Raw genomic sequence first — 72,089 nt, forward strand, 5'->3', positions numbered from 1 at the left:
CCGTTGCTTGCTTGAATTAGTACACCGCCATACAATGTCATTTTTATGTATTTATGAAATTGATGTGATAAGACATATGTCTTAAGCAATAAAGAATATAACAAATGAAATCTGTATTCATCGGTGAATAGAATATTGGCCCAGTCCTGTATTCTGAATCGCAGATGTCGTCTGCATGCACCACGCTAGTCTGGCGATACGATGACGTTGAAGCAGTCTTGGGCGCACCGCTGGACGTCTTGGTCTGATGTTGCGCTCGCGCAGACGATTACGCACAGTTCTTGGACTGAGTGGTCCAAATCCAGGAATGCTACGAGCAGTCAAACTTGCTGTCTGGAAACGATTTCTCAGGTGCACAAGTCTAATGTGGTTGTCCTGTCGACGCGACGTCACACGAGGACGCCCAGAACGTGGTCGATCCTGAGTGTCACCAGATTGTTGGATACGTCTCCATAATGACTGGATGGTGTTCCGATGAACTCCAAAGTGTCTTGCTACGATACTAGAATTTTGTGCCATTCCAGCTTAAAGCATCCCAACAGCACAATTACGTTGGTTTTCGCTGCGTCGTGGCATGACAGAAGGGTAAATTTTGTCAAAACTAAAGTGTTTCCCTTAACGAATAGTGTCCAAATAAACCTTTTACACTTCTTACTCCAAACAGTATTGGCCAGTAAAACTCGTGTGTACGAACACTTCAATAAACAACATGTGTTCACAAACCATGGAAAAGTCCGTGCATCTGAGTCGGGTACTATCCGATATTGTTCAAAAACATCACCTTTATTGATTGTTTAGATAATAGATATAGAAAAATTATACTAAATTATATGATGCACAATTTCTTTTCTACCCAGGACTAGTCTACATGAAAACCATGTCCAGGAATGGCCTATGTGAGAAAAACAACATCCAGGAATAATATATATGTGATATTGAAGACATACCCCGGATTTGTCTATATGTCTATTTGTCTATATGAAAATCATACCCAGGAATCAAAAACATACCCAGAGATCAAAAACATACCCTGGAGTTGTCTATATCAAAAACATACCCAGGAGTTATCTTAATCCCATGTGATACTGTGTTATCCAACAACGAATAGTGATCAAATTCCTATAAAGAATACAAAAAAGTAGGCAAACACGGACCCCTGGAAATACCAGAGGTGGGATCAGATGCCTAGGTGGAGTAAGCCTCCCCTGTCGACCGGTCACACTCGGCCGCCGTGAGATCGGGGAAACGGAGTAATCCATAGTCAAAATCAGTGTGTACATAACGATCTCAATTGGTATGAAATATGTAAGACACCATTTTACCCAATGACAATCAAATTATTGGTAAATTAGATCGTTATAACGACCATAAAATTTGCGAAATGCTGACTTAAAAAGAGACTGTTCAAACCTCTGTAACATCAACTTGTTTGTCAGTAGCCTGCCTCGATTTAAAAATTGACCATACACAGAACAAGCTCTTGCGTATCGAATCCCGTCTGGCATAAAGCTGAGTTGTTAGTTTGCCATTAAAACGTCGTCGATATATCCAGATGTCAAGTTGAAGGCCACAGCAAAATATTTTTTCTTCTCATGTAGAAGCTTTTGAACAAATTCCGTCTCGTAAGAATATAAAATCAAGTCAGCTAAACAAGGAGCACAATTCGTACCCATGCAAATTACAACTGGCTGTTGAAGACCATTGTCAATGAAGAACTCCAGCATGTTTTTGATATCAACCTCGGAGTACTTGTGCGTAGAATCAGAGTGGTGTTTAACAAAGTAATTTTTTTTTAATGACTGATCACAAGATGATAATATTTTCCCTTTCCATTTTTATTGAAGAAGCAACTTTCTATGATGTCAAAAAGTCTAATATTTAAGTTATTGTGAGGAATGGGCTCGGTAGAACATCTAATGGATCGAGCAATGTATCTTTGTAAGGATTTTTGTAAAGTTTAGGAACCCAATACAGATACGGTAACTCATATTCATTCGTCCCATTGACTGGGATATTACATGTGTTTAAAACTGAAGCATGGTTTTGAAGAATTTCATCTTTTAATTTAGGGAGTTTGGGAGTATAAGTAGGATTACCAAATGTGGTATAAATGCCAACTTTGTTTAAAATAACCCTTACAAACAAAGACAATGCTGTTGGAAGCTTGTCAGCTGGAACCAAATCACATATCTCATGTAACCAATCTAATTCTTTTATCACTTCTGGTTTACTAAACACAGATATCATTAATCATATTTGAAGATATCATTAATTAAATTATTGCGCGCAGTACTTTAATCGATGCGCACACCAAAATCAATGTGGTAGAATTACTGCTTTTGGGGTTCGGTGTAACCGACTTGACGATATCTTTAATTTAATTGATGATATTTTTAATTATTTACAACGACTTTGAACAAGGAAATAACGCGCACATCAATTCTTTGAAAGAGAGCAACGATTCATTTAAAGAGATTTTTAATCTAATTATGGATGTGTTGAATTGAAAATATCCCTTATCAAATGATTGTTCTCTCCATAAGAATTACTGCGCGCATCATTTGAATTAATGATATCAATTGAAGTGGGCATTATTGCGCACATTAATTGAATTATTGAGTGGGTTAATTGAATTGATGCGTGTGATGAATTCAATTAATATGCATAGTAATTCAATTATTGCGTGTATTTATTGAATTGATGCGCGCATCAATTGAATTTTTTCTCTCTTCAATTGAATCATAAGCGTACATCAATTCAATTGTTCATATCATCAATTAATTTGAAATGAATATCAATTCAATTATAGCGCACATCAATTCAGCAGAATGATTAATGCTATCAACAATTCAATTAATGCCCGTAATAATTCAGATTTGAAGATATCATTGATCATTTGAAGAGATCTTTAATTGGATTTTTGTGCGCATCAAATGAATTGGTGATATCTTGAAATAATCAAAGATATCTCCAGTTATTTGGTCCCGTGGGGATCCGGGTTAAAATAGATCCTTAGTATCCCTTGCTTGTCGTAAGAGGCGTCTAAATGGGGGGGGGGGGGGGGGGGTCCTTCGGATGAGACCGCAAAAGCCGAGGCTCCGTGTCACAGCAGGTGTGGCACGATAAAGATACCTCCTTGCTCAAAGACCATAAGCGCCAAGCATAAGCTGTCTAAATTTTGCAGCTCTTCGCCGGCAATGGTGACGTCTCCGTATGAGTGAAAAATTCTCGAGAAGGACGTTAAACAAAAAACCAAGTTAAAAAAAAAAAACACATCAGTCTATGCTGTCGTTATTGTTTGAATTTTTTCAAGCCTAATATTACAAGCCGGGAACAAGCTTCTATAACTCGAATATTTGGGGGGGGGGGGGGGGGTCCAGCTACAAAAATGCAGAGACATATATACCATATGGTATATATGTCTCTGGAAAATGAGCTCAATGAGCTTTCGAACTTCTGTGGTCGTAAGCGCCACACCTAGTCAAAACTCGAGGCACTTTACCCCAAGCTGGTGACACGTCTATTTGAAAGAAAGAAAAACCCCGGGGAACACCCCCCCCCCCCCAATCAAAACAAAATTAAAAAAGAACACACACTCAAAGTCAATAAAAGTGTGCAATCGATGTCGCCGGCACTTTATTAGAAAATAAGCTATATCAAATCATAGGCGGACCGAAAAACACATGGCGTAGAGGGATCAATGCAGAGCTACAGGCCATCAAGAAAACATGGGGAGAAACCAAAATAGCCCAAGACAGAAAAAAGTGGAAAGCTACTGTGGTTGCCCTATGGCCCCCATGGGACGAAGTGGATTAAGTAAGTAAGTAAATCATATATTTTGTGTGCTATACATTTATGGACCCATAGCCTCCCTAGGCATGGTATACTTTTTATTTCCCCTTTACTTATAAACTTGGTAGGAAGCGTAGATACCCTAATTTTGTAACATACGTGACTATCGCCGACTCAATTGTTAAAATTGAACAAGCAAATATAAAAATCTGAGAGCGTGTTTTTTTAATTTTCTTTGCGTTTTTTTTTTTTTTTTTTTTTTTTTTTTCCCCTTTCAATATCTTTTATTTCTAGCTAACATACATTTGATATTTGGGGGTAATGTCTCCGCAGAGACCCCCGAATAATCCTCACCTAGGGTGCCAGGGGCCCCATGGATTGGATATATATATATATATATATATATACTGTACATATATGTGTTAACTATACATGTATGCATATTTAAGAAATATATCTTAAAGATTTACATGCTAGATAGCAATTTTTATTCAATTAAAAAAAAAGCAAAGTATATTTAGTCGTCAAAAGTATATCAGTATGCAAAATCTAATCTACACTTAATACATATAAAGCAATGATTGATCCATATTGTTGCAGGGGAGACACAATCACAAACAGTTCACCACTCCCCTAACAAGTACTGAGGAACAGGTCACCCTCAAGTACTGGTGGAGTGCTATTGTTGGAAACTGAATATCAAATACATAGTACATACAGATTATTGCAATACATGTGCTATAATATAAAGCATTAAAGTAACAAAGAAAGTCTCTCAAATAATTTGTGATCTAGGAAATCATACTTTGATTTTCTTAATGTTAAGTATGTTCTATAACAGTCTAATTTAACCTGTATCAACAGATTATTCACACTTTCAGTTTTGTTTTCAAGTCTTAACATCATTTTACTTTTGTAAATTCTGAAAGCAATATATGAAATCACAAAGTTAAATGTATGCACTTTAGGATTATCTTCATGAAAAAAGCCGAGAACAATATGTTTCCATCGAATGTCAATTTCAAGCACCATTTCAACAGTATTCCATATCTGTCTTACATTTTGACATTAAAAAATTAAATGTGCATTGTTTTCAATGACATCAGCACAAAATGTACAGTTTCTATGAACATCTTTTTTGCATTTGCTAAGTAGATAATTGTTGCATAAAAGATTGTGCAAAAGTTTGTAGTTAAATTCAGCAACATTTTTATCAACAACTTTACATACATTATTTCTATAAATATTAGTCCAGTCCGACTTTTCCAACATAAAAGTCTTTTCCCACATACTTTCCATATATGATCTTTGAAACTTATCATCAACAAAAATGTCGTAAAAGAATTTACAAGATTTGCCATTTATAGATTCAATTTTTCCATTTTTAAATAAAAACACGTTTTCTTTTTCTATATGGTATTTTGTCTTATGACTTATTTTATTAAAAACATTTCTTAGTATTTTATATTCACACAACCAGTTATGTTTGTTTGTAAGATTTGAAAAATCAGTAATATCCTTGAATCCAATTTCATTAAACAGATCATCTACTTTTAACACACCACTTTTCATCCAATTTGTGAAACAAAGTGTCTCATTTTTATAAGTAAATCTGTTATTTTTCCAAATATTTTGGGAAAATTGTAATGTTGTTGATTTGCCCTTAGCTTCATTGAAATATGTAATAATTTCTCTATAAAAATAGGGTATGTATTTATGTAACATTCCACTTTCACTCAAAAATGAGTCGTTTGTCTTTAATAGATAGTAAATATCATATTGATTCCTTTGACAGAAACTCTGGAAAAAGTCTTTTAATTTATGGCTGCACGATATTATTTTTGGGGTCCATGATGCTTTAAGCGCTTTGAATTTGGAGTTTAAGTCAACTATGTGTATTCCTCCTTTTAGTTTATCTCCTATCAGGGTGTTTCTTTTAATCCTGTCTTTCTTATTCCAAATAAAATTAAATATTATTTTATTTATTTCTTTGATAAATTCATCACCAGGAGTTGGTAATAAAGTTGCTGCATATACTAATTTTGATATTGCCAAAGAGTTTATTATGCAGCATTTTCCAAATATTGTAAGTTTTCTGGTTCTCCATGAATCTAATAATTTTTCTATATCTCTTCGATACCGTATCCAGTTTTTTTCAAAACACTCTTCTTTACTATGACCAATGTGGATACCTAATGCTTTAATTGAATTTTCATTTACTTTCAGATTAAGAATTTCTTTTTTTTGTTCCTTTAAGCTTTCCTAATAATAAACATTCTGTTTATCTTTATTTAGTTTTAATCCTGAATGTTTACAAAAAATATCAATTTGTAATGATTTTTCATTCTTAATAGGAATCGTACAGTCGTCAGCATGCTGAACTATTTTTATTTCTTGTTTCATTTCTTTGATCTTAAACCCATTTATATCTTTATTTGATCTAATATTACAGGCAAGGACTTCTGCTACAAAAATAAAAAAGCAGGGCAGACAATGGACAACCTTGTCTGATTCCTCTATTCATTTTACACGTTTTAGAAATCCATCCATTATTTTTCACTCTAAAAATAGGGTCTTTGTACATTATTTTTATCCATTGCATGAAACTTGCACCAAAATTAAACTTCTCCAGTGTTTTAAACAAAAATTTCCACTCCACCGAGTCAAAAGCTTTCTCAAAATCACAGAATAACAAAATTTGTGGGTCATTTGAGTTTTCACAATATTTATATATATCAAGGATAGTCCTTGCACTAAATCCAATAAATCTGCCTTTAATATAAGCAGTTTGGTCTTCATTGATTAGATTATCAACTACTTTTTGTAGCCTTCTAGCTAACACGAATGCTAAAATTTTGTAATCTGAATTTGTTAAGCTAATCGGTCGATAATTTTTTATCTTATCTCTTTCTCCCTTTTTATGCAGTAATGATAAAAGTGAGAGCCTTTGTGTAAAGGGCATATTACCAGTTTCAAAAGTGTATTCAAGAGTTGCATAAAAAATGTCTTTAATTTCATTCCAAAAGGTTTTATAGAATTCATTAGGAATTCCATCCATCCCGGGTGATTTATTATCTTTAAGATTCATTTTCTTTGCGTTAATATCATTTGTATTTCCTAAATTTTCATTCAATAAAAAGTTAACACCTTTTGCGTATGATTTTAAGCAGTGGTGTATGTATTACTCCATGTCGCCAGGTTATATTCTGTGATCATAGGGTCAATTAAACACCCAATGTATGGACAAAGATTTCGTATTATCTTTATGTTTTTGATCTATTTTGGCGCTAAAATGTTCAAAAACTTTGGGAAAATATTCATCAAGCGATATTTGGATGTGGCATTGAGACAAAGTTATCATTATTCTCAAAATTTTGCATTTCGATTTTAGAAATGTAACATACGATACAATAGGCCAATCCGAAAACATGAGTTATCTTTCCTTGATCCGGAACGTAGTACGCTTGCGTAACAGTAGGTTAAGACTTCCGGGTAGTATATTCGAGAAGCGTCATTATCAACAGTGCAGAAGGCCGCAAAGATAATGCTGTATAATTTTACAGTAACCACGCCAACAAATATGTTAACGTTAATAAAAGATCTCAATGCATAGGTTTACTTCATACACGTGAAAATAACCAACTTTGCCTGTAAAAATAATAGAAAATTAATGTTGTAAGTAGAGGAGGACACCCCCCCCCCTCTCCGATAGGATGTTCTATCGTTAAACTGATGTAATTTCCTACGACGGGCCTCTCCCAAGACGCAGTAAGATTATTCTAACTAACCCCCCCCCCCATTTTCCAGGGTTTCTCGTGTTTTATAACTGAAATTAGTATATATCATATATTGCATACATTTCCTCAGGATCTTTAGCCCGTGTTTTAATACAGTCAGATTTATAATAAAATATCAGAAGTTACTTGTTCAATATCAATGTAGTACATTCAGTGATGAAAGTTCTGCCACGATGTACGTCTAGGTATGTCGGACTGACACATCTGGATTCTGAAAATGTTCATCTCCTTCGATTGGTGAGTAAAATTTAACCCAGCCTGTAGGCCTACTTGTAATTGAAGCAGAGGCCACTGACAGATTTCCAGCTGTCTGCCCACAAATTTTATACAGTTTCAAATACAAGTATAACCATAAAGAATTTCGTCGTCACAAACCATCTTTAAACTGACATGCAATGCTTTGAAAATAAAATAACGTATAATTGAACACCCTGAATTTATAGTCGGCAAGAGTATGTACCTGTAAATACAGCCATTTTGAGTAAAATATTCGGAGTTTTACTCAAATTATTTTGTAAATTTGTGGCGAAAGGGGGTGTCTAAGTCTGTCATTGCAATTTCTTTTATGACACGATACGTGCCTATACATAATCAAGTAGATTTCAAGGGGGCTAAAACGAATAAAAGAGGGAAGATACAGAGACGTCAAAAGCATTGTATTAGGGGGGGGGGGTGTAAACTTACCTATCCCCCAGAGAGTACATTTGAGAATATGCCCCCCCCCCCCCCCTTCCGGGATCACACAGGTCTATGAAAAATAACTTATATCAGTCTAGCAATATTCAACAAAATTAATAAAAAATATTATTTAGTTACCTATTTTACTGCATTTTAAACATATCAGTTGATATTAACAATCCTAGCTTCATGCTGCAGTGTACAAAATGATTTGCACGTCCAGGTATTTTGGAGAGAGTTACCCAATGATTGCAATCTGGTTTATTTTTGAAAGAGTCGATTGGTGGTGGTGGAATAAATTTAGCCCTGATAAAACAATGAAAGCGTTGATTTCCTATTTTAATTGATTTTTTTTATTTTGAAAAGAGGGGGGGGGGATTTTATATGTATGCAAGATCTTCTCACCACAGACACTCGACGTTTTAAATATCTATAATAAAAAAAATTGCCTACAAAATAATTATGTCAGTCGTTATTGGATACATATGTAAACAAATGAATGTCTGGGTGATTTCCAATTTAATTTTTAAAATCCCCCCTCCCCCCGAAAATCACTCCCGACTCGATCAAGAAATTCTTCTTCTTTTTTTTCCATTAACATTTTCTAACTCACTCGTACAAATGATTTCAACTGTTCTCGATTTTGAACAGCGCCCATACTAATATAACTATATATATTATATATGCGCAGTCTGACTGTGTTACTACCCGGAAGTTGTCATATTCACACTAAATGTAAGAATACAAAGAGAGATAACTCACGTTTTCGGAAAGGCCTATAAACTTGTTATGAAAACGTATTTGCAGAGCAAATGTTATCCCTTTTATGAAAATCTCGTAGTGTACAGAGAATGAAAATATAAACATTTCTTTTGCGGGAGTCCTTTTGACCTCAAAATCAATAGGGGACATTTATGTCTTAAGTTTCACGTTAAATATCCATTCATAACACCGCGTGGTGGATTATAGGCCAATCCGAAAACATGAGTTATCTTTCCTTGATCCGGAACGTAGTGCCCTTACGTAAAAGTAGTTTAAGACTTCCGGGTAGTATATTCGAGAAGCGTCATTATCAACAGTGCAGAAGACCGCAAAGATATTGCTGTATAATTTTACAGTAATCATGCCAACAAATATGTTAACATTAATAAAAAAATTCCAATGCATAAGTTTACTTCATACACGTGAAAATAACCAACTTTGCATGTAAAAATAATAGAAAATTAATGTTGTAAGTAGAGGAGGACCCCCCCTCCCCGATAGAATGTTCTATCGTTAAAGTGATGTAATTTCCTACGGCGGGCCTGTCATGAGACGCAGTTAGATTATTCTAACTACCCTTCCCCCTCCCACTTTCCAGGATTTCACGTGTTTTATGACTGAAATTAGTATATATTATATATTGCATACATTTCATCAGGATCTTTAGCCCGTGTTTCAATAGTCAGATTTATAATAAAATATCAGAAGTTACTTGTTCAATATCAATGTAGTACATTCAGCAATAACAGTTCTGCCACGATGAACGTCTAGGTATGTCGGACTGACACCTCTGGATTTTGAAAATGTCCATCTCTTTGATTGGCGAGTAAAATTTATCCCAGCCTGTCAGGGCCGTAAGTAGGGTTCTAAATCAGGGGAGGCAGGGGATTGGGGGCCGCCGATTGACTTTACGACTGAAAATGACACTTTTTAAATCCCAATTTATCATGTTTGTGTTTCATTTGTACTATGTAAAGAATCGTAATATGGTGTCAAAGACAAAGGTGCTTGTCTTCATTTTAAACATATATCCTATAATATAACATTTATATAATTTTATTTTCTTTTTTGCCAAAAAATCAGACGAGGCAGTTGCCTCGTCTGCCTCATCGGCAGTTACGGCCCTGCCTGTACTTATTAGTGAGAGTCCACTGACAGATTTCCAGCTGACTACTCACAAATTTTATACAGTTTCAAATACAAGTATAACCATAAAGAAATTCATCGTCACAAACCATCTTTAAACTAACATTTACACATACAATTGTTTTGAAAATAAAATAACTTATAATTGAACGCCCTAAATTTATAGTCGGCAAGAGTGTGTACCTGTAAATACAGCCATTTGGGGTAAAATATTTGGAGTTTTACTCAAATTATTTTGTAAATTTGTGGCGAAAAGGGGGATCTAAATCTGTCATTGCAATTTCTGTTATGACACGATACGTGCCTATATATAATCACTTACATTTCAAGGGGGCTAAAACGAATAAAAGAGGAAGGATACAGAGACGTCAAAAGCATTCTATTGGGGGTTAAACTTACCTTCCCCCAGAAAGTACATTTGAGAATATACCCCCCCCCCCCTCCGGATCACACAGGTCTATGAAAAATAATTTATATCAATCGAGCAATATTGAATAAAATTAATTTTTTTTTTTATTTCATTACCTATTTTTCTGCATTTTAAACATATCAGCTGATATTTTAAAACAATTTCAGCCTCATGCTGCAGTGTACAAATGATTTGCACACAGAATGAACACGTTCAGGTACTTTGGAGAAAGTTACCCAAACATTGCGATCTGGTTTATTTTTGAAAGAATCGATTGGTAGTGGTGGAATAATTTTTGCGCTGATAAAACAATGAGAGCGTTGATTTCCTAATTTAATTGATTTTTTTTTTTTTGGAGAGGGGGGGGGGGCATGTTATGCAAGATCTTTGCACGTGTCGATCCTCATAAAAACCCGAGCTTTGAGTTGATGAGATACCATCATCTCTTGAGAATCAGAAGTTCTGTTCTGATTTCATACAAAATAATTATGGTAGTCGTTATTGGAGACATATGTAAACAAATGAATGTCTGCGTGATTTCCAATTCAGTTTTTAACCCCCCATTCCACCCCCAACCCCCGAAAAATCACAGCCGACTCGATCAAGAAATTCGTTTTTGTTTCCATTAACATTTTCTTACTCTCTCGTACAAATGATTTCAACTGTTTACGATTTTGAACAACACCCATACTAATATAACTCTTATAATATATGCGCAGCCTGAGTGTGTTACTACCCGGAAGTTGTCATATTCACACTAAATGTAAGAATACAAAGAGAGATAACTCACGTTTTCGGAAAGGCCTATACTGACAGTTTTTATGGAAAGGTATTCCAAAATAAGCAACAAAAACATATAAGATTCGGTATACATTTAATCAAAATGTTGGGAAATTAAACATTTTCTTTATATTATTATTGTAAACAGATTGTTAGAAATGTGCAGTGTAAATATGTTTCTTTCCATTTTTTGAATAGAAATGATGTGTTTATAGTAATGAAAGGAAAAATAAGAAACATACGTTACTTTCATTGTTTATTATAACAAAGAGCAATTCAGGTTTCAAAATATGTGTGTTATTTCTATAAGAATCATGAGCATTTATATAGCGAAACATCAATCTTTTACTTTTGTTTTAATCGCATATTTATTGCAAATTAATAAATTCAGAAGAAAAGACACATTTGGTTATATTTTTGCTTGTCTATGTTATATTTCTATGAAAATTGGTATTTCCAGTGATGACATACTTAACTTGAAACAATTTAATAAACGCATATGTTACCATATCTATTTTGAATGGTCGATAAACTATGATTTTGAAACGCTTTTATTGACATTGGGTGACAAATCTACAAAGCAATAAGACTGTGCATGGGTGGATTTTCATGGAGGGTAGTCGTGTTAAAAAAAATTCAAGCATGTAGGTTTTTTAAGGTACTGACTAAAACCCGGTCTCGGTCCCGGTCTTCGGTCTCGGTCCCGGTCCCAGATACTTTTATTTGATAAAAACAGAATATATCAGGATATTTGAGCCCCATTTCTCAATAACTTAGGTATGACATTCCATACCTGCATTCTGATAGTAAATTGATCATATTATTTTCTTCTTTCGTAAAATAATATGTTAAAACCCCGAGACCGGTGGGACCGAGAAATAAAAACAATGTTAAAAGCCGGTCCCGGTCTCGACATTTTCCCTCAATAGCTGCTTTAATCTACCTTTTCATAAAAAAAATAAGGACTTGATACTCAATGGCACCCCTTTGTATACATATATTTTTGATTTATTGTGTTTGTGTAGGTTTTTTATTCCAATATTCTTTATATTTATGTCAGAATCGAACTCAACTATACATGTACGTGACATTTTGTCCCAAATGATCGCGTTACACTACCTTTTCATAAGAAGATAAGGATGTAGAAGGGAAATAATATATATGTACTTATCCTAGTGTATTTGTTTGTAATTTACAGTTAGTTTATTTGTTCATTTATTTTATTCCTGTCAAAATCAGTTTTCAAAGATTCATGTTTTGTATTCCGAACCCGATCTCTTTATATGGGTATATATTTTACACACACACACACACACATATATATATATATATATATATATATATATATATATATATATATATATATATATATATATTTGTATATAACCAATAAATAATAACTATAAAATATTTCTTCCTTTCTTATTTGATACTTAGTTTTATTCAATCTAATTAAAATCAGACTTCTTAGATCCGCGCCGTATACTCTATGTAAGTATTATAGCGATTGTGAGTGTATCCTAGGATCTGATTTTAATTAGATTAAGTTTTATTTTATTTTTTTCATTTGTGGTTGTTTTAGAAACAATGCTTTAAAAAATCCACCCAATATATTTATAGTATCTATAAAAGTGTGTCATACATAGAGCACATGCTCACCAAAAATGTCAGATTCTGTATACTTATACAAAAAATACTCTCTGAGTTTAGATGTTCTTCAAATAATCTATGGTATGTTTTTACTGTAATATTATGTGGTAACTATATTTATTGTGAATAGCTATATACATATATGTACAAACATATACATGTATGTATTAATTATGCTGCACAAAAACTGTTTGCTTCCTATTTTCAAAATATCTTATATTTCAAATTGCATAAATTTGACATAAACTCACTTTACAAACAATGAAATCTACATTTATAAATATGCAAGACATACGTAAATTCATTTAAGAAATAAATTTCAGTTTTGAAAATACAAATAGGCCTACTGTTAGCGCTTCATGAAAAGTATGCCTGCGTGAAGCATTTTATACCCTCGTGTATTTTCACTAACCATTCAAAAGTTATCATTGACTAAGGTTAAAGATTTTCAAAAGTAGGTCAAATTTGAAAGGCGAAGAATTGCATGTAAAGAAAAGTCTTGTCACAAGGAGTACACATGTGAAATATGAAAACCCTCTCAACATGCATTCAAAAGTTATGCCAAAGGTGCAAGTTTTTACTGACAAACAGACGGATGGACCAAAAACTATATAAATGCGCCCGAATATCCGATTACAGGGGTATAACATTTGCTTTTCAAAAGCATTATTCTTGTATTCAGAATCTTTCTGGAAAGGGGCGGGAGAGGGGTTGTTGACAAGAGTGCACATTAATTTTGTTTCGCTATCATGTTTCAATAATTATGATAAAATTTAAGGACAATATTTGGTTGGGGTTTTTTTTCCATTCCACTAATGAACATAATTTTTAAAGTACTTCATACACCGTACATTCTGGACTCATATTTTGCACGTGCACTCTACTTTGTATTATTCTAATATTTACATAGAGGCTTTTCTTCCCTGATTATAACAACTAATATATCATCATAATTTAACAAGTTAATGCGATTCTCACGATACACTCGTAGAGAGAGAGAGAGAGAGAGAGAGAGAGAGAGAACAGTAACCCGCGTATACATGTACATATACAGAGACCCGGTTCGGAATACACCAACATTGAATTTGAAAATTTTATCAATCGTGTGGTCAGGTGTTACATATATATTATTTCTCTTCTACATCCTTATCTTTTTATGAAAATGTAATATAACGCGTTCCTTTGGGAGAAAAAAAAATCACTTAGTTGAGTTCGATTTTGACATAAAAAGGAAAATTGGAATAAAACACAAACATACAATAAATCAGAAACACACATGTGCATACAAAGGCCTCGGAATGTCATTGAATATAACACTCTTATATTTTTTAATAAAAAGGTAGATTAAAGCGGCTATTTAGAAAAATAAAAAATATCGAGACCGGGACCGGCTTTTAGCACTGTTTTTACTTCTCGGTCCCACCGGTCCCGGAGTTTTCACAGTTTATCTTACGAAAGACGACAATAATATTATCAATCAACTATCAGAATGCAGACATGATATGTCATATCTAAATTAACGAGAAATTGGGGCTAAAATATTCTGATGTATTCTGTTTTCATCGAATAAAAAAATCTGGGACCGGGACCGAAGACCGGGTTTTAGTCACGGGACCGAGACCGAAGACCGGGACCGAGACCGGGTTTTAGTCAGTACCGTTTTTTAATCCTACAGTTTAGGCCACCGGCCAGTCACCTTTCGTAAAATCCTGGATCCGCCACTGCCGTGAATGTAACATGTCCAGATTTTTGTTCAAAGGAGTACCCTCCTGAAAATTGCCCCCAGGGAGTGTCCAATCTGTACAAGGTGCTTATTTCCTTTACTCGTTTCATTTTATTTTAATTTTCATTTTGTTCAAACGTGATAAATCCGGAATCACCGAACTCAAGCTGTATATTATGTATCTCCACACATGAGTTCAGTCAAAACAATGCTACAAATGTAGGCAAGCATAGTAAAATGTCGAAAAAGAAAATAAGCTTGACAAAATTAAAGGTTGTCGCGGAAAACAACGGGTCCAAGAAACAAATCACTATCTCCAAGTTTTTCTCTGCGCCTCTGCAACATTCTAAAGGCATTGAAAAGAATGCGCAAGATGAAGATGACCGAGATTTTCCCGTCGTTGTCATTGATGACGATTCTCCAAAGAAAACAGACACACAGGTGATGTTATAATTACAGAAAATAAAACATTAGATTCCAGGAAATAACACGAAAAGGGTCTACCGTGTGAGTATAGTTCTTATAACCCTGCACTCTCTGGCATGGCGTACTAGTACAGTACATCTGATTTGTCATATATGTACTGATATATATCACAGGCGCTTGTTTCATAAACTTGGCAAGCTATATACTATATTATAACAGTTATTATATAATATAGCTTGCCAAGTTTATGAAACAAGCGCTTGTGATATATATATATATATATATATGATCCCAGGAACCGGTAATTTTGTCTGTAAATAAAACGGGGTGGTATGGTATAGACCCCTACTATTTCTATATTACAGACAAAGTCACTGGTTCTGTGATATGTTATGCTGTGCACAGTGATCAGTATTGCAATGTATTTTTTACAGAGTGCGAAAACTGGGAAGAAAAGAGTAAGCGAAAAGAAAACAGAAAGTCGTGAAAATAAAAGGAAATGCTTACATCTATCTGAGAGCAGTTCCTCGGTATTTGCAGAGCTCCCCATGTCTCCATGTTCTCAGACTCAACCAAGTGCTTCCAGCACAGGAATCGACGGAACAGAAAAACCAAGTCACAGATTGTCACCGTCCACAAAATCCAAACTGGGAAAATTTAACGTGAATGAGATTCCCAGTTCTTCTGAAGTCAAAGATATAAAAACCACAGTTCCAAAGAAGCCAGTGATTGATGTAAGTTTTGAAGAAGATCGAGTTGAAGTTTGCAAAGATGCTAGCGGTTACGATAGTGAGGATGAGGAACGACCCTCTACCTCAAGAGACTTGACAGGGTTACAGAAGTTTGCTTCAGGAACAAGTGAAAAAGCCGCAGTCAACAGAAAAATGAAGATGAAGTACACGCCTCTAGAGCAACAGTACATGGAGCTGAAGGAGAGGTACCCTGACACCCTGCTGTTTGTGGAGTGCGGCTACAAATACCGGTTTTTTGGAGAAGATGCAGAGGTATGGAAGATATCTGAATAGAAATTGATGATTCGCTGACAGTTTAACCTGTCTAATCCGATAGCTGTGGAATCCATTTTCCCCAGAGAAATTTAAATTTCTGATCATCACAAATTTTGATTTTCCTAAGAACTTTACACTGTGCACATTCACTTATTAAACAGTAATTTGAGTTATCCCCCATTGTGGGATCAGCCAAAGGTCGATAGGTGAATAGAAAAATTTTCATTCTTTACTCTACCAAATGTAAGATATTACAACTGAATTATAGCTAATTATTAAGTTTTCATACAAGTTAATGGATTAACATTATTATTGTAATGGGCTGCCATTGATGGAAAATAGCAAATGTCAAAACTGCAGATCAGAAAATTATAAATGCCAATGTTGGGAAACAAGATTTTTTCATTGCAAGATAGCGGACAAGGAACATAACTTGATGCATAGTGTTGATATATGTATATGACACTTGGTCAATCTGACACTCACTAATAGAATCCTTTATTAGTACGAGTGTGGGATTGAGAAATTCCACCAAAGAGACAAGATTTGCAGTCTAGGATGAGTCTTTCTGTTGCTAAGTCCTATCAGCGAATCTTGTCCCTTAAGTGGAATTTCCCTATTCCACACAAGTAAATAAATATATATTATTACTACAATAACTTGATCCGAGGAGTCGGATCACATCGAGTTTGATCTGATGATCCGCGCCTGTCAACGAGACGTAATCCTACTCTTCGGATCAAGTTATTGTAGTAATGATAAATTTATTATATACCCCAATGCATTTTAAATCCACATTTATATGATACTAAATGTAATTCAAATGATCAAAAATACAGACATACAGTGAAATTATGTTTTGTGTATGCAGTTTTGTTTTTGACGCGGCCAATATTTTAAGCAAAAAACGTTGCGTTGATGCATTGTGATGTCATTGTGACGTTATCAGTTTCAGAGGGTACTGATACAGAATCAGAAAACAACAGGGTGGTGATCCGGAAAACCGGATCACACGCTTTGAAATTCACAGTATCAAAGAACGATACATTGATGGGTATATAATAATAAAGGATTATTTTTCTCATGTTTTATCTACTGTGCATTAATTCAAGAGGTTTGAGAAAATTTCAAATCATTACAATCCTCATTTGATCTTATTATTAAAAATAATTAAACAGTCAGTAAGTGCAAACTAAAAAAAAACTCAAGGTTGTTCACCAGAAAGCGATATCGAATTGAAATAACAAGGTACGATTAAGTACATAAAAAGGCCCAAAAAAGTTATTGCTTATTTGATTGCATTATTATGTCATGAATAAGACTTTTTCCTTCCTTTTTGGGGAGCGGAGTGGACCGAAAACCCTTGGCTAGCAAAGATGAATTTCATCCAGATTATTGCTTAAGAATAGGTGTGCCCATCTGTTGAGCAAATATTGTGTGTAAACAGAAGATGAAAAATGAATTTAGTATAAATTTGCTTGATACATGGGCTGTATATTTTCTAAAAGGAAAACCCCCTGAATTTATGAAATTTTTCATTGATTTTGGCATTTTTACAATGTTATGCCAACTTCACGCTCCTGTCATACAACACAAAGCAATTTTGGATCAAATTAAATGTAGTTTGGGCTTGCTTATATTTTTTAATTCAATGCCAGATTTTGGGACTTTACTGAAATCATCCATTTTCTGGGCCAGATGTCGACTGTAGAAACTGTACCTGCTTCTTTGAAGAAATCAGTACAAAATATTTTCTAAATGTAATGTAAATCATAGAAAATATATGACATCATAGTTGATGAGTTTGCAGCAGTGTAAGGCAGAAAAATCTCACATGGGAAATGTCTGTCACACACTGGTGATAATGTGAGAAAAAATCCTCTCCCACTGCCGATCACCGACATCAGATTTCACAGTTTCTCCATTTTGTGTATCCAACATCAGAAATTTTCAATGATTCTCTCAGAAAGAATGGAAATTAATTTGTTTTTCGATGTTTTATGCTCTGCAGAATGCAGCTCGGGTACTAAAGATTTACTGTCATCAGGACCACAACTTCATGACGGCGAGCATTCCTGTACACCGTCTGTTTGTACATATAAGGAGACTCGTAGTGGCAGGCTACAAGGTAGAACATTATGTAGATAAGTTAAGGCAGGTCACAAAAGGTTTGCCATAAAAAATCTGATGTAATCACGCATGATATAATGTCACAATGATGAAAATTTCATAGATGATTAATAATATGATGTGAATTATCTATGGCTTTTATTCATACAAATGAGATATACTTTTATAAGTGTTTGATATTAAGAAGAATTTCTTGTCCTGTCCTATCTCTTGTATAAAAATATGTATAATGCTAGACCCAGGATTTCATAATAAGTAGAGTATTGAGTGACGATAAAATTCCTGTGTACATCTCATTATCTAAAATGGTATCAGTTTGTACATTTTGTACTGATGGTTGAACTTTTTGTACTGATGGTGTACATTTTGTACTGATGGTTGTACATTCTTTACTGATGGTTGTACTTTTTGTAGTGATGGTTGAACTTTTTGTACTGATGGTTGTACTTTTTGTACTGATGATTGAACTTTTTGTACTGATGGTTGTACTTTTTGTACTGATGATTGAACTTTTTGTACTGATGATTGAACTTTTTGTACTGTAGGTGGGAGTAGTGAAACAAACAGAGACTGCAGCACTGAAGGCCTGCGGAGACAACAGAAGTGGACCCTTCACCAGAGAACTGACAGCCATGTACACTAAGTCCACTCTCTTTGGTCAAGATATCCTTCACTCAAGGATCAGTTTTGTAAATCATTTTCATGGAAAACCATCCTTTTTAGAATCATTAGGAAAAAGCCGGGGAATCATTGGGCTGCAGTTCCCGTAATAATGAATTCAGGTAGCACTCTGCTGGGAGGCCCAGGCAGGTGAAGTCCTCAGGTAACACTCTGCTGGGAGGCCCAGGCAGGTGAAGTCCTCAGGTAGCACTATACTGGGAGGCCCGGGAAGATGAGGCCCTTGGATGAAATCGATTTTAAACAATTTCAAAGCATAATGGAAGGCTTTTATTTGGTTTCCCTTTGTATTTTATAGTAGAGCCAGGTGTAGGGAATTTGATATTTGAATAGAAATGTTTTGAATCAAAGAGGCAGTATGCTCTTACTAAGAGAAAAGTAATTGTACCTAGACTAATTAATTTCTTGTTTCCTTCATATGACATTGTAAATCTCACTGCAAGTAGATCTGTTTATATTTCAGTGAATGAAAACAATGGACACCATGAATTTATGTATTCTATATAATTTTTCTTAACCTTCTGCACATGTTGATCCTGTGAATACCACAGAGGAGCTGCAAGGGGAGATAAATTCTGAGAGCAGTAGTAGTGAATTTCTGATGTGCGTATATGATGTTCCTCAAGATAAAGCATCAAAGCACCAAACCATAGGTATCCTAGTAAGTCAATACGCCATGATTTCTGGTTAGAAACCATATATCTAGAAGTAGGGGGAAACACCTATCCCAAGTTAAAATAAAGGGTTAAACTGTTTTCATTTAAATTAAATGTACAAAATTATTTTGAAATTACAATACAGTTAAACTTCGATATCTCGAACATTGATATCTCAAATATCATTGGTATGTCAAAGTGAGTTGGATTTTATATATGCATTTTTAGGTCTTTTTTTTTTATTGAGTTGGTTTACGGATCCGCTGCACTGATTTTTTGGGATGTTGGGAAAAAATAAAATGATTTTTCACTCCTTTTTATATTTCCAATGCTGTAATTTTTTCCTTTTCACAAAAAAAAAAAAAAAAATAAATAAATAAAAGAAAGAAAAGAAAATAGATTCCACTGGACTGAATATTTGGACAGACACCTCCGTCGAAATCTCGTGACAGTCCATAATATTCATGTGTCCTGTGTGGAATATCATCCAACTTCAGCCAGTGCTAACAATTATTCTGCACCATAGTAACAATGCTTTTTGCTTCCAATAAGTTATCTGTTTATGAAACTAACTTCTGATTAGCATTAGTTATGCATTGCATACCGTTTAGATATGTAAATCCCAAAATAAAAACAAACACTTGTTTTCAGATGGCATCCATGACGTACATTGGGTTGCACTAATCACCTAAACAAGTATAACCCTACCTGACCTTACCATGCATACATTTTGTCAAGGATACACTTTTAAATTCTTAATAATGAATTTTAAAGAAATATTCTTCATAATCAATATGTGTAATTCTCCATATATTGAAGGAGGTTGAAAACATATTTAACATTGCTGAATTCATTCATTGTATAAAATTTGTTGACTACCAACAATAAATTGATATGACCTGTATAAAATTCAGAAATTTTGAATAAATTTTTATAGGGTTCATGAATTTTATTTATAACTTTACTTGACTTCATAAATAAGACTTTAAAACTTAAAAGTAAATTTTTAGACAAAATATATGCTTGGTAACGTCAGTCAGGATTTTAGTACTTCAGGTGATTAGCACGTCCCTATATACGTCATGGATGCCATCTTTTGAATGGAAAAACGATGTGGTTCTTTTATTTTGGGATTTACATAGCTAAATGGTAAACAATGGACATTTGATAATGATAGAAAGTTAATTTAATAAACAAATAACATTTTTGAAGGAAACAGCATTGTTGCCAAGGTGCACAATAGTCGCTATATACCACCGTATTAAGTTGACAGTGAAGAGAATATTAAAGTTGATAATAAAACATGGACCTCAAATCAAGTCCATTTTTATTACTTAACATTTTGTCATTTGAACTTTTTTTTTTACCTCCTCTGAACGGATTTGAAAATTTTGAAATCCGTAAAGCAATTAAAAAAAAAAAAATTGGCCTTACCTCGATATCTCGAACCCTCAGATATTTCGAAGTTTTTTTTTCTCAGCACAATCGAGTTTGAGATAACGAAATTTGACTGTATTGATATATGTATGGATTATAGTGAAGTTTACGATTATTCAGGTACTCACCAGTACCTAACAATGTAAATACAAGTACAATTTTCTTTTTATCAGTCTCCATCTTGTTTCACATGAAGTTAATTTTTTTAAAAACAGAAATAAATTCTAGACAATTATTTTGACGAGTCTTAAACTTTAAACTTGTTTGCATGTAGTAGGTTAATATTCTTGATCTTAGTTAATAGTATTTCAAGCCATGCAGCCATCGACATGGAGTGTGATAATAAATGAGATCTTAGTCTCATATTTTAAGCCATGCAGCTGTCGACGAGAGTGTGATATATGAGATCTTAGTTGCGTATTTTAGGCTGTGCAGCCGTCAACAGGAAGTGTAATATATGACAGCTTTGAGGATTCCGATCTCAGGAGTCAGCTGGAGATGAGAATTCTTCACATCCAACCAGTGGAGTTTTTAACCAGTAAAACGCTGTCTGGTGCGACCCAGAAACTGTTGTCAGACATTGCAGCTTTAAGGTACAGTGTGTATCCAATGGAAGGAGAGTTTGGTTGTCATGAGTAACTTTAAATTGTATATTTTTGATAATGCATGTACACAAGCTTATCAAGAAGTTGCACTTATGGTGGACTTTCAATTTCAATTATGATATTGTATAGCATTTTTGCAATACTGTACCAGATTGTTTTTGGAATTTTTATGCCCCCGGAATCGAAGATTCAGCGGCATATAGTTTTTGGCCTCTCCGTCTGTCTGTCTGTGGCAAAAAACTTTAACCTTGGTCATATCTTTTATACCATAAGAGGTAGAGCTTTCCTAATTTGGTATGTTTATTTCTTGACACCAAAATCTTTGACCTTGTGACCTTAATATTGAGCTTTGACCTTGTTCCACTTTGTTTTAATCCGGGGGCATCAGTGTTTTACACACACATCTTGTTTTGATAGTATCAAGTGAGATAGTATAGCATGATACAGTATTTTACAGCTACTGTATTTTATATTATTTTATTGACAATGTGTGAGGCAGGAAATCGGTGTAGTTGAAATTGCACTTTGTGATTTCAGGTCAACAGATGATGACAGGTTGAGGCAGGAGCGTAGTGATGATGAGGTGTTTGAATTCAGATCAGCCTTTAAAGCCGTGTCTGATTTTTACAAGGAACATGGGAAAGGTACTAGTGTTAATGACTTGTTAATAGGAAAATTTAATATATGATGATACACTTGTGTGTAAACAAATGTGAATACATGTGGAATCACTCGTGTTTGTAGAATGAACATTTCATTGGATTGATGTTGTAGTAGAAGTGTTTTTATTACTTTTATATGTAGCTCAGTTTTACCATGAACACTACAAAATTACCCCCACCCTTCATGTGAAGTTTGATGTGTTGACCCCTCGGTTGTACAATCTGTGTCATCGTTGAACATTTCTGTGTTGTAGACCCCTCAGTTGTACAATTCGTGATCAATCTTTCTCCTCCGGTCATAAGTTGTCTAGCTGCGGTGTTGAAATACTTAAAAGACTTTGGCCTCCAAAAAGCCTTTGACGATGCCAGGTAAGGAAAAAAGATGAAAAGAGCGGCATTGCTGAATGAAAATGAATGAGAAAGGATTACCGTATATATTTACCTATAAGTCGATTGGATATTTTTTAGGCTATTTTGAAGGGATTTGTCATTGACCTGCTTATAAGTTGGTAGAACTTTTTTCAAGAATTGATTGACAATTTCAAATCAATGCTCTAACATTTTTACCTCTGTTTCAAATGATATTTTGAGAAATTCGCCAAATATTTATTCATTTTCTCAACAAATCAATTTCAATAATAAACACTTAAGACAATAAAATCATTGAAATATGTAAGTACTTGTACTTTATGCATAATTTTAGAATACATAAGTAATATGATAAGTCCAGTCAACGATAATCATTCTAATCAACACCGTCCAGAAAAATACTAATCTTCTTAGGACTCACCTATAAGTTGGATATAGAGTTTGGGACCAAATTTTAACTCCCAAAAATCTTACTTATAGGTGAGTATATACGGTAGATTCTTGTGTGAAACTTCAATCATTTAATTAGCATACAGTTGAACATCGATGTCTCGAACATTGATATCTCGAATACCATGGATTTATTGAAGTGAGTTGAAAGTCCCAAGTACATTTTCTTTATGTATTTTAACCTCAATATCTTGAACCTTCAAATATCTCAAAGTTTTTTATCAGTTCCATCAAGTTCAAGATAACCAGGTTTGACTGTAGTATGGGGTCTATCATTAACTTATGTACAATTCCTTAGTGTAACATTCTGCATCAAATAGATTTAATCAAAATAAAAGACTACTGTATGACATCAAACATTTTAGTGACTTCACCCAGTTTTCTGAGAAGTTGAAGCATCTTCACATGCCTGGAAACACAGTGCGAAATTTGGAACTCTTTTGTAATCAGAGTGATGGCAAGGAGAAATACTCTGTATATTGGATGATTAATCAGACGGTCACCAAGTTTGGCAGCAGAAAACTCAGGGCCTGGCTAGCTCATCCTCTGATGGACATCAAGTAGGAACAAAATTCTAATTACAAATCTAATACAGTATAATCTGTCTAAACCAGCTATGTGTGGTTCCAAAGAAATTGGCCGGTTTGCACAGAGTCCGGAGTGCAGAATGTTGACAAGAAGGGGAGTTGCTTCCCTTGTATTCACTATCTATGCATACGTGTGTAATGATTGCTAACGTTTTAATATAACACAAAAGAATTCAAAATGTAAAAATATAAATGTCAGTGTTTTATTGTCGTGCTCGTTTGAAAAAGTTTCAATTTCTATTAAACAGTTTAAAATCTGGGAATTATTCGCGCAATTTTCTCTTGGTAAATTGTCGATTTCGTCTACATCATCGCCGTTATCAAGTGCTACATTATGTACGTTCGTCAAGTTTGTGTTGTGTTCGTTTAAAATTTGTCTTTCCCAGCTTTCATTGTAAATGTATCGCTTTCAACTGTCTCAATTTGTGAAATGGAAACTAATGTAATTCCGAGTGATCGACCGGACATGGCGAGTTGTGCTAACTAACTGCATACCATCACTGTCTGACTCGCCGTAGAGCTCCGAGAAGTCCACGAGGGGAAACTCTGCTTTTGGAAAACTTAACGGGATTGTTGCCGATTTTGTTTAATTCCAAGAATGTGTCGAATTCATCGATTAATTGAACTTTGTCTTTTAATGTCAATTCTCGTCTCTGTCGTTAGGGGGAGGGCACCATTACCTCGTCCGTGGTGCTGTCATAATTGTGCACCCCCTAAAAATCAGGTTTTATTTTACACTGACTCATCGCCAGTTGCACTCTTTTACTTACCTGTGGCTTCCCTTGAGACACCCTTTGTGTACACCGCGTGTGATCGACCGAATACCGACAGGTTGGTCATCGTGGGGTGGTTGGTTTAAATGCGATAATTAGAGCTAATTACGAGCAGTTGGAACCTTGTGTACACCGAATACAATTGACCGCAACAATTAGGGTAGTGTATCATCGAGGGGCCGGTTTACACAGGATAATTAAAGTTAATTGATAGCAGTTGGGACTGTGTAAGCCGGCCGATATACAGAATACGCAGTATCCGGAGTACAGGGAATTATTAATAAAGGATTTGTTAAAGAAATGTTAGGGACTATATTTTTTGGCCGGAATTGACAGAGCGCCGGAGTACTCAGAGGCCGGTTTGGACAAATTATACTGTATACGGCAGAAAAGTTGTGTCACACACCGTAACAATTTAGTGCACACATTAAAAATAATAGTTTTGCTTATTTCTTAGTTGCATCAGATTAATATTATTTTATGTCTGTTTTTTATGAATTTATTGTTCCTTGTTTTAGTTTGTTTTACATGTAAAGCGCTTTAGTTTAATTGGGTTGATGAGATAAAGTGATATATAAATTTACAATAATGATAATATTAATAATAACAACATTAAACTTGGAAAATAATTTTTTTTTTCAGAGAAATTTTATCAAGACAGGAAGCAGTGAATGGAATTTTAGACCATATCAACTGTAGCAGTCTGAGTAGACTGAGAAGCATACTGCAAAAGTCACCTGACCTGGAAAGAGGGCTGTGCTCAATATATCATGAAAAAGTATACATTACCTAAGAATTTCATTGCATATGCATTTACAGCAAAAACTGCCTAATCCAAGACCTGTGCAATCTGTTTCACTGGGCATTCCTACCCTTATTTTCAATCTTTCATTGTTTTTTTTACACTGTTTATTTGGACACACTGTGTATTCAGACAAAATCCTTATCTCCCAGTGCATGTCAGATTAGACAGGTTTCACTGTACCTATGTCAGATTAGACAGGTTTCACTGTATATGTCAGATTAGACAGGTTTCACTGTATATGTCAGATTAGACAGGTTTCACTGTAAATGTCAGATTAGACAGGTTTCACTGTATATGCAGATATGATATCAGTTTTCACCATTTTGAAATTGCACAGTTTTACTATTGCAATTATACGACTTTGCGGTTTGATACTTTAGATTTGATAACACCTGTACCTGTACAAGTTTAATCTTTATAGTGGCAATGTGATATGAAATTGTCATTTCATGATTCAAGTGGTGATGTTACAAAATGTGAGATCTATGAGTGTAGAAAGTACATACATACATTTAAGATAATTTGTAGTGTGTGTGCAAACTAATGTACACTTGTGTATTATTATGCCCCAGGAATCGATTCAGGGGCATATAGTTTTTGAGCTGTCTGTCTGTGGCAAAAATTTTAACCTTGGTCATATCTTTTACATCATAAGGAGTAGACCTTTCATATTTGGTATGTGTACTTCTTGTGGCAAGACCTTTCCATTGATACCAAAATCTCTGATCATGTGACCTTAACTTTGACCTGGTTCCACTTTGTTGTAATCTGGGGGCATCAGTGTAGTGTACAAGAATTTGATGCAGTGTTGTATGCTTGTTTATTTGTTTGTTTATTGCAGTGTAGTGTACAAGAATTTTATGCGGTGTGCAGGTCCCTGTCCACATTGGTGGCTGAGGTAGAGGATGTTAAGACATGGTGGATGGAGAAATTGTCCTGTTCCTTACTGCAGACAATTTGTACCGATGTTCCTGATCTGCTCTGTAACATCAAGCAGTTCAAGGAGGCATTGGATGAAACAGGTGTTAAGTAAGCTGGCATTTCTGAAATGAATTAATAGCTCACCTGAGTCTTTTGATTTTGGTGACTTTTCTTATTAAGATTTTCAGTCGTCAGATCCAGTAAGAAAGCCTCATTTTCTGATCAGTCGAGACAAAAATATACTTTTTTTTTAACCCCAAAAGGTCACATGCTATGTCACCACATCCATCACCTTAGTGGTAATTAGAGAAGTGAGCAGGGCCCTCAGGTGAGCAATGTAGACCGTGGGTCTCTGTTTAGAGTTGCCTAGGATCTGTTATAGGGGGTCAGATATCTGTATTGTCAAGGGTTTTGTCTTTAGACAATAAGTATTAAGGAAGTAGATACTGTTTTTGAGTGAATGTTTTGGCTTGATAGTGCTTCACGCTTTCATGTAGAGGGGTGTAAATGCACTAGTCATGCCTCTCTGGTTACAGACTTTCAAAATTTCAATATCACTGATATACAAGTATACATACAACATAGTTACTGTATCACAAGCACATAAAATGTAACAAGTCGTATTAAGAAAAATATAATATTGGAATGAATTTCACGAACAGTGGAATTTCTATAGAACCTTAGGTATACATGTACAGAACAGATTTAGGCATTATCTAATTCCATGTACCAAGCATGTGTTAAAGCAGAATGTAAATGTGAAATGGAAGCATGATTTTTTTTCAGGGCTAATGACAACACTAGAATTTTCATTAATGAAGAAGACTTCCCTGACATCAGAAAGAAGAAGAATCAGATACAGACAGTGAGGACAGAAATCATGGAGCATCGACGAGAAGTCCGACTTCGCTTGCACCAGCCATCTCTGGACTATGTCTCAATCATGGGGACAGAGGTAAGCATGCACTGTTCTGTTTGAGATCATTTATTTGTGGAATAGCCACAGTATTTTGGATAACACTTAATATGAAGTTTTGAATAAAGATAGTTTTCCATCAATGTTTCAGTACTTGATAGAAATCAAGAATGCTCATATTCATCTTGTGCCTCAAGACTGGATCAAAATTAACAGGTAACATGACATCCAAAGTAGACAATAGGATATTTCATTATAGATATCATTTTGTTATGAACTGTATCTTGTTTTAGACTAGATTGTTTTTATTCCCCTGAGATAAAAGATGGGAGGCAAGTGTTGTTGCTTGTATGTTTGTTTATCTGTCCACATCTTCAAATTTAGTCATATATTTTGAGCTCTATAAGATGGAAACCCCATTCTTGTTAATGGAAAGGTGAAGGTCACATCTTCATTCTAGGTCATATCATGGTCAAAGGTCAACTTAGCCACTCCAAGTCTTGGCCATATTTACAGGCATAGTTTTCACAAGTGCATCTTGTTTGTCAATGCTGAGGAGTGAAATGTGTATTTTGAAAACAATGCTAACTTCATTAAGCTTGTGAATTAATAAAAATAGTTTGTATTTTGCTTTTCTTGAAAGTACCATGTTTCTAATGTGGAGTTGAGACTGTGATAAGAATGGAATGAGCTTACTCACCCTAATACATGTAATTTGGGAAAGGACTAAAATAGGCTATGTCTGCTGCCTAATCCCTTTCACTTTTTGTGAATAAAATTATTATAAATTACTCACTCTAATATGCACCAGTAATGCTTTTCCAGAAATATTTGATATTACTGCACATTTGTTTCTTTCAACAGCACAAAAACTGCGAGTAGATTTCACTCTCCATTTATTCAAGAGAAAGTCAAAGAGCTGAATCAGTTACAGGAACAATTGGTTATAGTGTCACAGGCAGCTTGGTTGACATTTCTGCAGTAAGTAATGATGGATCAGGTTTATTAACTGATCCATATGTTTTAATTTTTTGGAAAAATGCAGTATTATTGTGTAGAGTTCATCATATAATGCTTTATGGCATGAAAGCTATACAACATGAATGTGGAACTTGTTAACTTATTTTTATTGTAGGACGCTTAGTGTTTATTGTAGGAAGTTTAGTGTTTATTTTAGGAAGTTTAGTGTTTATTTTAGGACATTTAATGTTTATTGTAGGTAGTTTAATGTTTATTGTAGGAAGTTTAAGGAGGTACTCTACATCGTCATAATGGCTGACTTCCTTTTAAAACATGGATGAAAAAATCAATATTAGCAATATTTGACTTTTCCTTTTCAATTTAAATACCTAGCCAAGTAGCTCAGTAAGTTAACATACCGCAGATGACAGATTTGAGTCTAGCAGGGGTTTCAAATTTTTAACTAGTTTTTAAGAAAATAAAGTAAATTTGAAAATTTTCAACTTCAAAATATTGTACAAATCCTCCATTTTTCATCTACATCGTTTCTCTGGTGTAGCATTCCTCCTTAATGTTTATTGTAGTTAGTTTAATAATGATTATTGTAGGATGTTTAATGTTTATAGTAGGACGTTTGATGTTTATTGTAGGATGTTTAATGTTTATAGTAGGATGTTTGATGATTATTGTAGGATGTTTAATGTTTATAGTAGGACGTTTGATGTTTATTGTAGGATGTTTAATGTTTGTAGTAGGACGTTTGATGTTTATTGTAGGATGTTTAATGTTTATAGTAGGACGTTTGATGTTTATTGTAGGATGTTTAATGTTTATAGTAGGATGTTTGACAGGGTTCGAAATTAACTCATGTCCGTAAGTCCGAGACTAGTAAAAAACGTGTCGGACTAGTGAACTCTCTATAGTACTAGTCCGTACGGACTAGTGAAAATCCAGAAATCAATCTTGAATTGGTAAAGATTTTTAGCAAGATCTGTCTGAGTCTCTTAGATGTTTGAACTTATGGTTGATTACCTGCATGGTCAAGTGTTTGCATGACTATGACAGCCTGATCTTCCTAACACATGGAGTGTGTTCGAGACCGCCGTTCTTCGAACATGCACAAATTGTCAAATTCCTGCCGATTCCGAACGCCGAGTACACATCACGAGAACGTGTTCTAGGTGCAAGAATTGCAAGTAGTGTGGTCTGAAAACATGCACGTTTGTGCGCACATTTTCTCGTCATTCATGACTCTAACACAGTAGTTCATAACACTATAGATCATGACTTGGTCAATCGAGTGAATTTTTTTTACTTTATTGATAAAATTTCGAACTCTTGTGACTTTGAGATCTGAGCACCAAAACAACAGGAACGTCGATCTCGAACGCACTTATGGACATTTATAAAAGGATTAACTCAGAGGATGATATTGTATGCTTCTGAAGATCTTGAATGCGAAATAAAATATGGTGGTCTCTTTTTCTTTTATAGGTGTCAGAAATTGAATTGTTTGCAACTGTGATGTGTTTGATTTGATTAAATACTATTGAATAAAATGAAGATCATTTTATTATATACTGGACGGACTAGTGAAATGCTTTGCTGACTAGTGAACATCAACAGGTACTAGTCCGTACGGACTAGTGCTTGAAAAAGTTAATTTCGAACCCTGGTTTGATGTTTATAGTAGGATGTTTAATGTTTATAGTAGGATGTTTAATGTTTATTGTAGTATGTTTGATGTTTATTGTAGGATGTTTAATGTTTATTGTAGTATGTTTGATGTTTATTGTAGGATGTTTAATGTTTATAGTAGGATGTTTGATGTTTATTGTAGGATGTTTAATGTTTATAGTAGGATGTTTGATGTTTATTGTAGGATGTTTGATGTTTATTGTAGGATGTTTAATGTTTATAGTAGAATGTTTGATGTTATTGTAGGATGTTTAATGTTTATAGTAGGATGTTTGATGTTTATTGTAGGATGTTTGATGTTATTGTAGGATGTTTAATGTTTACAGTAGGATGTTTGATGTTTATTGTAGGATGTTTGATGTTTATTGTAGGATGTTTAATGTTTATAGTAGGACATTTGATGTTTATTGTAGGATGTTTATTGTAGGATGTTTAATGTTTATTGTAGGATGTTTAATGTTTATTGTAGTATGTTTGATGTTTATTGTAGGATGTTTAATGTTTATAGTAGGATGTTTGATGTTTATTGTAGGATGTTTAATGTTTATAGTAGGATGTTTGATGTTTATTGTAGGACGTTCAACGAGGGATTCAGAAGATACAAAAGAGCAGTGGATCACCTAGCAACATTTGACTGCTTGTTCTCCTTAGCAATGGTTGCTAAGCATCAGGACTTCTGCAGGTACAGTGAATAGTGTATTTATATTCAATTCCTTGTTTTCCTTAGGAATAATGGCTTCTTCAGGTAGAGCAAATAGTGTATTTATTATCCCTTTGTAATTCATTCCAAGAGGGGATATAGTAGCAGAATAGTTTGTATGTGAGTATGTGTAAGTGAATGTGAGCATGTATCACTGAATTTGTACACACCCTACAGGCCACATTTTCTCTCAATTGTTTAATGATTTAGTTAGGGATTTAAAAGATGCATTTCACCAATAGCTGATGTCTGATTGCAGTAACCTATCAGGAGAGGAAAATTCCAAACTATTATGCATTCAATCTTTTGATGTTTTACACTATTTACAGGCCAGTTATATGTGCTGATGAGATATGTATAGAAATAAGACAAGGCAGGCATCCTGTGATTCAGCACCTGCTTGGTGCTGGTGGACAGTATGTTGCCAACGATACAATTCTACAGGTATGTTATGTTTGAGGGGGGTATGTAAAATGATACAATTCTACAGGTATGTTATGTTTGAGGGGGGTATGTTAAATGATACAATTCTACAGGTATGTTATGTTGGAGGGGGGTATGTTAAATGATACAATTCTACAGGTATGTTATGTTGGAGGGGGGTATGTTAAATGATACAATTCTACAGGTATGTTATGTTTGAGGGGGGTATGTTAAATGATACAATTCTACAGGTATGTTATGTTTGAGGGGGGTATGTTAAATGATACAATTCTACAGGTATGTTATGTTTGAGGGGGGGTATGTTAAATGATACAATTCTACAGGTATGTTATGTTTGAGGGGGGTATGTTAAATGATACAATTCTACAGGTATGTTATGTTTGAGGGGGGTATGTTAAATGATACAATTCTACAGGTATGTTATGTTTGAGGGGGGTATGTTAAATGATACAATTCTACAGGTATGTTGGAGGGGTATGTTAAACAGTTTTGAGATAATTTACTGTTTACCAGGAAATGAGGGTAACAAGTAAATTTAGATAAACCCAGTTTTGGATTTGCTTATTTAGGATGAGGATGAAATGGGCAACATTAAAACGGGATAAATTTTTTCGAGTATACAGTAAAACACTTATAATGAATTCACACTTACAGTAAAACACAGTTACAGCAAACACACTTATAATGAATTCACACTTACAGTAAAAACAGTTACAGAGAACATGCTTATAAAGAATTCACACTTACAGTAAAACACAGTTACAGCAAACACACTTATAATGAATTCACACTTACAGTAAAACACAGTTACAGCAAACACACTTATAATGAATTCACAGTTACAGTAAAACACAGTTACAGTGAATACACTTATAATGAATTCACACTTACAGTAAAAAAAATTTTACAGCAAACACGCTTATAATGAATTCGCACTTACAGTAAAACACAGTTACAGCAAACACACTTATAATGAATTCACACTTATAGTAAAACACAGTTACAGCAAACACACTTATAATGAATTCACACTTACAGTAAAAACAGTTACAGAGAACATGCTTATAAAGAATTCACACTTACAGTAAAACACAGTTACAGCAAACACACTTATAATGAATTCACACTTACAGTAAAACACAGTTACAGCAAACACACTTATAATGAATTCACAGTTACAGTAAAACACAGTTACAGTGAATACACTTATAATGAATTCACACTTACAGTAAAAAAATTTTTACAGCAAACACGCTTATAATGAATTCGCACTTACAGTAAAACACAGTTACAGCAAACACACTTATAATGAATTCACACTTACAGTAAAACAGTTACAGCAAACACACTTATAATGAATTCACACTTACAGTAAAACACAGTTACAGTGAATACACTTATAATGAATTCACACTTATAGTAAAACACAGTAAAATACAATTACAGAGAACACACTTATAATGAATTCACACTTACAGTAAAACACAATTACAGAGAACACACTTATAATGAATTCACACTTACAGTAAAACACAATTACAGAGAACACACTTATAATGAATTCACACTTACAGTAAAACACAATAACAAAGAACACACTTATAATGAATTCACACTTACAGTAAAACACAGTTACAGCAAACACACTTATAATGAATTCACACTTACAGTAAAACACAATTACAGAGAACACACTTATAATGAATTCACACTTACAGTAAAACACAATTACAGAGAACACACTTATAATGAATTCACACTTACAGTAAAACACAGTTACAGCAAACACGCTTAGGGCTATTCCAGCAAAAAACGTATGGGGGGGAGGGACGGCAGCCGATATTTTTTTGGATGGGTGGGGGTGATTTTGGAAAATATATTTGTATGGGTGGTTGTCTTCCAGGTTAAATAAAAAACATGGGTGCCTGTGAATTATGATAAAAATGAAAACGTATCACGTTACGTTTCTTTTATTACAAAAGAAGAAGAAAAGCGGAGCCATTCTACATTAACTTAAGTACGGAAAAAAGATTGATAAATGGGCAGATAACTCAATGTTACCGTAAACCTTTCCCCTCCAAGGCGTTACCCAACCTATTGTACCTGTCCTAAACGACCACCTGTCTAACGCAACCAACGATCATGAGTTTTACAACCTTTTCGTGTAATTTCACCTTTAAGAAACGACTGTCCATTTTTTCGATTACAACGCGATTCCTACTTTCGATTTCAGTCGAACATGACTATTCTGGGAATTATCGCTCCTAACACTTTCGTTTTAAAATACACAGGTAATAGATCAGAGGTGATCTTCTTTAATCGGCACTCTGAATCAATTATTATACCCAAGCTATCAATTGGTTAACGTGTAATTAACATGCAGTGTCGTGTGAGGTTAATTACCAAAACCCGAGTTGTTGTTTATTTAACAAAATCAAGGATCAGGGAATCACGACCGTTGTTTCCGAAGGTGTGAATTTCAACAGACTTTGAGATGTGCGGGGTAATTCGGATATGAAATCTCCCACCTGTTATATCATTACGTTTAACAGAGTGGAAAATTTGCCTGATTGCGATATAAATCGGGTAAATATTATGCTTGGGACTGAAATTTTAAATGGAATATTCGCGAGTTTCCTGTAGGCCTACGAGAGATTGTAGGGGGAAAAGTCAAAGGAAAAACGTCACAATCTATATGCATACACTTTGTAATTTAGGGAAATATCTATGTCTTGCACTTAAGTTGCGAGAAAACCTAACTCGTTGAAAAGTTCTCCGTTGCTTGCTTGAATTTGTACACCACTATACAATGCCATTTTAAGTATACATATTGTAACTGATGTAATAAGACACTTGTCTTTTAAAAGCAATAAAGAGAGTAACAATATATGTGAATTTAAATTTAAAGTGATATAATATATTCATATTTTATTTAGTTTTATATCATTAAAAAAACAACTTCTTGTTATTTCAACAATTAACAAGCACCCAGATCATGACATGAGTAAAAAGGACATGCACATCTAGTCCAGAAATGATATGACAATATCCCACATCATTAGTGAAACTGTTCGTTTATAGTAAGCAAACAGAGCTTAGGTTTCTACAACTCGCATGTTTCCAGAGTATACAAAATCAATTGCATTTATTCTTTCATTTTATATGCTGAGATCATCCTTTTTTTCTCCCTACCAAAATTGCATTGGAAACCAAAATATGTAATTTTTTCTGCAATGATTGCTACTTTCGTCTCCCGATGAAACAACAAAGAAAGACATTTTATTGTTTATATTTTTTGCATTTTTAAAAATATAAACTAGAATTAAGTTCTAAAATATCATATGGTTGATCCATTTGTTACGTTAAATGAAAGTATTGAATTGTATGGGTGGTGGTGGCAGGGGAGAATCTAATTGTATGGGTGGTGGTAGCAGAGGAAAATTTAATTGTATGGGTGGCTGTCTTAAAAATAAAGTGCCTTCCCTCCCCCCTATATTTTTTTTGCTGGAATAGCCCTTATAATGAATTCACACTTACAGTAAAACACAATTACAGTGAACACACTTATAATGAATTGACACTTACAATAAAACACGGTTACAGTGAACACACTTTTAGTGAATTCACCCTTTCAGTAAAACACGTTTACAGCGAACATGCTTATAATGAGTTTAAGCTTATAGTGGAGTGATTTTCATTCCTTGTAGTTGTAAAACATCATGATCTTATTGGATATAACATATTAGTAAGTATATTAAGCATATTCACTGAGTACAGAAGTGTACATTTAAGAAATAAAATACATGAGATGAGGGTATGAACAATGACGTTTCATGTAAGCATACTTTATGAAGTGCATTAGCGCTCATGATGTATGCTGGCATGAAGTGTTGCAGTTCATAATGTCATGTCTTTTCAAAAGTGAAGTTTATTTTCTTATATCACATTCTATTTTTATTTCTGTCGGAATTCCCAGCAGTGAAAGTAGACATAATATGTTTATCAAGATTCATAATCGCATTCTTCACATCTGCAGCACATTCATGAAGAATTGGCTATAATTACGATTAGTGAAGATGTCAAAAGCAAAAACATTGGAAATGTAGATATCTAAGTATCTATAGGTTTTACTTTGTGGTTTTTGTAGGGTACAGGACACAGAGTGATGACCATTACTGGACCTAACATGGGGGGTAAGAGCTCCTACATCAAACAGGTGGCCATTATCTGCATCCTCGCCCAGATAGGCTCCTATGTACCCGCAGAGTCAGCTAAAATTGGCATCCTAGATGCCATATTTACAAGGTAAGTTGAGAAAATCCATTGCACAGAGGAAAATTCTTATTACTCCAGTACTGCTGTGTTTAAACTTTTCCTCTATTTAGATCATTGTGAAATTGGCTCAAAATGCTAGACTTTGTTTTTAATATATATAGTTTTGCAAATAATTTCTTTGTTAATAAACACCTTTAATTATAAGTAAGTCTAAGAATGTATTTTTTGGAATCCAACATCATCATCATCATCATCATCATCATATCTAGTTTATGCGTTGATCAGGCCATCAATTAATCCTCTGTTATGGATGGGGCCTGACTGTCCAGTCTCGATCTAAGTCTTCCTCTCCATTCCTGTCTGTGATGGGGGTTGACGGAATCCATACCCAGGGTTTTCCTATCCCGCTTCACGACATCCTCCCAAGACAGCTTGGGTCTGCCAGTGGTCCTCTCCACTGGTACGTTCAGTTGTCGGACTTGAGCAATCCAGCCAGTGCTGCGCTCAACGTGCCCCAGCCAACGCAGTCTGCTCTTCTGCATGATGTCTGCGAGGCTTTTTAAGTTGACCTGAGTGAGGAGGGATTCAAACGGAATGGTCTGCTCAGACTTCACCATCTTATCATTGCTTTGTCGTTACGCTGCAATTTCTTTTTAGTGTTAGCAGAAACAGCCCAAGTTTCGGAGCCATACATAAGCACACTTCTGACACATGAGGAGTAGACACGCCCTCTAGTAGCTGTTGGTAGGTGTTTGTTGGTTAGGATTGGTAGCAGCTCTCTAAACTGTTTCCAGGCAGCCTTGCAACGTGTAGCTGCTGCGAGTTCACAGCCTCCACCTGATGACAGCTTGTCGCCCAGGTAGCAAAAGTCTGTCACTACTTCAAGCATGCTGTCACCAATACCAACTTCCGTCATTGGTCTGCCATCTATGGGTCTTGCCGCACCAGCGCAGCGCAAACACTTATAGTGAGGATCTGCTTTGAGAGGGCCCTCTATGCCACTGCACTTTTTGTGCACCCATTCTGAACAGTGTGGGCAGAGGATTGAGTTTCTGCCTGTTCCACTCAGACATACAGAACAGGGGTGTTTGCCTGTTTTCCTCAATAAGTCGAGGTTGGGACCAGCGATCATGACCTTGGTCTTACCCATGGAAATTTTTTTTTTTAAATTGTTTACAGCAAAATGAACCAGAGATTAACAGTAATCATAGGGACTGTAAATTCAAGGTCATACTGTAACCATGAAATCTGCAAAAACTGAACCACCATGACTTGAATTAACAAGAAATAAAACAGTAGTCCAGGTTAAGAATGCTCAGTTAGGAGCTGTAAGTCACTTGTTATCTGTTTGAATTAGTAAGATTACCTTGATGAAAATGGTTCTTTTGATAATTTTTATCCATAATGAAGGAATGGATGTAATTTCTACTTATTATTAAGATGTAATGCAAGTTGGGCCAATTTATATTTATAAATCATATACTGTAATGGTTTACCAAAAAGTGTGAACTGTTACAACCTTCTTTATACATTATATGGAATGAGTGGAAAGTACTTTCATTCCTAAATTAATTTTCTAAAATGTAAATGATGTAATAATGAATAAGTATATGGTAAATTTTTATATTGATATCATGAAGACACAGAGCAATGTTGATGTAGCAACAAAACAAATAGAGGAGCTAAATATCAGGGCGTTATATGGCATGACTTAATGTTAACTCACTGTGAGCTAAATATCAGGGCGTTATATGGCATGACTTAATGTTAACTCACTGTGAGCTAAATATCAGGGCGTTATATGGCATGACTTAATGTTAACTCACTGTGAGCTAAATATCAGGGCGTTATATGGCATGACTTAATGTTAACTCACTTTGAGCTAAATATCAGGGCGTTATATAGCATGACTTAAATGTTAACTCACTGTGAGCTAAATATCAGGGCGTTATATGGCATGACTTAATGTTAACTCACTGTGAGCTAAATATCAGGGCGTTATATGGCATGACTTAAATGTTAACTCACTTTAGAAGTTAAATGTTTTGGTAAAGTCAAACCAACAAATCAAATTACGTTTCACGAGTGAAATTCAGTTGTACAGTAATGACTAAATACAAAATTTCACGAAATCAAGTCTCGCTAATAAATCCAACAAGAGAAGATAGCGAAAATTAAGTCTTGCTAATAAATCTGACAAGGCAAGATAGTGAAAATTAAGTTTCGCTAATAAATCCAACAAGACAAGATAGCGAAAATTAAATCTTGCTAATAAATCTGACAAGGCAAGATAGCGAAAATTAAGTCTCGCTAATAAATCCAACAAGACAAGATTGCAAAAATTAAGTCTTGCTGATAAATCTGACAAGGCAAGATAGCGAAAATTAAGTCTCGCTAATAAATCCAACAAGACAAGATTGCAAAAATTAAGTCTTGCTGATAAATCTGACAAGTCTCACTAATAAATCCGACAAAACAAGATAGCAGAAATCAAGTATCGCTAATAAATTTGACAAGGCAAGATAGCAAAAATTAAGTCTTGCTTATAAATCTGACAAGACAAGGTAGCGAAAATTAAGTCTCGCTAATAAATCTAACAAGGCAAGATAGCAGGAATTAAGTCTCACTAATAAATCTGACAAGGCAAGATAGCAAAAATTAACGTAGTTCCACACTCCTGTGATGTCATAAGATTGTGCAAAGTCAATAATTTAATGACTGGAACATAAATTTTGTTGGAGTCTTTTTCAATAGTCATTGTAAAAAATCTTGTTAGCCATAAAATATTTCAAAAGTCTTAGTTATATTTGAATAGTCAATTATGCGTTTCAAAATATTGAATCCAAGGACAATAACTCTGTTTTCATTAAATTATTTATCAAGTCCATTATGCAATAGATTTCCTATATTTTTCACAAACATTTTACCAAGGTGATAAGGAATTATAATCTGTGTCTTTTCATGAAATTACATAAAATTTTAATCCATGAGTGGTTTTGAATAGCTCAGTTGTATGGTGCCAGAGTTAGGGTTTTTATGGGGGTATACATACTCTGGAAGCTATAGATTTGAAATTATTAAGGAAAGGTATGGATTTTTTTTTCATAAATAACTATAACAGATGTACATTTACTAATATAACCAGAAAAAATTATATGTAAACCATGCTATAAGGAAATTGTGTCCATATTTGTTTGTTTTTTAACATTTTGGAGAGTAAGGCTAATTCAATATTTTGCACTTATTATACTAAAACTTGATGAACATAGTGAAAATGACATGTGTTTTAGTTCTTGACATGTTTCCTGATAAATAAATGCAATTTAAAATTGTTGTTGTTGTTTTTATTTTAAAATAACAACAGATAACTGTTTCCAATGAATTTCATAAAAATCTACATAGGGTACATTACTTCAGTAGTGTCTGTAATGAAAATAAATCTGGAAATCCTTAACTAATTTGCCTTTTCTCATTATTCTGAATGTTAATCTATTGATTCCAAACAAAAAAATGCTACCTAAACCCCAAAAATCCAGGACTAAGGACCCACCTTAAGTCTCGCTAGTAAATCAAACAAGGCAAGATTGTGGAAATCCAGTCTCGGTAATAAATCTGACAAAACAAGATAGTGGAAATTAAGTCTCATGGTGTGTCCAGAGGTCTGTGTTTGCCCAATTCTGTTATGTATTCTGTATAGGATTTATGTCTCTTTGCTATCTTTGTACTTTGATTACATGATGTGAATTAAGTGATCTGTTACTGATACTTATTCAGGATGGGAGCTACAGATGAGATCTTCAGTGGCAGAAGTACATTTATGGTAGAGCTTCAGGAAACCTCAGACATCTTATCACAAGCTACCTCTCGTTCACTGGTGGTTCTCGACGAATTGGGTAGGGGTACCAGTACACATGACGGCGTGGCTATAGCATATGCCACACTAGACTACTTCATATCAGAGGTTAGTTCTCAGACAGTTTGTGTCACACTAGACGACTACATATCAGAGGTTAGTTCTCAGACAGTTTGTATCACACTAGACGACTACATATCAGAGGTTAGTTCTCAGACAGTTTGTGTCACACTAGACGACTACATATCAGAGATTAGTTCTTGGACAGACAATGTGTGAACCAAATACTGTGTTCAGGTTTATTTTTGCCCTTTGTTTTTTTTTTACCTTTCTGTCCTTGCAAATGGTTTCACCCCGTTTTAAATTCGCCCTGACACAGTTGTATTAAATGAGAGATAAGAAAAAACAGTTAGACTCAGTCTTGAATTCGTCCAATCTAATTAAAATTAGATGTTAGATCTGCTCGCGTACTCGCATACATTATGTATGCGAGTACGCGAGCGGATCTAACATCTAATTTTGATTAGATTGGAATTCGTCCACTAACATCAAGGGCAAAACTAAAATGGGGGTGATTATTTCCATGTAATGAGTGTCAAGTGATTTCTGTTGAATTTTCAGAGTCTGCAATGTTTTAGCAAATACTTACAATCAGTAAGATAAAGTAATAGATAATGATTTATATTTATCCATACATACTGATACTATGTAAGCTGATAATTTTGCTTTCTTATTAACTCAGATTCAGTGCCAAACTTTATTTGTGACACACTATCCAATTTTGGCAGAGTTTGAAAAATCATACCCACAAAATGTTGGTAACTTTCACATGGGATTTATTGTAAACGAAGACAGGTCAACAGGTATGTATATCTGTGTTGGAAATTTATTAAAGTACTGTTAGTATTAAGTAAAGTTTATTTTCCCGATGTTTTAACCTTAAAAATTTGAACTTATATCGGTGAATATTGGCACGAGTTGGCTGTGAAAATGCACGAGCTTGCGAGTGCATTTTGACAGCCAACGAGTGCCAATATTCAACTATATAAGTTCAATAACCCTTTTATTATATAGCTAAAGTATTTGGTTGTTAAGTTATATCCATTTTCACTCAAACTACTCCAAAATAGACGAGAATTCATCAATATTGCCAGTGTGCAATAACAGCATGCATTTCTTAACTGTTCAATATTTAACCCGTCATTAATGCATGAAGCAAACTGATTTTGTAAATGGGGACATCATAATTTATGAAGAGTAAAACATAATGCTTAAGTAAATATCAAATACCGGCTCTGTCAGATTCGGAGGCCATTTTTGCTTGTTTACGTCGCTACGGTAACGTCAATATTGAACGCTCATACTCGGAATGTTTTGGGCGCATACAATTTACGCAATGTAAAGTTAGCGTTCAATAAATTCTCAGGATATTGAACGCTAACATTCTCTAGATTTTACGCAGATTTTATATTAGACTATTTATTAGCTATATAATAAAACCATTTATTGGATTCATGTGTATAACAGTAGAACCTACTTTTATGTGTAGTGAAAACCCCAAAATGTGTACAATTTATGATCAGAAATTTATGATCTTCAAAAATATGATTTATTCAATAGACATTTTATATGATGTGATGATTGATGGATTTGAATGAATGGAGCTGATTCTTTGATATGACAGATGGTGAAGACAACAGACCCACAATTACATTTCTGTACCAGCTTGTTAAAGGGGTCGCAGCCAGGAGTTACGGTTTAAATGTTGCTCGACTTGCTGGTATTAACGAAGATATTATTCGGGAGGCAGCGTTGTTGTCTGCACAGCTGGAGAGGAAGGTTCAGAAGAGAAGGTATGTAAGCACACTTCAAATCACTGTCAGAAATTATATGCCTTTTACTTCGATAATTCATAAATGTTACGATACAAACCTGAAATTTATAGATATTTTGTGTTTTAGATTTGAAATGGAAGCCTTCCAGAATATAATGTCTGCAGAAAATGACCATGAGCTATTGAAGCACATAAAAACATTTATTGAATCAAGTAACATACCAGAGTGATTTTATGCAAATTTGAAACATGTCCCTTGTTTGCATGGAAATAAAAGACAAAAACCCTTTGTGTACAAGTATTTTCTTTCAGTCTAAATTATCTAAATGTACGGATTTGCATCTTTAAATTCAATGGTTACTTTTGCAGCTTTTTTCATTAGGAAGTCTATCATGAAGTTTGCACCATGTTTTAATGTTAACAAACACTACATCTATGGGCTCCCCTGTGGCAAGGTTTGCTGTAGAATGTGGAAAATATCCCCCAATTTCGGAGAAAAACTGCTTGATTTTGTTGAGTTTATCATCTGTTTTGAAAGAATCCACGTAATTATTGCTTTTCACTAAGAACTCGACTGTCCACACATCCACAGTGAGTCTCCCAGAGAGCAGGTCATCCCTCATTGACTCCAGTACCAAAAGTTCTGCCCCCTCCACATCTAGTGAGAAATAATCTATGTGGTGTATGCCGATCTTGTCCAGCACGGTTTTCATTGAGTAACACGGCACTTTGGCGACCTCGGGACTCTTGAGCAGGTGTATCTGTTTCTCTACTGCCTTCATTCCCCCGAACACATCGTCCTTTATGAAGTCCACACTGTTTTGGTTACCTAAGATACAAGCACATAGTCGCCATACGTGTCGCTTGTGAGCGTCAATTTGACGACAGAGGTCGGGATTAGCTTCTATCAGGAGACCCGCCCAACCGTGTCTGCGCTCCAACCACAGAGTATTGGACAAGTGCTTCCCATCGAATGCTCCCATTTCTATAAAGAATCCATTCTCTTTTGGAAATATTTTGTATACCCCCTCGTCTTGCCCCGCTTGTGAGTACATCACGTTAGGATTTTTTACGGTGTGAACGGGATGTGGGGGTAACATGTGCACGGTGACGTCATTTTTACGATGGTGAGAGTAAAGGTAGATGACTACAGCAAATACGATCACAAAACCCAGGAAATGCTTGTTTCTTCTGACTCTGTCGCCGCAGCTGAAACAGCAATCACAGCAATATTAGCATTGTGTAATTGGCCCCGAAAGATAGGGGATATCTGTTCATTCAAATCGAGCTTGGAAGGCACAGTTTACTTTACTAGCCATGCATTGACAATCAATGGTGGCGAAATTTACCTTTATTTAAGATATATCGTGATACATTAGCAACAAATCGGTCATTCACCATGCGTCCGGCATTGGAAGTGAGAATCACGGGTCTTTCGGATGTGACCTCAAAAACGGAGGTTCCGTGTAGCAACCCTAACTGCTAGGGCCCTGAGCGCGAAGCGTAGGTCTAAATTTGTGGTGCTTCATCTACAGCTGGTGATGTCTCAATATGAGAGGAAAATTCTCGATGGGACGTGAAACATCAAACAATAACACATTTGTATATGATCACACGTTGTTTCACAATTTCCTATTTCGAACCGTCACCACCTTCTTGTATTTTAAAACAGCTTTAAAATGGCCGATGCTGACATCAATAGAACTAACTTAGACTTACGGTAGACTGAGAATCCCCCACTTTTACCACAATGGTAGGAGCAATTTCCATCCCCTTTCATGTTCTAGAACTCGTTAGAGCCATTGGGCGTCTATATAAGTACCGGGGCTTGCTCTCGGCTTGTAAAATTAAGCTTGAAAGAATGTTGTTGATTTTTCCAAAATACTTTTTTTAACCTGTGAAGATTTCCGCCTAAGCCTAACTCGCCTAATCATTTACGTCTGGGATTGTATAGCCCCGTTCCTATCCTCGTTAGACGAGTGGACAGGAATAAGCCTGGATGTCGGCTACGTCAGAGAGAGAATACCCAGTTCCCAACCCATAAAACATGTCGGTGTCATATGCTATGTTTCTATACCAAGAATACAAAAACAACAGTCAAATGCCTGGACTCTGCTGCTACATCTTACAGTTGATGAAAGTTATAACTAAAGTGATCAATCTCATAAACTTTATAAATAATAGAAAGGAGAAGGGCAAACACGGAGCCCTGGACACATCAGAGGTGGGATCAGGTGCCTAGGAGTTTAAGCATCAACTGTTGAACAATATCTATATTCCAAAGATTATTTTCCGTAAGGTTTACTTTTCTTGAAACGTCAACAGAGGACATGCCAGACTTTATTTAATCAATAATTGTCAATTGAAGTTAGTTATTTTGTCGATCGTTAAACCTTTGTCGATATCCTTATACTCTGATGGAGTCAGCTAAATATGTTCATGTAGAAAGATGAAATTTGGCATGTCCTTGAATTTGAAGTGGGCGAACTTTAAAACCTTAGCAACACACGCGCACGCGCGAAATGTTGATCTTGCAACATGGATATAACCTGTCTTCGCTAACCAGCGTGACAATCTGCCCTTCTCAGGATAGCGCATCTTCGCTAGTCAAGTGTTCCGGGAGATGAGAGTAAGCAAATCGGACACTTGGCAAGCGAAGATGAAATTTAAGCGAATCGCTTGGCTAGCAAAGGTGAGAGTAATTTCAAGCGAATCGGACATTTGGGTAGCGAAGACGAGAGAAAGCGAATTGGACACTTGGCTAGCAAGGATCTGTATCTGTATAGGTACGTTGAATCACCACTTCCGGCATTTGATCAACGGATGAGAGAAAGCGAATCGGACACTTGGCTAGCAAAGATGTGAGAAAGCGAATCGGACACATGGCTAGCGAAGATGAGGATGGAGAGGGGGAAAACTCATCACAGTTGTACAACCCTTGGCTAGCGAAGAAGATGAGCATGTATACGATTCACAACACATCAGTTGAAAACAAAAATACACATAAATATTCCCTACCTAAATCCTGGTGTTGCCGTCATATCGAGAATACCGGCCTGCTAGCAGTGTTTATATGTTGGATTTCCATTTAAAGCTACTTAGAAAACACTTCTATTGTTAAATTTACAGTACATATTAGGCCTAGATTAAAATATGATCTGTGTCCCCTTGTAACCCATTATTTTGACCTGCGAGTAGGTGAGGAATGGATTGATTGTATAATTAGTCTAGTCAATCTGTCAAAATTTAAACCAAACCTCAAACTAATTGCTACAAAGCTAATTACCACTTAAAATGAAGATATTTGTATATATAAGTAACATATTAAAACTAAACAAAATAATAATTTTGGGGAAAATTAAATTTTGGGGGTAAATATTCGGTTTTCACATAAAAATCGCGGAAATCTGGGAAAATTTAATATTTATATCAAATCAATTGGTATCAAATTATTTAAAACTCAAATTACAGGATTGTGTTTGTACAATCAATATAGAAATTTTTATACAACAAATTGGTGTATGGAATTTGGGGGGGGGGGGGGGGGGGGTATCGTTTTAGTGGAAAAATCGCTGAAAACTGGAAATATGGATGATTTGGTCAACTGTCTTAATTTTAAGATATTTACAACTAAAATAACAGCAGGCATGTTCACGAAACTCTCTTAAGATATGTCCTAAGATCATGAAGATATAACTTAGGAAAAAAGTTAGGAACATCCCAAGATCAACTTATAGTGTCCTAAGTCTAAGGATGTTTCTCGACGATATCTAGGAACATCCTAGTTAGGACGTCATAACTAATTAGGAACATTCTTATTCCTTTACGTGTATTTATACACATGATATTCGTGACATATTTCCAAGAAAACAATTAAAATATCTAGACACATACAACTAGAGAAAAGACAAATATTATTTATTTATTTGAATATTCTTAATTCAGATATCGTGAATTCAATACAACCATGTTATAAACTAAGAAATTTTAATATTATTTACTACTTTAAATAAAATAGTAAAATAAACGGATATTGTGATACTTGAACCTATGCATGTATGTTTAATATACTAGTATATTATTATTTCACGGTTTCCATGGGCTCTTCGCTTCAATATTATGGCTGTAGCCATGTTTATACAAACTTAGGATGATCTTAGGACAAGGATTATGCTGTCATAAAGCTGGGATAAACTTGGGGCGTGTCCTAAATTTAGGAAAGCTTCGAGAACCTGACTTAAGATTAAGACATGTCCTAAGACATACTAAGGCCATGTCACAGTCCTAAGACAGCTTCGTGAATTTTTCATGTACCGATAACGTAAAAACTATACAATTTTAAATGAAGTGAAAAACGGAATTTTGGAGTAAAATATTCTTATTTCAGTGGAAAAATCACAGAAAACTGAAAAAAATAATTCTTTGATTTTTCTTTGACTTTCTGTGTTGTTTTTATATTGCAGTTATTTATTAGTACTTTGCAACATATTTTGTTGATGTTTTTTTTTAAAGAGAGACCTCGATAACACCGCCAAAACACAAAATGAGGGATTAGTCAAGTGATTTGAAGTACGTGGCTGATGGGAGTCAGCCTTTTTAAAACTTGTTCGTTGACCAAATCATCCACATTTCCAGTTTTCAGCGATTTTTCTACTAGAAAACGATATTTCCCCCCAAAAATTTCATTTTCCATAAATCAATTTGTGTTTCCAATTTTTTAATATTGATTGTACAAATACAATCCTGTAATTTGAGTTTTAAATAATTTGATACCAACTGATTTGATATAAATATTAAAATTTTCCAGTTTCCTTATTTTCTAATGAAAACCCCAAGATCGATAAAATTAAGTTATTCAAATAAATGATAAAACCAATTGGAACGTATGTCTTGCTTCAAACATTAATAAAAATAAGTTTAAAAGATGTGTATTGACAAACATTAGCCAAAATATGTCGAGTTTAATTCAAGTAATAAACAATTTTAGCGTTAAAATCGAGGGGTATCACCGAATTTCAGAAAAACTGCCTCCGTGAAACAAAATAAATTTAGCATGAACATGTTCTTCGAGTTTTCCTCTAAAAAACTTTCGCTTTGAAATTTTGTTTCACGACGGCATTTTTTAATAATAATAAAAATACACTTATATAGCACCTTATCTAAAAATACTCTAAAGCGCTGTACAACATACTAAAATTTACAATTGATAATTAAAAGAAAAACCATAAAATACACAACGAATAATCCTTACACATTTAAGCATGAATGCAACATTATGTCATAATGGATAAAAAGTACAAATCAAGACAATTTAAAGTATAAAATATGATGCAAGCATACAACGTCCTAAATATATGAAAAACAAACAAGTAAAACTACTCAAAGGAATCTAAAACACAAATGTACCCAAAGTTCATTAAATTTAACAGTACATAGCTATTTAAAGGTTATAGGATTGACAGAAAAGATGAGTTTTTAACAGACGTTTAAAACATTCAAGATTTTTGGCGTTTCTGAGCTGGCTAGGCAGATTGTTCCAGAGTGTGGATGCAGCCTTGTCGAATCTGCGTCCACCGTAGGTCTTAGTTCTGACTGATGGTACAGTTAATAGATTTGCGGTTTCTGAACGCAGGGCTCTTGTCGGGTTCTATGGAATAATGAGTTCCATTAGATATCCTGGAATTTTTTAAATATAAATTTCAAAAATTCGAAACGACTTCACTGATATTATTTTCAACTTCACCTGTACTTTAATTTTCCCTAGCAATGTATGGTCTACTACGTGATTCATTGGAAAAGGTCGTCGACTTTTATATATATGTATAAAGATGTTTTCTTTTTTAAAACGACCGGGTTCGAATCCCTCACGAACACAATTTTTTTTTTCTATATCACGTTCCCATCTAGATTTTTTCCTCTTAATTGAAACACGCTTCTTGTTTTTATAAATGTTTCATGTCTGTTCATTACTATGCCGAGTTTGAAATAAGCTTTCAACCTGGACACTGTTTAGTTTGTGAATAGGACTCGCAACAAACACGCCGAATACTACAGAAGTCGATGGGTATAGAATTAATATTTATTTAACTGGCGGCCGCCACTTAATTAATACATGGTGGCTGCCAATTGCAAAAACAATATAATTCGTATTGCTGAGTGATTATATAGGAAAGATTTAGAATAGTACGCAAACACGCAGCATCGTCTTTCAAAGTGTAGGGACAGTCGTCGGAGAAATTGTCTTCTACGATTGTTGACAAGTAGAAAAAGAACCTAAAAATGTCTCTTTTGCCCAAACTTCGTACTCCTAAATTCGAGTCCTTCAATTTATCAGTTCATTCATTATTACCATTCATTACTACCACCAAAAGACTGGGGTGGGGGCCAATCCGCCAATTAATCTTATTTCACATGTGAAAATAACTTATTTGCATGTGAAAATAACAGAAATTGAACGTTGTCAAAAAAAAAAAAAAAAAAAATGGAGGGTCAGCCCCGTGGTTCTACATGCCTAATACGTTGATATATTAAGTACACATGAAGATTTGCAACAATAATTTAATGCTATATCACATACATATTACTAAGCATTGGGGAAGGATTGGACCCCTTTCATTTTGAGAGAGAGATAAAGAGAGATGAGTTGAATAACTGGTGACCGCCATATGAATCATATAAATTAAGTGGCGGCCGCCATTTAAATGAATATTAATTCTATATCCTGGCTTCCGTAGAATACAGCATGCAATACCTTGTTTTAATAGTCAGGTTGCTAACGAGAAATTGTATGCTTTTCTGAGTGAAAGTTGTTGACGGTATGGTGCATTTTACGAAAAACCGTTGTAAACTTTGCAAAAATATTTTTAAGGCCAAACAAGGCATTTATAATGCAGTGTCATTTTGTACCTTAGGTACTCCAGGCATCAGTGAAATTATGCGTGTTAAAACCGCTTAATGTCTGATATACATGATGATGCCTGTGAAACAAATTCTGATGATGATTTTGATTAAATATCCTTCTTTGAAGTATGATCTGTATATTTGTTTTTAATTCTAGATATTTTCGACAGTGTTTTAGTACGGTACTGTATCTATTGTAATTAAAGGTACCACCAATGCAGATTTTAAACTCCCGATTTACGACAGGTGTCCAATCATGAATAGGCTTATTGTTCGCCAAGTTCAACCATCTTCTTTCAACCTCTATAGGCGGTCCTTGAAATATACAATCCAGGAAAAGAAAAGCCCAACAAGCATTTGCTGTCCTAAGACCCATTTGGAGGTGACAAAGCTCTCAGAACATGCACCAAAATTTGAATCCACAAAGCCAATGTAAAATCAGTTTTACTCTGTGGATCAGAAATATGGCGATTAACTGCTGCTTCCTCAACAAAACAGTAAAAGTATTCTTGGAACGGTGCCTAAGAAACATCATAGGAGTAAAATGGCCCAACAAAATCAGCAACAAGAAACCAAACAAGAACCGGTTATCCAAACAATAATAACAAGGAAAAGGATTGGACACACATTGAGGATAAAGAACACCAATGTGACACATCATGCTTTAGACTGGAACCGTCAGGGTCATTTGAAGAGAGGCAGGCCAAAATAAAACCCTTGGTGAAGAGATTTGACCTCTGAAAATAGTCAAGACATGGGGAGAAATAAAGAAGTTGGCCAAAGACAGATAGAAGTTGAGAGCTGCAGGGGTCGCCACGAAGTGGATTAAGTCAAGACTGATACGAAATCTTTATCAAGCTATGTGTTAGGAACTAAAGAGTACAAACAGGCTTAAATAGTACATGTAACACTTTATTATAATAACTGATAACAATGCCTGACTTTGCACCAGTACTGGCTGAGGGCATTACTGGGCTATGGTCATCTGTGGGCTGGGCTATGGTCATCTGTGGGCATCACTTGGCTATTGTTGTCCCGGTGAGAAGATAGCCTCCTGCTGCACTCATCTGAATCTCGGGATGGGTTCTCATGGGCAGAATCTATCATAATACAAGATTACAATACTTATAATCTGAGAGGATGAAATGACAATAATATTGGGATAATGTACATTCATAAAATCTTTATTTAACTCTACAAGTGATTCCTTGCGCCATATCTTGGAACACAGTAACTAACAAATTTACCTGATATTCCTTGAGCTCTATAATTAACAAATTTACCTGATATTCCCTGAGCAATGTCTCAGACACTCTATAATTAACAAATTTACCCGATAGTCCCTGAGCTATGTCTCAGACACTCTATAATTAACAAATTTACCTGATATTCCCTGAGCAATGTCTCAGACACTCTATAATTAACAAATTTACCTGATATTCCCTGAGCAATGTCTCAGACACTCTATAATTAACAAATTTACCTGTCTCAGACACTCTGTGATTAACAAAAATACCTGGTACTACCTGAGCAACATCTCAGACACTCTGTAATTAATAAATTTACCTGGTACTACCTCAGCCATGCCTCAGCCACTCCGTAATTAAGAAATTTACCTGATATTCCTTGAGCCATGTCTCAGACTCTGTAATTAACAAATTTACCTGATATTCCCTGAGCCATGTCTCAGACACTCTGTAATTCACTAAACACCCAATCTCTCTCAGATATCCATAAGCATCCATCACTGCCTGTTAAGGTAAAAATAATATTACTGTTAGTGACGCAACCCAACACAATACAAGGGACTTAAAATTTGGTCCAAGATTTCTGTTTGGGCATTACAAGGATATTAACACAAGAGAACCGCAAACGGTACATAACACGCCTGTGAAAAGCTAATATAGGGTGTTTTTCTTTTACCATGATTTGTAGAACTTGGCTTCATGTAGTATCAGCATTCATCAAGGTGTGACATACTTTCTTTGCATCATAAAGACAAGACAAATCATGTACTCTCTGTGTAATATTTTCACTTGACATAAGATGTATGTGTACCAAGTTTGATGGTCCTTGCCCCAATGAATCAGTCTGCATCCTGCTACTACGACCTTGACCTTAAGAAACAATAGGCATCCTCCACTTGGCATAAAGTGTATGTGTATAAAGTTTGACGGTCCTAGCCCAAACAGTTTGGTTTGTATACTGTCTACTAGGTTTTCCTACTAAGTGATACTGTGACCTTGACATTGAAAAATAATAAGCATCTTCCTCTCATTATGGTGATCAAATGTACCAACTTGCAGTTCTTCAAGCTTACAGTTTAGTTTGTATACTGCCTACAAAGTCTTCCTACTGTGATACTGCAACCTTGACCTTTGACCTCTAACCTTAAAAAACATTAAGCATCTTCCTCTCATCATGGTGTTCAAATGTACCAAATTGCAATATCCTGAAGCTTATGGTTTGGTTTGTATCCCGCCTACAAGGTTTTCCTACAAAGAAATATGACCTTGGCCATTGACTTCTGACCTTGAAAAACAATAGGCATCTTCCTCTCATCATGGTGATCTAATTTACTAAATTGTAATATCCTGGAGCTTATGGTTCAGTTTGTATCCCGCCCACAAGGGTTTCCTACTAAGTGATACTACGACCTTGACCTGTGATCTTGAAAAACAATAGGCATCTTCCTCTCATCATGGTGATCAAATGTACTAAGTTGCAATATTCTGGAGCTTACAGTTCAGTTTGTATCCTGCCTACAAGGTTTTCCTACAAAGAAATATGACCTTGACCATTGACTTCTGACCTTGAAAAACAATAGGCATCTTCCTCTCATCATGGTGATCTAATTTACAAAACTGTAATATCCTGGAGTTTATGGTTCAGTTTGTATCCTGCCCACAAGGGTTTCCTACTAGGTTTTCCTACTAAGTGATACTACGACCTTGACCTCTGATCTTGAAAAACAATAGGCATCTTCCTCTCATCATGGTGATCAAATGTACCAAGTTGTAAAATCCTGGAGCTTACGGTTCGATCTGTATCCTGCCCACAAGGTCTGGACGGACAGACAGACAGACAGCCATACCATAATACATCCCGTCTTTGACAGGCGTATAAAAATACTGTAAATACTTAGATATACGCAAGGAATTTATCATCATGTAATTTCGCGAGAATCATCACTCGTGAATTAAAATTACTCACTTTTTATTTTCATAATACTAAAATACATGTAAAAACTCTTGATCGACAGAACATTTGTTGAAGAGATTTGACTTCCAAGAGTAATTCACAATATCAAGTACTCGCGTTATCTACAATATTGACTGTATCAGTTGTAGAATTATCAATGAGAAGAGTTTTACCTGTTGATACTGGTTGTACACCACTATCGGTCTGGACGGAGCCACATATTCTATTAGGGTAGTGACTAGAGGGGTAGGGTTGAATTTGCTGGCTACGATTAAACTATGAAAGGAAAAAAATATAAATTACCAAGTCTCATAAACAAAGTTTTCTGACATGTTTATCCATCAGTCAGCAACAGAAATTTATCTTTTATATCACTCACCAATCAATATCATGTGAAAGCAAGAGTTCTTTGGCCTCGAGTAATCTTTTGCTGTACAAAACTTTATTTGCTTCTCGGGCTGATAACTGTTTTAGATAAAAAAGCATAACATTAAAATCTCACGTAGAATAACCCATTCTCAAATTTTCCATCATAAAACCAGAAAAACTCCCTGCATAAATTTTAAACAAAAATTCTGCAAGGTGGGGCACATCCCCTCGCAAGGAGCATATACAAGCTTCTTCTTTAAAGTCCTGTGGTGACCTTGACCTTTGGGTCCCAAATAGGGTTCTTCCTCTTTTGATAGCAAAGCTGTATGTGAAGTATCAAATCAATAAAGCAAAAAAATGTGGCTTGTAAAGTGTCTACAAGCTCAGTGTTACACACCCACACACAAACAGTCCCAATGAACTGCAAGGGGATAAATATTAAAACCACAAATTAAATTTCCTAACAGAACTACATGCAATACCACCTCAAGTCATTCAAATTAAGTCAAAATGCTTTCGTTCTAAAATCTATGAATTACAATACAATAATTCAAATTCCTGTGACCTTGATGTTTAATATATAAAATTAAGAGAATAACATATCCTAAGTCATCAACTATGGGTCAAAAATGAACATTTGTGTTTAAATATTGTGAAGATATGGTCTCTACATGAGTCATGTACATTTCAGTAAATGACCTTGAAGGTCATTCTGATGACCTTGCACTAGCACACTAACAGGATATAACAATTTATTGACAATGTGAAAACTTTTCTGCCCAGTAGACACATGAATGGTCTGAACAGGATTTTCCTACTTTTCTCTCACAGGGATTTTTCTCAGTTGAAAATCTGTAGCCATACAATTTTTCTCTCAGTGACTTTTAAATTGTTTAAATAACCTTAGACTAGGATTGCGAAACACCCACACATAAAAAGCAACTTCTGCATGAAGTGCGATTGTTTAAAGGTTTTCTTTATAATGATGCATGGTCCTGAGAAGAATATCTATACTTTTTCTCCCACGTCCTTGACATTGTCTTAATGACTTTGAACTATAATCCAGACAAAACTTTGTCTTCGTCAACCTTTGAGTCTCATTGTTACCTTTCTAATTTGTGAAAATATGATAGCACTGATAAAATCTACAAACAAAATGATCTTAAAATACTTTAAAACAAGTCTTAACTCTTTAATATTTCGGCTAATATAAGTAAAAATGTTCAGATAAATATGAACAGATGGATACACAGACTATACCCTCCAAATATCATTTGCAGGGGACATAATTATACATTTACCTCTGTTTCCATCTTTTTTGTTACTGGGCCCGGGCAGGGGACATAATTATATATTTACCTCCGTTTTCATCTTTTTAAATGCTGGGCCTGGGCAGGGGGAATAATTATACATTTACCTCCATTTTCATCTTTTTGTTGCTGGGCCTGGGCAGGGAACATAATTATACAGTTTTTAAAATCTGTTTAAATCTTTTTAAATGCTGGGCCTGGGCAGGGGACATAATTTATATATTTACCTCTGTTTTCATCTTTTTAAATGCTGGGCCCAGGCAGGGGACCTAATCCTATATCTAACTGTTTTCATCTTTTTAAATGCTGGGCCCACGCAGGGGACATAATTATATATTTACCTCTGTTTTCATCTTTTTTTTTGCTGGGCCTGGGCTGCCTGATTCCTCACCCTCTATATTCGTATTTTGGGTTGACTCTGTACTTTGATCACAAACTTCCATTACTGCCTCGTTGTCTCCCTTGTTTTTCCCATTTGTCTGTGAAGAATGACCACCCTCCCCATCACACCGAGGAGATTCTACTGGGAGATTGTTACTCTGAGTGTCACTGCTTGTTTCTTCCAAACCATTTCCTTTTAACGAGTCAATTTCACAAAATGGAATATTGTACAAATTGTCCATGAACTCCTTAGGAAAGTCTAGATACTCCACTATTGGTCTGCAAAAGACAATCCGACATTGAGGATCATGATTATTAAATCGGATTTCATGATACATGATTTCCAACTTAAGAGTATCTACCTTTGCAAAATAAAGAATATCAACTCAACACAACAATACATCAATCAACTAGAGGTTTTGGTCGATTAAAACACGTCTCCCCTTCTTAAAGCAGTGAACATTTGTTCTTTGAACACAAATTTGTGATCGTAGCATATGTTTGGTTTGAAATGTAGTATTTTGTTTGAGAACCCTGTGGAAGATCGATTGATTGTGTGTTGTTGAATGTCCTGTGACAATATATCACTCATATGGAAATGTCACCTTTGCCATAAATATAATCTCCATTAATAGGTAGAAAGGGATTTAAAACTCAGGATATTCATCTTATGTCAGAATAACCAAATGTACATGTTTTGAAAAAATTATGGACTAGTAGACCCCCCCCCCCCCCCCCCCCCCAATAAAGCAATATACATACCTCACTGGTCTGTCCCCTGGATGGAAGTGAATTACTTTTCCAAATCCTAGAATGTAGATGGCAGAACTAAGTATATAATGTGCATTATCTCTATAAACCTGCAATCAACAACTTTGGAATATTTGAAATCTTGGAGACTTCAAATTAATTTTCCCGATTTTTGGGGGACAAAACTTGGTCCTTATCATAATTAAATACCATTTACCTCTATATCAATAAACAAGGCTACCTCCAAGTATTGAATGATTATGTTTCTGTAATTGTTTACAAATACTCAACATAATGTATGCCAAAACTACATTAAAAACACTACATTATGCCTCCCAGAAAAATACCAATCTTCTTAGGACGCGCCTATAAGTCGGACATAGAGTTTTGGACCAAAAATTGACTCCCAAAAATCCGACTTATAGGCGAGTATATACGGTATTGTCTGCTCAGTATTTTGAATTGATGATACTACTATCAATTAAATGATGTGTGTGTATAACCCTTTTCAATTTTGCACCATTGTACATTTCGGTTATCTATTTAAGGCAACAGTTTTTTAAATTTGTTGGTTTATAAACTGCCGACTTCATTTTTTCAACTTCAAAAATAACAAGAGATGTTTATGAAACACATGCCCCTATGGTGCAAAATTGAAAAGGGTTATACACACACATCATTTAATTGATAGTAGTATCATCAATTCAAAATACTGAGCAGACAATACCGTATATACTCGCCTATAAGTCGGATTTTTGGGAGTCAATTTTTGGTCCAAAACTCTATGTCCGACTTATAGGCGCGTCCTAAGAAGATTGGTATTTTTCTGGGAGGCATAATGTAGTGTTTTTAAAACAACTCCGACGATTATCATGGACTACCACACTAATGATTATTGTTCACAAATATCTAGACATAGTGTATTATTTATGTATTTTAAAATCATGTATAAAGTACAAGTATTTACATATTTTTGTTTAGTTAATTTACCCGTAACTAATACTTTCAATTCAACTCATCTATCGTTTATCGGTAAAACTGAATCACGAACCCGATTTAATATTGAAATATTCATATGTATACCGACTGAAATATATTTCATACAAAAATGAATATTGTTAACAGATAATTTAGATCATCATTCTTGACTCTTAAAAACTCTATTGTTGTTACAATGAATTATACCGGAATCCCACAGTAACAGAGGCACGTACCACTAAGTAAACACCGTGTCAGGTACTGGTAATTAGGAGACCACAATTGCTTAGATAAACAAGGGATCATTGCCCATAACAGATCAAGGGTTGTGTTTAAACCCCTAACACATATGGCTTGGATATTGAGCACCCCCTAATTATCAATTTCTCAAAATATTTGTTGAAACATAGGTAAAAACACTAGAGCATTGACTTGAAATTGTCAACCGATTCTGACAAAAAATTGTACCGACTTATAAGCGGGTCAATGGCAAATTCCTACAAAATAACCCTAAAAAATACAACCGACTTATAAGCGGACCGACTTATAGGCGAATATATACGGTATCTTCCTATGTCAAGAGTGAATTGACCATGTGACCTAAAAACCCATAGGGGTCATCTACTCCTTATGCTGTACCAGTGTACCAAGTTTGGTGTCAATCAAGCAAATAATTCTTAAAATTTAGGAGACAATATATTACTATGTCCAGTTCAACTATTGACTTTTGACCTCAAAATCAATATGAGTCATCTTCTCCTGAAGATGTACCAGTGTACTAAGTTTGATGTCTGTCAAGCAAAAGGTTTATCAGGATATTGAGTGGACAGTATATTATATGTCCAGTTTGAGCCTTGACCTTTGACCATGTGACCTCAAAATCAATAGGAGTCATCTTCTCCTGAATATACACCAGTGTACTAAGTTTGATGTCTGTCAAGCAAAGGAATCTCAAGATATTGAGTGGACAGTATATTCCAATGTCCAGGTTAACCCTTGACCTTTAAACATGTGACCTAAAAATTAATAGGGATCATCTTCTCCTGAGAATGTACCAAGTTTGATGTCTGTCAAGCAAAGGGTTCTCAAGATATTGAACGGACAGTATATTCCTATGTCCAGTTTGACCCTTGACCTTTGACCACAAAATCAATAGGAGTCATTTTCTCCTGAAGACGTATCAGTGTACCAAGTTTGATGTCTGTCAAGAAAAGGGTTCTTAAGATACTGAGCAGACAGTATATTCCCATGTCTAGTCTGACCCTTGACCTTTGACCATGTAACCTCAAAATCAATAGGAGTCATCTTCTCCTGAAGATATACCAGTGTACTAAGTTTGATGTCTGTCAAGCAAAGGGTTCTCAAGATACTGAGCGGACATTATATTACTATGACCATTTTGACCCTTGACCAAGTGACCTCAAAATCAATAGGGGTCATCTTCTCCTGAAGATGTACCAGTGTACCAAGTTTGATGTCTGTCAAGCAAAGGGTTTTCAAGATATTGAGCATACATTATATTCCAATGTCCAGTTTGACCCTTGACCTTTGACCATGTGACCTCAAAATCAATAGGGGTCACCGTCTCCTGAAGACATACCAGTGTACCAAGTTTGATGTCTATCAAGCAAAGGGTTCTCAAGATATTGAACGGACAGTATATTCATATGTCCAGTTTGACCCTTGACCTTTGACCACGTGACCTCAAAATCAATAGGGGTCATCTTCTTCTGAAGATGTACTGGTGTACCAAGTTTGATGTCTGTCAAGCAAAGGGTTCTCTAGACATTGAATGGTCAGTATATTCCTATGCCCAGTTTGACCCTTGACCATATGACCTCAAAATCAATAGGGGTCATCTACTCCTTAGGATGTACCAGTGTGCCAAGTTTGATGTCTTTCAAGCAAAGGGTTCTCAAGATATTGAGCGGACATTATATTCCTATGTCCAGAGTAGATTGACCCTTGACCTTTGACCTGAAAAACAATGGGGGTCCTCTTCTACTCATAACCAACCCACATATGAAATATCATTATCATCAAGTGAATGGTTCTTAAGATATTGAGCGGACAACATGTGGTCTACCGACCGACTGACAGGTGCAAACCAATATGCCCCTCTTCTTTGAAGGGGGGGGACATAAAAATAAAGAGTCAAGCTTTTTTATATTCCAATTGACCTCAAAATAATTAATCCTCCTAAATAAAAATACAGACCTTTTTTCATGAGGAACATACTCAATATCTTCCAGACGACATAATATGATATGCGAATATGCATATCCTAATTGATTTCATAAGGATATTAGGTTAATGTACAGTAATGTTTATTGGTTTATAGATTTTTGCATTAGTTTTCTAATTTTCACTGACCAAGCAACTAATTTTCTTTTTAAAACAAGACTGCTATGCATAGCATTATGTCCTCCTTCGCAGCAAAAAAGTTAAAAGCATAAAAGTCCAATAACTCCTGTAAAATTTGTAGAATTAAAATCGTGGTGTACTATGATCAACTACATGTTATGAATAACAATCCTGCAAAATTTGAACAAAATCTGTAGAGCAGTGTCCAAGGAGTTGTGTTCACAAAGTCTTCTTATAGTGTAGAATGTACAAATTCAACAAAGTCCCATAACTCCTGTAAAATTTGTTGAGTCAAAATGGTGGCACAACATGATCAACTACAAATGGTGACTAAAAATCCTACAAAATTTGAACAAAACCCGTTGAGCAGTGTCCAAGGAGTTGCATCCACAAGTGTGACAGATGGACGGACGCACTGACATACAGTCACCGATATTTCTATGTCTCCTACTCTCCTTCCAGTTGTGGCAGGGGACAATAAGTAAACCAACAAAATTAAAACCTGTTGTTTGATATAGAATTTCCTTTAAATCTCACTTTAGCAGCTTACTAGTTTTTCTTTTTTTTTTTGTTATTTGGGGGTTGGGGGTGTCTATTATCTCTCACCTCCTAGCCTTTCTAGCACAGCCCCCACTACAAGCCCTGAACACGTGTCAACCACTGCTACATTGGAGTAGGCGTGGACGTTTCCGTAACTCAGAATTTGCGCAAGAGTGTCCATCCTCATATGACTGCAAGTAGACGATGCAGATGATTATTGTAAGGACTAATGGCAGAGCTTCATAATGAATAAATATACACCACTAGTTTTGTTTGGAATTTCTTCAACTGATAACAACATTAATGAAAATACAGATGACTCTCACAAACAGGATCATGGTACTATTTTTTTTTTTTTTTTTTAGATTTCAAAGGTTTGGAAATCAGCATTTCTGCAACAAGATTCGATTTATACAAAATAACTCAAATCAAATGTGACACATACCTACATGCTGTTATATTCAAACTTTCCAAAAATTGGGAAAAGACCTGAGAAAAGGATTGAGACCAAACCATTGAGAGTCACCTTATGAAATATTTACAGAATTTTTGCTGGAGACTTCTCGTGGTACATCTGGCACATTAACCTAGTGTTTGGTTTAAGGACCGTGAACTCAGAAACATGTCTGAAAGAAGGAAAAAAATAATTTAATGGACTTAACCTGGTATGTATCTAGTGATAGTGTATTGATGATGATAATCTGAATCTGATTATTTATAATTCGTTCCTACTTCTGCTTTTTCTTTTTGACCCACTTCTCCTGGGCGTACTCGGTCTTCCCTTTAAACGTCGTACTGTTTTCTATCAACTGCTCTATGATTTTCTGTTAATGTCAAAATAACATCAACAAAAATGTTATGTACACGAATATTTTCTAATCAAGAGGCTACAATTTACTCACCTCATATTTTATACTGAACACAACATTCCATTGAAATTCAGGAAAGTTAAAATTACAAATTTGACATATTAGAAATCCCAGAACTACAATCTGACAGATTAAATATCTGGAATCCCAACACTACAATCTGACAGATTAAATATCTGGAATCCCAACACTGCAATCTGATAATTAAATATCCTGAATCCCAACACTGCAATCTCACAGATTAAATATCTGCTATTTGACAGATTAAATATCTGCTATTCGACAGATTAAATATCTGCTATTTGACAGATTAGATATTTGCTATTTGACAGATTAAATATCTGCTATTCGACAGATTAAATATCTGCTATTCGACAGATAAAATATCTGCTATTTGACATATTAAATATCTGCTATTTGACAGATTAGATATTTGCTATTTGACAGATTAAATATCTGCTATTCGACAGATTAAATATCTGCTATTCGACAGATAAAATATCTGCTATTTGACATATTAAATATCTGCTATTTGACAGATTAAATATCTGCTATTTGACATATTAAATATCTGCTATTTGACAGATTAAATCAGAGATCTCTACACTACTTCACCTCTCCCTTTGTCCCCTCTTTTTTCATTTTCTCGATGTCTTCTCGTGATAACTTCTGATTGCTGTCCAGGTCGTGTAAATCCCGGTTATCAATTCCTTTCTCAGCACCTGCATGAATATTCATAGAAAATTTATGCAAATCCCAGTTATCAATTCCTTTCTTGGCACTTGCACAAATATTTATAGAAAATTCATGTAAAACCTGGTTATCAATTCCTTTCTTGGCACCTGCATCAATATTTATAGAAAATTCATGTAAATCACGGTTATCAATTCCTTTATCGGCACCTGTTTGAATGTTTATGAAACAAAAACCATCTCTGTAGAAAATGTGTCAAAAGTTCACATGTGTACATGGATAATAAAACCGAGTTGAATTGAAAGATCACGAGATGGTGTTACAGATCTACAAAGTTATATACTGTAAACGTATTATATTTGGCATGTACGATATTTGGCGGAAATCGTTTTTTCTACAAGTTAGCGTAGATTTGATTTAGCGCATTCCTGAATTACTTTAAACATCTAGATTTACGGATGGCATTTAGCGATGTACTTGATTTAGCGGAAGCTGCGTTCTGCCAAAGGCGTTAAATAGAATACACAGCCAAATGTAATACATTTACAGTATGTGTGGTATTATAACTGGTACTGACCAAGTGCTACCAAGGTTACTATTGTTCAAAGTCAGCTTTAAATTAACTGATTGATTCACGTGTAACTACACAACATAAGATACACCCCCCCCCCCCCCTTACATATTAACAAGTCCTGTATAATGATTAATGGCACAAAGCAGATGATCGCTTATTCAGTCGGATAAGCAGATGATCGCTTATTCAGTCAGATAAGCTGTAATTACCTAACACTTCTGCTTCCTTGAATGTTTTCTGTATTTTAATCATCTTGCCATTCTTGACTTCAAAAGTAGATCCATAAAAATGACCAATGGCGCCATCAAGAGTGAACTTAATCTTGTCCAACCAGATATCTCTATAAACAAAAGGAAAAAATATTAAAGAAAAATACTCCTTCATGTCTTTTGATCATTATGTTCCATTTTACTGATTGAAGTCATGTTCTCAGATTGCATACTGAGTATGAAACTTTGTGTTCAGGAATAGCATGTGACTGCAAATATGTTGCAAATACAATAGATTAGGGAGTCTAGAATGTTACGCCAAAGTATATATCACAGATGGCATTACTAAATCACTATATAAGTAATGTCATCCGGTCATCTGTAGAAGTACTTCAATATTGTCAGCAGTCATTCAATTCATAAATACAATAAAATAGAAAAAAATATAATCTACATTCTTCCCAGTGTATTAATTGCAACTAAACCCTCTGCTACTGAGATCTTTTGGGCTCATGATGAGGTTACCATAAGTTGGATCTGCCAGCCTGAGAGCTTAATCACACTATTACTGGGTACTATTATCTCATAAATAATATTTCAATTTTAAAATTTCATTGAGACGTAAAATGTGATGGTAACATTGTCAAATCCTATACAGGGCTTGAAGCTAACTTTTTGTGTCACCAGTCCAGCCGGACTGATGGGGTATAATTTCAACCAGTCCGCAGAAAAATTTACCAGTCCAACAGAGTGTTCCAGAAATAATTAAACATTATTTCGTTAATGTTATTAAAATGAAATTTAACTCAATATGCCTCAGACAATATTGTAACACTTAAATGTGGGATTTATATTTACAAATCAGATCCGTCTGATATCTACATATCGAAGCATGCCAAATGTGTGTATAGAATTTCATAAGTATAATTTCCAAAATGATGCTTTAGAAAATTAACCAGTCCCATCGGACTGACTAAAACAAATGTCAGTCAGTCCGCCAGACTTTTAACCAGTCACAGGCTGATGGGCATATGTTAATTTCGAGCCCTGCTATAATGCCCAAAGAAGTGAAATTGATTTGATATCACAAACCAAATGCATTAGGAAAAAAATTGTTGTCAATCATCAAAATCAGTGGCTCAACTGAACAATTTGTAAATTCACCGATAGCTCAATTAAGACACATAAATTACATCACATCAAATAACGATATTATGCATCAAGAATTGAAACATTAATCTTAGAGTGATTTTACAAATTCATAAAAGAATGATTTATATGGCAAACACATGACTATCTATAAATGTAAGGTTATAAAAAAAATACAATATTGAGCACTCCAATAGAGATCTTATTTCTCTTTAAATAGTGATGTTTTCGAGTATATAGAACACCTACAAAAACACATTGAGTTAATCCCAGGAATCAGCCACTTTATCAGTAAATTCAGTTAAAAATCTTACCATTTCAGCTTCGCGAGCATACTGATATTAAAGTGGCCGATTCCTGCTCATCGATCACTTAGTGAATTTAAAATAGATTTTTGTCAGAAATTTGAACCTACAGCACTTAAAATTGCATCAAATCTAAACAAACTTTTCTAGCTCTAAACTGTACAAGATAACATAATTCAACAAAGTAAGGAATTCATAGTCAGCCTCTAAAAACTGTTGTCAAATGAATGCTGAAGGGTATTTCGATTTACAATGCTGTCATGTTTGGTGAAAGTGAAGCATTCCCAACGGATGTTTGATCCAAGTTTGAGACCTTGGTAGATTGTGGTGTTACATTTTCTACCATTCATTGTAGGAAATGGCACTTTCATTTACTATGCAAGATGGTAAATGTAAGAGTCTTGTATCTCCACTGGATTTGTTTTAATATAAATCATTCGTAAGCCTTCTCAATAATGCATGCTATCAGTATCACAAATTACTGAAACATCATAATGCCAAGTGTACCGTTTCTTTCGAATTTGGAAAATGCGGACTGCCTTTCCTTTCTTTAATAGCACTTGATCACCCTCCTTTATTGTCACAGATGACACTTTGCCTGTTTCCTCACACATGGGCTCACTGACTGTCGCCATATTTTCTTCCGAGTGATAAAAACGCTTTAACATGTTTCGTGCAGGTTCTTTCGACAAGCGTTTTGCTGATTCTGACAATACATTCTGTAAATAAACACACGTGCTGATATTCGAAAATGAAAGTAAAAGGATGTCAGAATTGACCGTTGGAAAAACAGAGAAGTACAAGAAACGAGTTTCAAAATTTGTGAGGGTCTTCTGTAAACGATTACAACCTCTCACGGTAATATTCAAGGACAAGGCATCTGATAAGATTTTTAAGAGTGTGATTTCCTTCAAAAACCACACAATCAATTGTGCTTTCCATTCCCTTTTCATCAGATTCCGACAAAATATTCTGACAACATTTTCTGTGGATGGCGTGGAACACAACCATATTGAACTTATAACAAAATACGTCGTTTTGGTAAAATCTCCATTTGTCACTGAACAGATAGTCTCACACCTTTCAAAAGAGAGTGAAGGCAACATCCAGTATGCTGTAATTAACTTTCTCCCACTCCAGAACACGACTTTGGATTTGGAAATGGCCCAGATAAAAATATCTAACTCCGAGTGTAAAAGAAATTGGCAAGCAGAGAAATGTTTTCACAAGTTATACCCAAAGTACTTGCCAATAAAGGTAAATGCTAGCGCATCCGATTCATACTTGAGAACAGAAGTTGACACTAAAGCTCCAATGTGTTGGTTAGACATTCAAGCATGGTATATCAGACAAAAAAGCCTGGAAAATACAATCAGTAGCGGGATTCTAAAATCAAACAGTGACACTGAAATGACTTGTAGCAATACCAGCAATAGACCGCTGGATCTGAACAAGAGGTGGCGGAAGAAAAAAATCAGACGCTTAACATCTGCAGCCACGGAATATATAGAAAATATTTCAAACATGCATGAAGCTTCATCCATTGAACTAGTTATCCAAATGATGCCAGAAATCAGTAGTTTTCAGTATATATTACGAACAGAGTTACTGATAGACTGTCTCAAGTTTTTTTGTGTTCCGTTTGAAGTGGCCAAAGTTGAAATTAAATGTGTCTCAACCCTTTCTGAACATTTTGCTGGAGATATTGAAATTGACAAGTCTGGTTCTTGCCTTGTCAAGGTTGAGGGTCCTGCATCCATTCTATTGAAGAAAAAAGAACTAGCTGTGTGGGACACTATAGGACACATCATTGGAATAAACCCCAGACGTATTGCACTTTTAGAGACTGATTAATATATGAATGGAAAATAATGGAATTTTCCAAATGGCTATATTTTCTTCTGATATGATGTGTATAGTAATTTCATTGATGTGTTGAATTTCCCCATTATTAAATAATTATACGACTGATAAAATAACGGAATTTTCCAATATTTTTTCTGATGTGATGTGAATAGTCATTTCATTGTTGTGTTGAATTTCCTGTTAATCAATGATCGTACAAGTTCTGATAAAACAATGGAATTTTCCAAATGGCTACATCTTCTAATATGTACAATATCTTTATTGATGTTTTGAATTTCCAGTTATTAAATTGATAAAATAAGGATGTTTATATTCTTCTGATATATTTAATATGTACACTATATTTAAATTTTTTGTGGATGTGTTGAATTGATTAAACAATTGCACGGTGGCGAAACCTGTGACTTTGACATGATCAATCACACGGAAAAATGGCCACAAAAGTGAACAAGGGAAAATTCAAATGAGCAAGTAACACCTTTATCAATAATGAATTGTCACATACCTTATATCAAGATTTGAAGAATTTTCTCGGGAACAAATCTATACTAAAATGGTAGTTCAATGTGCGATAGAAGCAGCGAACAATGACACAGTTTTTTTAATTCCGTGAAAAAACCTAATTCCAACCGCCAAATAACTGTCTCAGTGTTCTCTACTTTTATTGCACTTAGAATTACCATTTTAGTATAGATTTGTTTGTGTAAAAATTCCTCAAATGTTGATATTTATATAAATTATGTGACTATTTCTTATTGGTAAAGGTGTTACTTACTCATGAATGTTGTGTTGACTTTTGTCTCCATTTTTACATGTAATTGATCATGTCAAAGTCATGTAATTCACAACTGTGAATTGATAATGTCATAATGAAAAGTAAAAAAAAAAAAAAGGAAATACAATAAATTATGATCATATTTTTATTTATTACTATTGACAATAAGCATTGGTAGGTTTGAATAAATTGAAACATATCTATATCACAGATTGACATCATGGCATTTTTCACTTGTTTTTTTCCTTTCACCAGTTAGGCTACACTGTCTGGTAATAGTTGACCTGTAACAAGTTTATCGTGAATTTGGTGGTCCTTGTCATTAGAGAAAGAGTCTCTCATCTGACAATATCTTTGGATTTCAGCATCTGTCAGTGATGGGGATAAATTTGCCAAAGCTTCTTCAAAGTCCTCTTGTGACACAATTATTTCTGCCTCGTTAACATTCTCTCCTACAAAAAATATTGTAAATTATTCTGGGAAATATAACAACTACTTCCTACAATACCTTGGTACTGGAAATTGAAGCTGTACATAGTTTTAAATTCTGATGGTTACCTGCTTCTAACTGCTGAATTTTGTGCTTCATTCGATTTAGCATTGCATCAGAGCAGAGAGCATAAAAATCTGCCCCTGTTAAATTCGATGGACATTTCTCCGCTAATGCATCTAAATCTACATCATCTGCCATTTCAAACCTAAAGGATATAATTTATAACAAAGATTAATATGAAGAAAAATTAACCAAGCTGACCTTACCATATCTGATATTAAAAGTTTTATAACACATTACACAGCTGATTCTGATCTCTATATTAATCAATTAAACTATTTCAGTGTTCAGAAATTCACTCTGTGTACATACTTTCTGGTAAGGGCTTTCAAAACATTCAGTTTCGAGCTCTTGTCTTCTGGAATTCCAAGGTATAACATCTTGTCAAACCTGAAAAAGATAAAACTCTCTAGAAGAAGCCCAACTTGTGGAGTAAAGTTCAATCTATCAAATTTCATGCTTTAAAAGATATAATGCAATTGTACTCAGATATCTAATACATCAAAATATATTTAATTTGCTGAATAGTTGCCCTTATAGAAAACAAGAGACCCATGGGCCTTAATGCTTTCTTAAAATATAATGGAATCTGTCCAGTTCTGAGAGCTGGGTGTTATCATATTTGTTTGGTAATCATGTGATTCTCATTACTCCAGTTTTTCATTTGCTACAAATTTGTGACCCAAATAAGCACTATAGATTTTACCTGATAAAATTATTTAAAAAAAAGATCTTTGCCTTCAGCTTGGCCATTTGGCCTTGGTACATGTTTGGCCATAAACAATAATTTTGCCAAGTTTGAATTTTAATCTCTTGCTGTGTCTCTTCATTAAAAAGTTGAGGACCAGGCAATTGAATTTAATAAGTTCTTTTTTATCTAGTGACCTTCACATTGATCAAAACCTGATTTATCTAGTGACCTTCACAATTATCTAGTGACCTTCACACTGATCAAACCCTGATTTATCTAGTGACCTTCACAATTATCTAGTGACCTTCACACTCATCAAACCCTGTGGTTCAGGATCATTACACACGGCATGAATTACTTGTATTGCTGTCTCTGCATTCCAAAGATACGACCATGACAAATATTTCAAACTTCTTTACGACATTGACCTTGGTGACTTGACCTTAGCAGAAAGCTATATTATGGTGTCCTGTCATATGCAGCCACTCTGCCAGTTAAAAGCTTCCAATGTTTCTCCACTACAAAGTTTTGGTTTGGAAAAAAAGTGGGATGAAAATTCAAATGAAAGAATTAAAAGATTAAAATTTAAGTAGTGATAATGAATAAAGTATTTAAAAGTAATAATAAATAAATGAAATACACAAAGATCTTTCAAAAGGTATCAAAGAGACTCTTGTCAAAAATTAACTCATATCAAAGAGAAATTTCTAAAATATTAAACACTCTGAATTGTTTGGCTGGTATATATTTACCTGCCAGGTCTTAGTAAAGCTGGATCTAGCAGATCTGGACGATTAGTGGCACCAATCACAAATACGTCACATGACTTATTAAGGCCATCTAATTCGGCCAGCAGCTGGGAGACGACACGGTCCATCACTCCCCCAGAGTCGCCCGCCCGCCCTCGGTTGGGGGCCAAGGAGTCCAGCTCATCAAAGAAGATGACACATGGCGTGGCACTCCTGGCTCTCTCAAACACTGCAATGAATATCCAACGAGTCATTTATTTATCAAAACTACCATTCTCCTGTATAATGATATATACACACATATTTACTACCGATTTCATTTTATAAGTAAAAATACCATAAACCAACTTTAATTCATGACAACTTTATTTCAAAATTTACCCATGATGAACTGGTTCGCAGCAACTAATTTACGCAACCGAGATTATCTTAAATAAACACAAGAGACATTAATGGACTAGTTGGCAGTGAGAAATATTTGAGATGATGAGGTTCACCTCACAAAAATTTCTTGCATGCGAATAAAAGTTGGTTTACAGTATATACAGTTGAACTTTGGCATCTCAAACACTGATATCTCGAATACCATGGCTATGTCGAAGTGATTCAGAACTTATTTTTAAAGTATTTAACCCTCGATATCTCAAATCCTTGGATATCTCAAGTTTTTTCTCGGTCTCATCAAGTTTGAGATAACGAGGTTCGACTGTATTATAATTTTATGTATACTGACCGTCTCGGACGTTCTGTTCACTCTGGCCTACATACATGTTGATTAACTCTGGACCTTTAACACTGGTCAATAAAAAATGTATTTACATAAAGTATACTTATAACTGTATCTACATATAGTATACTTATAACTGTATTTACATACAGTATTATACTTATAACTGTAAACTAGGGGCATACAGAATTCAGGGGAGAAACATCAGGAGTTACCTTAGAAAGTTCAAAGAACACTCTGTTGCTATGGCTTTGGCCAAAAGTGTTTTTCCTGTTCCTGGTGGACCATAGAATAAGATACCTGTAAAATAATACAAATTCAACCGGTCAACAGATAATATGATACCTGTAAAGTCATATATAAATCAATCGGTCAACCTTGAAAAGAGAAAATAAAGAAAGCAATGTATTGACCTTGAAAACTAGTACATCATCTTTATTTTAGACTTCTAAATCTTATTCAAACGTTATTAGAAATAATTATAAGTACGCAGTTATATAGCACTCTGTTTTTGATATTTTGGTCTCAAGATTGCGGCTTTAATTTGTTTGACTTTGAAAGAGGGAAAATTAAGACAAACAAGAGGACCATGGGCCAAATCGCTCACCTGAGTCACCTTGGCCCATATTTAAAGATCTTCCCTACATATTCACATGTAAAACTTTGATCCTTATATGACCCTAACCTACCCCGCTGGGACAATGATTTTTACAAACTTGAATCTGCACTATGTCAGGAAGCTTTCATGTTAATGTAAACTTTTCTGGCCCAGTGGTTCTTCAGAAGAAGATTTTCCCTATATATTTGTATGTAAAACTTGTATTGTGGTCCCACCCTATCCCCGGGGACCATGGTTTTAACAAACTTGAATATGGACTACATCAGGAAGTTTCATGTAAAAAAAAAAACTTTTCTGGCTCGATGGTTCTTGAGAAGATTTTCCCTATATATTTCTTTGTAAAACTTTGATCCCCTATTGTAGCCTCATCCTACCCCCAAGGACCATGGTTATAACAAACTTGAATTTGTACCAGAAAGCCTTCAGGTATATCTCCACTCTTATAGCCCAGTGGTTCTTGAGAAAAAGACTTTTAAAGATCATCCCTATATAATCACATGTAAAAGTTTGATCCCCTATTGTGGCCCCACCCTACCTCTGAGGGTCATGATTTTAACAAACTTAAATCTCCACTATGTCAGGAAGCTTTCATGTAAATATCAGCTTTTCTGGTTCAGTGGTTCTTGAGAGGAAGATTTTCAAAATGACCCAACCCTATTTATGTGATTATCTCCCCTTTGAAGGAGGCATGGTCCTTCATTTGAACAAACTTGAATCCCCTTCACTTAAAGATGATTTGTACCTACTTTGGTTGAAATTGGCCCAGTGGTTCTGGAGAAGGAGTTGAAAGTATGAAAAGTTTACAGACAGACGGACAGACAATGGGTGATCAGAAAATCTTACTTGAGCTTTCAGCTCATGTCAGCTAAAAATATATTGACCTTGAAAACTAGTACATCATCTTTATCTTTGACTTCTCTCTCACTGATCTTTTGGGTTGTTCATAACTCTCATTCACAAGTCCACAGATTACAATTTTTGCCTCAAAATCTATTATTTTTGGACTCCGCTTATTTTAAGAAGCGAAAAATGTGAAAATTTTAATTAATCTGACATTAACAAATTTTAATTAGACACAAGATGTGTTTGTGAAACACTAAAACCCTGTTGGCAACAAGTTTGAAATTAGAGTCAAACTCCAAGGTCAAAGATCATGATATCAAATGAAAAGTCTTCCCAAGAGAAATCTTCATACAAATCATAAAAGCCCCACCTTAAATAGTTCAGGAGATATTGCCTATGTTAGTTTTCCTTAAAGCTGTATGATCTGATGTTCATGTATCATTTTTGTACATAATTACTTTCAAGCATATTAATTAGTGTTAAAAGTTATTAACTTTTCCTTAATTACATGCTTGAGAACATTCGCATAAAAAAAACCCAAAAAACAGTGAGAAGATTATTTAGAAAGTAAACAAGTGTGGTACATATAAAATTATCCGGGAACACCTCGGGCCTTTCACTGAAAACACAGTGTTTTTCGGCGAAAGGCTCGAGGTGTTTCAGATGACGCATAAATCATATATTGTTAGGTGTCAATAAATAGCCCCACATGCATCAGGGTAATCCCAACATGCAGTGTTTTCCATTCATTTCATTTGAACAGGCCCATTTAGAATTGTAACAGGCCGGGGGAGGGGGGTATGGGGATTCCCCCCATGAAATTTTGGAAAATTAGACGCAAAATCCTGCATTCTGAGGCATTTCAGGGGGCAAAATGACCCTTGTTCATATGCCACTTTTTAACCTACATTTTTAAATATATACCAAAGGGTTGAACATTTTTACTTCGGACAAGTTAGTCACAGTGGTGTTAAATACACACCTTTCCGATGTTTTGACTGGAAGAAATCATGTAAGGGCTATTCCAGAAATAAATACATGAGGGGGGGGGGGTCGGGAGGCACCTTTTGTATATACCAAGCACCCATAAAAAAAAATAAAAAATTACCCCATGACCCATCAAATTGATAAACTCATTTTACAATGACCCATCTAAAAAAAAAAAAACTAACCAGACCCACTACAAAAATATTTTTAAAAATGAAAACGGTACAAATCTCGCGAGGTTTTCGGGACAAACATTCTAGTCAATGACGCGGTAATGCCTGTGCGACATTGTATCACAGTAGTTCTGAAGAAACGATGTCACATCAACAATCAAAGGCATCTATGGCGGGAATGTTGGAAAGATCGGGAGTCCAAACGATCCACGAATCGTTCGTCTTCTAATGGAGCCCGCGCCCGGAGGCCTCTATATCACCATCACACTGACTGATAAATATAACGCATCGGTACCCTCGTATAAATCAACTAACGTTTGCCTATTTTTATTAGAAAACGGAATACCTATTGGTTTCAAAATATTCCCAAAATCGATGCACTGTAAACTGTAATAATCTACAGAACAGAGTTCGCCGCCATCACGTCCAAAGGGACCCTACTAAACGCGCCTCTAATTTGAAGAGTGTCGTAATGGAAAGTTATGCGCTGCAAAGAGCGACAACTCGAATAGTTCTTTGTTACTTTCGAAAGCAGCATTTCGAAAGCACGTTTTCAATTTTCCCTCCGACGTTTTGTAACCAGCACGACAAGAGCGACAATAAAAATATTCTGAAAACTCAACACCCACGTGGCACAAAATAAAACAATAGAAACTACCCACTACCCATAATAAATATTTTTTTAACAGTCCAACCACGGACCAAATAAAATATGAAAAAATATGACCACCCACACAAAAAAAAATTCATTTGCCGCCCGACCCCCCCATTTGATCATTTCTGGAACAGCCCTAATGTATTCGTTCGACACTTCATTATTTTTCACTGCCATGTGCTTCTCACGCGCAAGGTGAGAGTTTAAAATATCGTCCAATCAAAATCGCCGTTTCAAAAAGCTCTCGATAAAAACATAAACAAGGAAGAAATATGAAAGATATTTATAGTCAACCAATTGCTTCCGCATACTTTCTTTGCAAAGATTGATCGTGTAAATCAACATCACTGAAATTGACAACATATTATTTTTTGATTTTTTTTTATATTTGAACCGGCCAGAAAATCGTTTGAAACGGTCAATTTGGCCGGCGGCCGGTTCTTAGGGAAAACACTGTAACATGATGTATTAACTTGGATGCAAATGTCTAATTCTAAGGCTGAAAGAGTGTAAAACAACGAATTACTAAGAGGTATTTGATTTTTTTATTTCTATTAAACTTATGACATGGTACTGTTGTAACAAAATACACAACTTTACACAGATAAGACCACCGATAATCTGAAAGTTTAAACTGGTAACGTGACTGTCACTTGAAATGGCAGAGTGACATGGTTGTTTGTAAACGCCCAGTTAAATATAGACCAAATACAATACCTGATTGCACCTGACAGGTACATAATACAGGTGAGATATGACATGATCAAAGTATACTAAAACAGGATTTTGGTCGGGGACGACACTCACCATTACTGTGTGAAGTCAGGTAAATATCCAATTTTTCATCTTTTGTGTAACATGATGACAATTATAAATATAGTCTTCGCTGTATATTCTACAACTTATGAGTGAAATGACCATCATTTAGAATGATCAATCCTAAATCATTTTGAACCAAATTAAATTCAATGAAAACTTCTATCATCAGTATTTTAATAATAATAATACCATATTTATATAGCACCCTTTTCATACACTATGTACGGTCAAAGGTGCTTTACAATGCATATATACCTTACAACAGAATGTTATACACATAATACATAGAAAATAAATAAAACATTAAAAAGTAATGATATAAAAGGCGTTATCACATGTAAACAGTCCGTATTAAAAAGTAATGATATAAAAGACGTTATCACATGTAAACAGTCCGTAGCTGTACCTATCCTGATTGTACATATAAAACATGAAAACACAAGATACCCTAAATATGCTAGATAAGAATAAACATCAGTTTTAATGACAGTCTATGATTTCTATCATCAGTATTTTAATGACAGTCTATGGAATCAAGGTTGTTTGGTTGTGTATAGGACACTAGAAATTTGATTAGTTCATTTGAAGATTTTTTTGGCAATATTTTGTTATGCACACAAATACATGCTCTCTATATTGGAAGAAAATAATACATTCATTTCAATAAAATAATCAAAGTACTGAAAGTACTGATGGGAGTTGATTTTATGTAGATTTGTACCAGATGCTTCTGGGATGGAGAATTATTCAAAAATAAATAAATAATAAATAAGAGAAATAGAGAAGGCCCTTCAAAAGTCACAAACTTATGCATAAATGAATGCCATGTCTCTGGAACATTCAAAACATAATTAATTATGTCTATATACATATAGACACAAATTATCACATTGTCAGGATTATATCTTACTATTCCAACCTATTATATACTCTTATAATTGCTCATTTTTGTCAAAATATCTCATTACATTGATATTCTAACACAAGAACATTTTTTAAAAAATTCACTCATAACTTTAATAATTCTTGGGTTTACAATTATTTTTGAAAATTTTTCTGCAACTCCTCTTTTACATTATAATTGATTTGTGTTGCTTATGTTGTGTTGACACTAACA

The 72,089-nt window shown here is 34.9% G+C and overlaps 5 protein-coding genes across 12 annotated transcripts in view; 2 read left to right on the forward strand and 3 right to left on the reverse strand.

Moving 5' to 3' along the window:
* The first annotated feature begins 14,907 nt into the window (after nucleotides 1-14,907).
* LOC125652245 (DNA mismatch repair protein Msh3-like) lies at nucleotides 14,908-41,214 on the forward strand. 4 transcript variants are annotated; one of them, XM_056165962.1, is made up of 21 exons: nucleotides 14,908-15,178; nucleotides 15,598-16,167; nucleotides 18,182-18,298; nucleotides 18,846-18,963; nucleotides 19,506-19,639; nucleotides 21,498-21,664; nucleotides 22,214-22,320; nucleotides 22,593-22,707; nucleotides 23,523-23,717; nucleotides 25,160-25,295; nucleotides 26,164-26,351; nucleotides 27,030-27,198; nucleotides 27,311-27,375; nucleotides 28,024-28,140; nucleotides 30,392-30,499; nucleotides 30,847-30,961; nucleotides 35,109-35,266; nucleotides 39,011-39,197; nucleotides 39,832-39,952; nucleotides 40,774-40,942; nucleotides 41,051-41,214. In XM_056165962.1, exons 1-21 carry the CDS (start codon nucleotides 14,975-14,977, stop codon nucleotides 41,151-41,153), a joined length of 3,363 nt encoding a protein of 1,120 aa, XP_056021937.1. In that variant the 5' UTR covers nucleotides 14,908-14,974; the 3' UTR covers nucleotides 41,154-41,214. The 4 variants fall into 4 exon arrangements, with proteins under 4 accessions (XP_056021937.1, XP_056021940.1, XP_056021938.1 ...); XM_056165964.1 differs by having other exon boundaries at nucleotides 14,930-15,244; XM_056165965.1 differs by lacking the exon at nucleotides 15,598-16,167 and having other exon boundaries at nucleotides 14,910-15,178.
* Nucleotides 41,110-43,319, reverse strand: LOC125651185 (uncharacterized). The gene has a single exon (XM_048879768.2). It carries the CDS (start codon nucleotides 42,021-42,023, stop codon nucleotides 41,274-41,276), a length of 750 nt encoding a protein of 249 aa, XP_048735725.2. The 5' UTR covers nucleotides 42,024-43,319; the 3' UTR covers nucleotides 41,110-41,273.
* Nucleotides 43,320-48,717: 5,398 nt separating this feature from the next.
* LOC125652246 (tRNA (adenine(58)-N(1))-methyltransferase non-catalytic subunit TRM6-like) lies at nucleotides 48,718-64,268 on the reverse strand. Its single transcript, XM_048881291.2, has 12 exons — nucleotides 62,023-64,268; nucleotides 60,062-60,192; nucleotides 59,201-59,307; nucleotides 58,449-58,540; nucleotides 58,259-58,342; nucleotides 57,783-57,907; nucleotides 53,847-53,892; nucleotides 53,045-53,363; nucleotides 51,404-51,489; nucleotides 51,198-51,300; nucleotides 49,488-49,574; nucleotides 48,718-48,923 (listed from the first exon to the last, which is right to left on the reverse strand). The coding sequence occupies exons 1-12, from the start codon at nucleotides 62,619-62,621 to the stop codon at nucleotides 48,840-48,842; spliced, it is 1,863 nt and encodes a 620-aa protein (XP_048737248.2). The 5' UTR covers nucleotides 62,622-64,268; the 3' UTR covers nucleotides 48,718-48,839.
* A 19-nt stretch (nucleotides 64,269-64,287) lies between these two features.
* Nucleotides 64,288-72,089, reverse strand: part of LOC125652244 (peroxisomal ATPase PEX6-like) — a 52,128-nt gene continuing 44,326 nt past the window's right edge. For all 4 annotated transcript variants that reach the window (XM_048881286.2, XM_048881288.2, XM_048881285.2 and 1 more), the window contains 6 exons: nucleotides 67,092-67,176; nucleotides 66,883-66,944; nucleotides 66,153-66,378; nucleotides 65,022-65,099; nucleotides 64,715-64,854; nucleotides 64,288-64,608 (listed from right to left, as the gene is read on the reverse strand). In XM_048881286.2, the coding sequence (XP_048737243.1) occupies nucleotides 64,412-64,608; nucleotides 64,715-64,854; nucleotides 65,022-65,099; nucleotides 66,153-66,378; nucleotides 66,883-66,944; nucleotides 67,092-67,176 (788 nt within the window). In that variant the 3' untranslated portion in view covers nucleotides 64,288-64,411. The remainder of the gene's footprint in view (nucleotides 64,609-64,714; nucleotides 64,855-65,021; nucleotides 65,100-66,152; nucleotides 66,379-66,882; nucleotides 66,945-67,091; nucleotides 67,177-72,089) is intronic.
* Nucleotides 69,078-72,089, forward strand: part of LOC125652247 (uncharacterized) — an 11,499-nt gene continuing 8,487 nt past the window's right edge. Inside the window, exon 1 of one of the 2 annotated variants that reach the window (XM_056165967.1) lies at nucleotides 69,078-70,979. The gene's annotated coding sequence lies outside the window, so the exon portion shown is untranslated. The remainder of the gene's footprint in view (nucleotides 70,980-72,089) is intronic. The other variant, XM_056165966.1, reaches the window with a different exon arrangement.

The sequence above is a fragment of the Ostrea edulis genome, chromosome 5 (genome assembly GCF_947568905.1).
Source record: "Ostrea edulis chromosome 5, xbOstEdul1.1, whole genome shotgun sequence".
NCBI lineage: Eukaryota > Metazoa > Mollusca > Bivalvia > Ostreida > Ostreidae > Ostrea > Ostrea edulis.

Excerpts from the sequence above, each read along its gene's own strand:
- LOC125651185 (XM_048879768.2), bottom strand. The coding sequence starts at position 42,023 with ATGTTACCCCCACATCCCGTTCACACCGTAAAAAATCCTAACGTGATG.
- LOC125652245 (XM_056165962.1), top strand. The coding sequence starts at position 14,975 with ATGTCGAAAAAGAAAATAAGCTTGACAAAATTAAAGGTTGTCGCGGAA. Across the intron at positions 22,321-22,592 it reads TTACAAGGAACATGGGAAAG|ACCCCTCAGTTGTACAATTC; the intron begins GTACTAGTGTTA and ends TCTGTGTTGTAG. Across the intron at positions 40,943-41,050 it reads AGGAAGGTTCAGAAGAGAAG|ATTTGAAATGGAAGCCTTCC; the intron begins GTATGTAAGCAC and ends TTTGTGTTTTAG.
- LOC125652246 (XM_048881291.2), bottom strand. The coding sequence starts at position 62,621 with ATGTTGCCTTCACTCTCTTTTGAAAGGTGTGAGACTATCTGTTCAGTG. Across the intron at positions 58,541-59,200 it reads AAGAGGGGACAAAGGGAGAG|AAAATCATAGAGCAGTTGAT; the intron begins GTGAAGTAGTGT and ends TGACATTAACAG. Across the intron at positions 51,490-53,044 it reads AAAAAAAGATGAAAACAGAG|TTATCAGCCCGAGAAGCAAA; the intron begins GTAAATATATAA and ends TATCTAAAACAG.